The 61,000-nt window shown below is 46.4% G+C and overlaps 1 protein-coding gene across 1 annotated transcript; it reads right to left on the bottom strand.

Annotated features, from left to right (window-relative positions):
• Positions 1 to 1,576: 1,576 nt before the first annotated feature.
• On the bottom strand, positions 1,577 to 38,577 carry LOC130316719 (glycogen [starch] synthase, muscle-like). The gene is made up of 4 exons (XM_056552806.1): positions 38,242 to 38,577; positions 17,239 to 17,420; positions 2,332 to 2,523; positions 1,577 to 1,801 (listed from the first exon to the last, which is right to left on the bottom strand). The coding sequence occupies exons 1-4, from the start codon at positions 38,357 to 38,359 to the stop codon at positions 1,592 to 1,594; spliced, it is 702 nt and encodes a 233-aa protein (XP_056408781.1). The 5' UTR covers positions 38,360 to 38,577; the 3' UTR covers positions 1,577 to 1,591.
• Between the last annotated feature and the right edge of the window lie 22,423 nt (positions 38,578 to 61,000).

Here is a 61,000-nt window from a genome sequence, read left to right as displayed (position 1 = left end):
CTCTCCTAGGACTGTATCCACCTTTTCCAGCCCACGGGAGCACCTGAAAGCTGAACTAATTTATACAGGAAAAGTCATCAACTGCCGAGCCGAGAAGTTCGTGACGAATCGAATTTACTGTAAGTTCGCTCATCTCCAATCCCAACGTAAGGGACAGACTGCCGAAACCAGTCAGCCCTATAATGCAAGTCACTTATCATTCCTCTTATGTCATTACTATGCAACATCGTGCCCGATACTTATAATTTTGCATTAGGAGACAAAGCTTCCTGCGTCATCTTCATACCTGCCGCCTGCACGAGACCCAGTGTAATGTCCATTCAACCGTGCTGGGTCTTACACTGGCTATGGGTCCTATTAAGACGGAGCAGGAATATTCATCTTCTAATGCAAAATTACAACCGACGCTGACTGGTAACAACAGCGCCTCCATTTAAGTATTTTGGCGCTAAATCCAAATTGAAAGTACTTAACAAAAATGACTGTGCTGCACTATAAAACCTTACAAATACACTTTAAAGGGGTACTCCACTGGAAAACTGTAATTCTGCTAGCTCGATGTCCGCAGTGTGGACTAGGCCTAACAATAGAGCCCGTCTCCCGCAATCAGTTGTGAGCCAGGAAAGAGGGGCACATAGCCTGGATCCCTCTCCTGGCTATTTCTATCAATTAGAGAAGGGGGGGGAGGCACTAGTACAGCTTCCACTGCAGCAACCCCAATTGTTATACCCTGTAGGTCAGTGATCTCCAAACTGCGAACCTGCAGCTGTTGCAAAACTACAACTCCCAGCATGCCCGAACAGCCAACGGCTGTGTAGTTTGCAACAGCTGGAGGTACTCAAGTAAAGGGGTACTTCGGTTGGAAAACTTTTTTTTAAATCAATTTGTTTCAATGTTTTAAATCAACTGGTGCCAGAAAGTTAAACAGATTTGTAAATTACTTCTATTAATAATAGTTATTAATCCTTCCAGTACTTATCAGCTGCTGTTATGATCCATAAGAAGTTCTTTTCTTTTTTAATTTTCTTTCTGTCTGATGACAGTGCTCTCTACTGACACTCCTGTCCATTTTAGGAACTGTCCAGAGCAGGAGAGGTTTTCTATGGGGATTTGCTCCTACTCTGGACAGTTCCCATAATGGACAGAGGTGTCGGTAGAGAGCACTGTGGTCAGACAGAAAGGAAATTGAAAAAGAAAAGAGCTTCCTGTGGATCATAACAGCAGCTGATAAGTACTGGAAGGATTAAGATTTTTTAATAGAAGAAATTTACAAATCTGTTTAACTTTCTGGCACCAGTTAATTAAAAAAAAAAAAAAAAAAAAAAAAAAAAAAAAGTGTTTTCCAGTAGAGCACCCCTTAAACTCTATAGAAGTTGTAAAAACAGCTAATAAGGTAGCATGGATATAACATCTAGCTATAATCTTACATTTACCAGGAACCAGCTACAAAACGGACGTTGTTCCAACCTGTCTGCTCCCTCCCCTAGCACAGTTGTCGCTGTCCTGTCTCATGTAAGTGAATAAAATCCTTACCATATCCATGCTGCAAAGTGCCATCCATTTCTTTCTGTATGGGATCATAATATTACATTTATATGGGGAGTGTTCTTACCGTCTGCAGGTTGTTGTAGAAGTCTACGCTTCCGGCACACAGGTAACGCCCCAGGAGGGTAGCATGAGTGGTAAAGATGGTAGCCACTGGAAGTTTACGAACTCGACACAAACATAAACCAACGCCAGCGAGCCACTCATGGAAATGGGCCAGGATAAAGGGCTTCTCATCACCACATTGTGCTGCGAACTGAGTGCATAAGAACAGACAGAGTATTAGTCAGTGTAATGGTCATAAACCTTAAAGGGGTACTCCGCCCCTAGACATCTTATCCCCTATACAAAGGATAGGGGATAAGATGTCAGATCGCCGGGGTCCCGCTGCTGGGGACCCCGGGGATCGCTGCTGCAGCACCCCGCTATCATTACTGCGCAGAGCGAGATCGCTCTGCACGTAATGATGGGCAATACAGGGGCCGGAGCATCGTTACGTCACGGCCCGCCCCCGTCAATACAAGTCTATGGGAAGGGGGCGTGGCGGTGTCATGACGTCACGCTGCTCCGGCCCCTGTATCGCCCGTCATTACGCACAGAGCGAACTCGCTCTGTGCAGTAATGATGGCGGGGTGCCGCAGCGGCGATCCCCGGGGTCCCCAGCAGCGGGACCGCGGCGATCTAACATCTTATCCCCTATCCTTTGGATAGGGGATAAGATGCCAGGGGCGGAGTACCCCTTTAATGTTGTGTATGCATTGGTCAGCTTTCCAGGGTCACACTTACCTCGCCCAGGAACCATGCTGTCAAGAAACCAAACAACACAGCATCGTTGGCTTCTCTATCATACCATGGGATCCCTATGGTGCAGCTATCCCAGAGTTCAGTTTTCCAGTGGTCGAGGTTCCAGGCGGTGGCTGCTATGTCAATAAGGACTACATAGGGACTGCCTTCTATCAGCCAGCGGCCAAAGTAGATCTGCGCAAAACAAGAGGCCACTTATTCCATTAGTACAGTGGGCATCTTCAGTGCTAAAACAAGATATAATAGTATATTCAGGAGGATTTTCCACACTATTGCACCTAATTTATTCCCACCCTGAGCCTCAAAGCCACGGCTATACACATACATATGATCACCAACATACGGAGCCTCAAGTACTTAAAATGGTTGTAAAAAAAAAAAAAATACAATAATTTAGAATTAGCGCTACTCTTTTCTATGGGCGATGTCAGATACTGCACAACTGATCTTTGAGCTGCAATAAAAAATATATAATAATAATAATAATAAAAAAGGCCACAAACAAAGAGTAGCAACATTTTTTGGAAACAATACAGACCCTTTTTCCTAATCTCAAACTCCTTTTAGAGGGGTATTCCAGAAATTATTTTTATGTGACTATGCTACAGGGGCTGAAAAGTTAGTGTAGTTCATAATATAGTGTCTGTACCTGTGTGTGACCATTTTCTCACAATTCTTCTGTGATTTTCACCCCAATATTTATTTTTAACAGCATACAAAATGACTGCTTTCTCAGATTTTTCCCAGGTTGCAATGCGGCCGAGACCTGACATCACTAGTCAGCTGATGACAGGGGGACCGTCTGCTTCAATGGGTGGAGCGATCGCTTGGTGGGAGAGAGATCAATCTGCAACTAATGCAACAGCTGTAGGCACCCTGATTGAAAACCACAGGTCTTTTGAATGGGTTCAGCTCATTTATGTTTCAAAGGGTGGGGTGGCTGATGTGTGGGAGGGAGGAAAATGGAATTATGGGATTTGTAGGCAAAAGAAGAATACTCAAACAGGAAATACCATTTCATTAGAGAGGAGCGAACTTCCAGTAAATTCGATTCGTCACGAACTTCTCGGCTCGGCAGTTGATGACTTTTCCTGCGTAAATTAGTTCAACTTTCAGGTGCTCCGGTGGGCTGGAAAAGGTGGATACATTCCTAGGAAAGAGTCTCCTAGGACTGTATCCACCTTTTCCAGCCCACAGGAGCACCTGAAAGCTGAACTAATTTATGCAGGAAAAGTCATCAACTGCCGAGCCGAGAAGTTCGTGACGAATCGAATTTACTGGAAGTTCGCTCATCTCTACAGTTCACAAAAAGCTAGCCACAGTGTTATGGTAATCTCACAACATAGCCATTTAGCCCCAAGACAAGCGCAGATCCTTCCTAAGCATGTCCATTACTGTCTGCCAGGTATGTACTAAAATCACCTTGTGGTGGATAACCCCTTTTAAGGCAAAACTTTATGGGCACCATTTACCCATGTTTACTATTGGGAAAATGTATAAATGTTTTTGTCATTCATATTAATTTGCTACAAATGAAGCTTTAAAAAAAAAAAAAAAAAAAAAAAAAATCTCAAGAATAAAAAAAAATAAAAAAATCAATATTATCCACTAGGTGGCAGTACAATATACTGTACTAATTGCCAATGGAAGCATACTAGAAAGAAGGTGGCTATATGTATTGTATATATTCTAAGTCAGTGTTTTTCAAACAGTGTGCCTCCAGCTGTTGCAAAACTACAACTCCCAGCATGCCCTGACAGCCGTTGGCTGTCCGGGCATGCTGGGAGTTGTGGTTTTGCAACAGCTGGAGGCAGACTCTTTGGAAAATATTGTTGATGGTGGTTTTGTAGTGTATGAGGTTGTACGACATATGCCCATCTAAGTTCTATAATTCTTGCATATTTCAGCAGGGGGACCCCCACCTCAATCTGAGTCTAGGCAGGCAGCTATAAAAAGTGACAAACCTTGCTAAGAGCTTCACACCCTTCACTTCCCCTAAAAAATAAAAAACATTTGAAAGCAGCATATGAAAGAGTTACTAGGTGGACATTCGGCAGACAGCGGGCATCAAAAGAACATGTCGGTGCTAGGACTGCTCAGAAATGTGCCGTTTATAGATGCCAGTTTATTTTCGAACAGATTCCGCAAAAATAATTTGCATGTCAATTCTTTCTGCGGAGGCCGGAATGCGAATTTCCACAGCAGAGGTTTCCGCAGCAGAAATTCTGCTGTGAGCACAGAGCAGCAGACTCCCATTGTAAAAAATGTGATTCTGTTGCAACGGAATTTTGGTGTGGAATTCTTCCATGTGATCATTCACACTTAAGAAATTCACCAGGGAAAATTCCCTTGCTGAATTCTACTGTGAATCCGCTATTTTCTGCATGGAGCATAAATTATTCAGAATCTGTGCTTCTCCGTCCTGCTGAATCCACTTATAAATCGCATGTAAAATCTGCAAGAAAATGCTGTCTGTGAAACCACCTTAAAGTATTAAAAACAAATTTCAACTTCTTTGCTGTCAGTGAAAGAAACATCTGAAAGACTAATTTAAATTGAAAGATGGGATTTATGCTGCGTTCACACGGCCGTCTGTCCCCGTTTTTGTTTTTAATCTCCGTTTTGTTTGCTTTTTTGCAGGCTGTAAACGGGTTCAAAACGGTTTAAAAAAAAATCCCATTCTTGTCAATGGGATTTTTTTTACAATCCGTTTGCACCTGTCTGCACTATCGTATATACTCAAGTATAAGCCGACCCGAATATAAGCCGAGGCCCCTAATTTCACCCCAAAAACCCAGGAAAAGTTATTGACTCGACTATAAGCCTAGGGTGGGAAATACATCATCCCCCCCCCCCCATGTCATCATCCAGACCCCCGTCATCATCATCCCCCTCCCCTTTCATCATCACTGCCTGTCAATCCCTTCATCAGTGGTCCTCAACCTGCGGACCTCCAGATGTTGAAGTCTATGGAAAACGGATGAGCCTTTAATGTCATCTGTTTTTTCAATCCGTTTTTTGATCAGTTTTTACTTTTGAGCATTTTTTTGGTTTATTAACTTAACAAAAACGGATCCAAACGGATACAAATGGATAACATCCGTTATTGTCCGTTTTCTTTTTAAGTCCGTTTTTAATTTTGACTGGAGAACGGAACGGGTCTAGACAGCTGTGTGAACGCAGCCTTAGGCTGCGTTCACACGGCCGTCTAGACCTGTCCCGTTCTTCTCCCGTCAAAAATAAAAACGGACAATAACGGATGTTATCCTTTTGTATTTGTTTGTATCTGTTATTGTTCAGTTAATAAACCAAAAAAAAATAAAAAATTATTCTCTTTTGTTCTGAGCATGCTCAGAAGTAAAAACAGATCAAAAAACGGATTGAAAAAACAGACAGTAACGGATGCAAACGGATTGTTCAGTGAATTAACGCCCCCAAAAAATGATCAAAAAATTGATTGAAAAAACAGATGCAAACGGATGATATTAAGGGCTCATCCGTTTTCCATAGACTTCAATGTTAAATTTACTGTATCGGTTTTTTTCTTCTTTTTTTGACGGAAGAACAAAATACTGCATGTGCCGTTTTTTCTGCCGTCCCAAAAAAAATATAAAAAATAAAAACGGAAATGAGTGCAGACGGATACAAACGGATGTAGACGGATTGTAAAAAAAAATCCCATTGACATGAATGGGATTTTTTTTTTTTAACAGTTTTTAATCCGTTTACAGCCTTCAAGAATGGAACCGAAATGGGGATAAATAAATAAAAAAAAATATATATATATATATTTTTTTTAAACAGGGACAGACGGCCGTGTGAACGCACCCTTAGCTGCAGATCTGTGGGTAATGCTCAGAAATAAATGTCTTGCAAATGCTGACCTCTAAGAATCCGCAACAAAAGCTGTGAAACCGCAACAAAAAAAGTAACAGGCTGCGGATCTGAAAAGAGGACTGCAGGCCAAATTTTGTCTGAAAAAATTCTGTAGCTTGTGGATGGAATTTATTAAAGTTTCATCCTAAGGTTTCTTGCCTAATACCCCATTTGTTGCACCAATCCCCAGGAAAGAAAAATTTGGAGCCAATAAAGGGCTCATTCACACTACGGAATCTCCGCCTGGATATCAGTCTGGAGTGGGCGCCGGCAAAACAAGTCGGCACTAGGAGCGCTCTTAAATGCACCATCTCTACAGACAACAATGCATTTCGGAGCAGATTCCGCCAAAAGAATGAACAAGTAAGACTACAAACCGTAGCCACTGTAGGGGTGATGTATGACAAGCTGCTCGTTTCCCCTTGAATAACAGTAGTTATGGTAGCTGGGCCCAAAACTATCAGATGATGCATGGGCCAGCTTCAGGGGGTTACCCTTTTAACCCTATGTGTGTGTCAGTTTTAAAGGGGTACTCCGCTGCTCAGCATTTGGAACAAACTGTTCCGAATGCTGGAGCCGGCGCCGGGAGCTCGAGACGTCATAGCCCCGCCCCTCATGATGTCACGCCCCGCCCCTCAATGCAAGTCTATGGGACGGGGCGTGATGGCTGTCACGCCTCCTCCTATAGACTTGCATTGAGGGGGCGGGGCATGACATCATGAGGGGGCGGGCTATGACATCAAAAGCTCCGGCTACAGTGCTCGGAACAGCTTGTTCCTAATGCTGGGCAGCAGTGTACCCCTTTAAAGGAGTCTTAAGTCAGTCCCGGCAGTCTGCAGTCAGTTGTTCCGACCCCCGTAGAAAGCCGCAGCCGACACGCCCCCTCCTTGTATTACTTTCGGATACATGGAGGAGGAGTGTTGGCTACCGCTCCGTGTGGGGGTCGGCACGCCCCCTTCCAGCAAACTGGAGATCGTGGGGGGTCCCAGCGGTTGGACCCCCGCAATCTATATCTTATACCCTAGCCTATGGATAGGGGATAAGTTCTCTTTAACTATAGAACTCCTTTAACTAGATGATTTCTATGAATTACACTCCTGAATAAGTCAGATGGGGATGAGCAGATAGAAGAGTGGAATGAGGGCCAAGAACCTATATAACACAATATTAATGCAGCTCTAGCTCACTTTACAAATACAAGCCATTACGCTTTAGGTCGAATATCTTCGACCTTCTAGTGCAACACAAAAGACGAATTTCACGAGGACTTCCTGACCTCCACGCCGTCACCTTCTCAGTAATATCTCAGCTGTCGGGACATTATGGGTCCTCAACACCAAACTAATTCTGTGATCCTGTCCGGGAACCCGAGGCCTGAACAAGCGCGGCTTACAATTTTTAGAATTGACCTTTTCAATGGGCCGTAACCCAATCCCATAACATCAGGTCACAGCGGAGGAATGCTAAAATTAGTGCTCGGACATGTGATTCTGAACTCATGGATGGAAGGGCAGGGGGAGGATTTTTAGCAATGACACAAAAGGAATGTTTCTTCAACGTGCACGACAAAAATGTAACAATGACGGCAAGTCGCCTGAGAGAACAGAAAGGACACCTGTTGCTTGGTAACAGGGCCTGAGGTGACTTAGGGTCTATTCACATGGCAGAATTTCCACTTGCGGAGTTCCGCCTCAAATTAAAGCCCATCGGGGGAGATTTATCAAAACCTGTCCAGAGGAGAAGTTGCCCAGTTGCCCATAGCAACCAATCAGATTGCTGCTTTCATTTTATACAAGGCCTCTGCAAAGTGAAAGAAGCAATCTAATTGGTTGCTATGGGCAACTGGGCAAGTTTTCTTTTGTACAGGTTTTGATAGATCTTCCCCATGGACTTTTATGGGATCCTGCAATCCCATTCACACTTCTGAATTTCCGCTTGCGGAATTCCGCAAGCGGAAATCAAGAAGTGTGAATGGGAGTGCGGAATTCCATAGAAGTCTATGGGCTTTAATTTGAGGCGGAATTCCGCAAGCGGAAATCAAGAAGTGTGAATGGGAGTGCGGAATTCCATAGAAGTCTATGGGCTTTAATTTGAGGCGGAATTCCGCAAGCGGAAATCAAGAAGTGTGAATGGGAGTGCGGAATTCCATAGAAGTCTATGGGCTTTAATTTGAGGCGGAATTCCGCAAGCGGAAATCAAGAAGTGTGAATGGGAGTGCGGAATTCCATAGAAGTCTATGGGCTTCAATTTGAGGCGGAATTCCGCAAGCGGAAATCAAGAAGTGTGAATGGGAGTGCGGAATTCCATAGAAGTCTATGGGCTTCAATTTGAGGCGTGTGAATAGACCCTTTTTGGTTACTGGCTACCATCTTCTGCTTGGCGGCACTATAGAAGGGGTCCTCACTTAGATCCTTCCTTTTAGCTCTGGAGGGATTTTGAAGCTTTCCTTTTGCAGTCAAAATGCATTAACACTGGTCAGGATGTGTAGAAGCAGAACATATCGTGCACAGCTTCTTTTCTAGTGCACTACCAGTCAGTACAGACAAGTAAATAACAGAATATAGCCAAAATTTCATTAAAGGTATGTTCACCTACAAGATCTTCTGCATATTTTTTGAGGGCTGATTTTGCTACCTATTAACTTTAATCGATAGAAAAATCCGCTGCAGAAAATATGCTGCAGATCCTGTATGTGTGAAAGTTCCCTAAGGGTAGGGCCCCACGTAACTGATCCACAGCGCATTTTACACTGCGGATCCGCCAGTGACCCAACCCATAGTGTGCCTCCAGCTGTTGCCACCCCAGCCCCTCCCCCTGGCCTGCTCACAGCGATAATCTGCTGCTCCAAGCAACCACACATGGGCCTGCGAGCAGCTGTGTGCACTCGCAGTGTACTCAGACATCGCGGAGCAGTCGCTATATCTGAGTACACTGCGCATGGTAACTCGCAGGCCCCTGTGTGGCTGCTCGGAGTGGCAGATTGCCGCTATGAGCAGGCCAGGGGGCGGAGCAGGGGTGGCAACAGCTGGAGGCACACTATCGGTCGCGTCACTTGCGGATCCGCAGCTTAAAATACGCTGTGGATCTGTTACATGTGACCCTCCCCAAAGAGTATATTCACACATACAGTATGATGCGCATATTTAATGCACAGAATTTGAAGCTGCAGATTTTATGATGCAGATTTGAATGTAAAATAAATGACTGAACACAGCTTCAAATCCTGCACATTAAATATGGGCAGGATACTGTACATGTGAATACACCCTATAGACAACATATTTTTATGTCAGTAGCTTTTAAGGAACACTGCAAGTAAAAACAGATACTCTGTGTTATGCCTAGTACTGATCCCGAGGGGGTGGTGCTTGACAGACTTGTTCTCTGCCCCCTCAGTCCCTGCAGTAGATATAGTGGGCATCATTTATACAAATATATACAAGGATGGTGATAAATTTGACCCATTGTATCAGTTTACACTTCTTTTAAGTGAAGTGTACAAGATTCCAGCACTGGGAAGGTTTACTTCAGTGTCTGTTATGCCAGAGCTTCTAAGGCAGTGGTTCTTAACCTGGGTTCGATCGAACCCCAGGGGTTCGGTGAGTCAGTCCCGGGGTTTCGGCGAGGGGAGATCGCAACAGGACAGGCAAACCAAGCAATTGCTTGGGGCCTCGAGCTGGCCCGGTGCCCCGAGCAGAGCCGGTGTTTGCCCGTCCTGTAGTTACAGGGCAATTCCCCCCCATCACTATTCATTCCCTGCGGCCCCGCGTTAAGTTTAAATACCTAGGGCCGCCGGGACATAGTGCACGCCCTGTGCGTGCGCCCATGGAAATGAAGGCGCCAAGGACCGGAGGATAGAGAAGTAGGAAGACTCTCGCTGGCCAGCTTGGTAAGTGACCAGCGGCACGTCATCTTCGGTGCTCTGACCACCAGTCCCGAGACCTCCTGCTATAGCCGGAGCGGTGGTCGGAGCACTGAAGTGGGCAGTACACAGGCATACAGCCTCCAACCGTACACTGTATATGGCTGGAGGCTGTATGTCTGTGGGGAACACTGTCTACATCCGTAGTCTTCAACCTGTGGACCTCTAGATGTTGCAAAACTACACCTCCCAGCATGCCCGGACAGCTGTCCGGGCATGCTGGGAGTTGTAGTTTTGAAACATCTGGAGGTCTGCAGGTTGAAGACCACTGGCCTGCCTCATGTGTGGGGGACCACTGCCTGCGCCTAATGTGTGGGGGACCACTGCCTGCGCCTAATGTGTGGGGGACCACTGCCTGCGCCGTTGGCTGTCCGGGCATGCTGGGAGTTGTAGTTTTGCAACATCTGGAGGTCTGCAGGTTGAAGACCACTGCCTGCGCCTAATGTGTGGGGGACCACTGCCTGCGCCTAATGTGTGGGGGACCACTGCCTGTGCCTAATGTGTGGGGGACCACTGCCTGCGCCGTTGCCTGTCCGGGCATGCTGGGAGTTGTAGTTTTGAAACATCTGGAGGTCTGCAGGTTGAAGACCACTGCCTGCGCCTAATGTGTGGGGGAACACTGCCTGCGCCTAATGTGTGGGGGACCACTGCCTGCGCCTAATGTGTGGGGGACCACTGCCTGCGCCTAATGTGTGGGGGAACACTGCCTGCGCCTAATGTGTGGGGGAACACTGCCTGCGCCTAATGTGTGGGGGAACACTGCCTGCGCCTAATGTGTGGGGGAACACTGCCTGCGCCTAATGTGTGGGGGAACACTGCCTGCGCCTAATGTGTGGGGGAACACTGCCTGCGCCTAATGTGTGGGGGAACACTGCCTGCGCCTAATGTGTGGGGGAACACTGCCTGCGCCTAATGTGTGGGGGAACACTGCCTGCGCCTAATGTGTAGGGGGAACACTGCCTGCGCCTAATGTGTAGGGGGAACACTGCCTGCGCCTAATGTGTAGGGGGAACACTGCCTGCGCCTAATGTGTAGGGGGAACACTGCCTGCGCCTAATGTGTAGGGGGAACACTGCCTGCGCCTAATGTGTGGGGGAACACTGCCTGCGCCTAATGTGTAGGGGGAACACTGCCTGCGCCTAATGTGTAGGGGGAACACTGCCTGCGCCTAATGTGTAGGGGGAACACTGCCTGCGCCTAATGTGTGGGGGAACACTGCCTGCGCCTAATGTGTGGGGGAACACTGCCTGCGCCTAATGTGTGGGGGAACACTGCCTGCGCCTAATGTGTCTTAATGGTTTTGTTCATTTTGTGCACCTATGTATAAATATATACTTAAATATATACCTCCTATATTTTATTTTTCCAATTAAGAGGGGTTCGGTGAATGCGCATATGAAACTGGTGGGGTTCAGTACCTCCGACAAGGTTAGGAACCACTGTTCTAAGGGTATGTTCACACAGCAGAGTTTCTGTGCTTCCATTTAGACTCCTTTCTGCCAAGCTGGCAGCGGATTTTTTGCAGTTTTACGGTTTCCGCGCAGATTGTGCACAGAATTTGTGCTGAAATTATTTGGAATTGCTTGCGCTCAATATATAGATTCCAGATGGAATTCAGAGTCCCATTTCTTTCAATAGGACTATGCTGGGAATTCTGCAAAAAGAATTAACATGTTCATTCTTTTTGCAGCATCCAGAATGCAAAAATTCCGCTGTACGAACGGGACAGCGGAAATTCTATTCACCAAAATTAGAGATGAGCGAACTTACAGTAAATTTGATTCGTCACGAACTTCTCAGCTCGGCGGTTGCTGACTTTTCCTGCATCAATTAGTTCAGCTTCCGGTGCTCCGGTGGGCTGGAAAAGGTTCATACAGTCCTAGGAAAGAGTCTCCTAGGACTGTATCCACCTTTTCCAGCCCACGGGAGCACCGGAAAGCTGAACTAATTTATGCAGGATAAGTAATCAACTGCCGAGCCGAGAAGTTCATGACGAATCGAATTTACTGTAAGTTCGTTCATCTCTAACCACAATGCTAACTTTATGTAGCAGAATTTCCAAGCTGAATTTTTTCTTCAGTTTCTGCGTGGAAACTCTGCCATGTGAACATACCCTAAGAATCTTTAAAGGGGCACAGACACCCTTCTAAAGCTCTCTTCCTCCTGGTAATCAGTGGGGTCCAACCATTACAGCGGCAGAAGATTAGGCAGGTCTAATGTGATGTAGCTGAGTCACGCTGTACAAGTTTTAGAAGAATAGACTGCACCTTGTGTGTACACATTAAGATCACCATATTTAAAGAGGTTATCACAGACGTGCAGAGTCATGTAGTGGACACATGCAGCGGCAGTGCGAAACACCTCGGCAGTCAGGACACACATTGTTCCTTCTAAATGAATTTGCAAAAAATAAAAAAGATGTGATGACATGAGGGGCTACAGACAGTACTAGCTGAACTTTATTCAGCTTTATTGAACTACTTAAAGTAATTGGATTTTTACTTTTACCATATATACCAGTGGTCTTCAACCTGCGGACCTCCAGATGTTGCAAAACTACAACTCCCAGCATGCCCGGACAGCCGTTGGCTGTCCGGGCATGCTGGGAGTTGTAGTTTTGCAACATCTGGAGGTCCGCAGGTTGAAGACCACTGATATATACTGACTAGGGATCGACAGATATCGTTTTTTTAGGGCCGATACCGATAATCGGTGGAGGTTAGGGCCGACAGCCGATAACTTATACCGATATTCCGGTATAAGTTATCGGCTATTTATCTCCCCGCGACACCGCTGCAGATCATTGATTTAAAGCGGGCGCTTTAAATCAATGCACTGCAGTGGCTTTTGCGGTGCCATAGGCCGCCGCCGCCGCCACCACCCGCTTCTCTCCCCCTACCTGTCAGGGTGGTCCGGGCCATCCTTCCTTCCTGTAGTGTCCGGCGGCATTCCGGGTGGAGGGTGAACCGGTCCGGGCTGCCCTTCTTCTCCGGGGGTCATCTTCTCCACTCCAGGCAGGCTCCGGCCTAGTAACGCAGCATAAACGCCGCTGTGCAGTGACGCCCGTGCGCAGCGACGCACCTGACGTCACGGCGTAGCGGCGTCTATGCAGCGTACCAGGCCGGAGCCTGCCCGGAGTGGAGAAGATGACCCCCGGAGAAGAAGAAGGACAGCCCAGACCGGTTCACCCTCCACCCGGAATGCCGCCAGACACTACAGGAAGGATGGATTGCCCGGACCACCCCCATTACGGGTAAGTTAAAAAAATGTTTATTGACTCGGAGGGTGGGGGAGGGGCCCGACCGGTATAGTGGTATGGGCAAAAATCCATACCGGTATACCGCCCAGCACTACGGTGGGGGGTGCGACGCGGTGGGTCGGGGGGGGGGGGGGGGCAGTCGCTGTGCGGTGGGGGCGGTGCGGAGGGCGGGGCATTATCGGCTTATCGGCAAGGTAATTGCCGATACCGATAATGCCTAAAATTGTGATTATCGGCCGATATCATCGGCCATACCGATAATCGGTCAATCCTTAATACTGACCTGGCAGCAATACAGAGTACCAAAAGGTCTTCTGCTATGTAAGATAGTGGTACTATAAATGGAAAGTGCATGGGGGATAATAGCAACTTGCTATGGACTATAGGAATCAAAGCCTATAGACAAGAGGTTAGATAGGAGTCAAGATAATGCAACCCTAAATAATAGGCCCCTGGTCAGGAGGGGACAAACCATATGTACAGTCTGCCCAGTTGTCCAGGGGTCCATTAGTTAATGGTGCCTACCACTATATTAGAAGAAGTTTTGTATTGTCTATTAGATTGTACATAATTGACTGAGCTAATAAATTTCATAGCACACAAATAGGGGTGGATTGTAAGAGTTTAACTTCTTAAGAACGCAGGGTTTTTCTGTTTTTTGCACTTTCGTTTTTTCCTCCTTACCTTTTAAAAATCATAACCCTTTCAATTTTGCACCTAAAATTCTATATGATGGCTAATTTTTTTGCGCCACCAATTCTACTTTGTAAAGACATCAGTCATTTTACCCAAAAATCTACGGTGAAACGGAAAAAAAAAAAATCATTTTCCGACAAAATTGAAGAAAAATGCCATTTTGTAACTTTGGGGGCTTCCGTTTCTACACAGTGCATTTTTCGGTAAAAATGACCCCTTATCTTTATTCTGTAGGTCCATATGATTAAAATAATATTCTACTTATATCGGTTTGATTTTGTCGTACTTCTGGAAAAAATCATAACTACATGCAGGAAAATGTATACGTTTAAAATGGTCATCTTCTGACCCCTATAACTTTTTTTTTTTCCCGCGTACGGGGTGGTATGAGGGCTCATTTTTTGCGCCGTGATCTGAAGTTTTTAGCGGTTCCATTTATGTATTGATCGGATCACTTTTCATTAATTTTTTCATGATATAAAAAGTGACCAAAAATACGCTATTTTGGACTTTGGAATTTTTTTGCGCATACGCCATTGACTGTGCGGTTTAATTAACGATATATTTTTATAATTCGGACATTTCCGCACGTGGCGATACCACATGTTTATTTTTATTTACACTGGTTTTTTTTTTGTTTTTTTTATTGGGAAAAGGGGGGTGATTCAAACTTTTAATAGGGAAGGGGTTAAACTATCTTTATTCACTTTTTTTTCCCCCCACTTTTTTGTTTCCAGTGTTATAGCTCCCATAGGGACCTATAACACTGCACTCACTGATCTTTTACATTGATCAATAGTTTCTCATAGGAAACCATTGATCAATGATTCTGCCGCTTGACTGCTCATGCCTGGATCTCAGACACTGAGCAGTCATTCGGCGATCGGACAGCGAGGAGGCAGGTAGGGACCCTCCTGCTGTCCTGTAAGCTGTTCGGGACGCCGCGATTTCAGTTTACTTTCACTTTAGACGCGGCGTTCAACTTTGAACGCCGCGTCTAAAGGGTTAGACGCGGCGCCCACAGCGCATGCGCCCATCCAGTTGGCTCTAACGTGCGCGCTGCCGCGTCCTGAGTTGACAGAGCGAGCGCTTGCTCGCGACATCTGTGCACATGTGCTGTACTAGAGGCAGACGTTCGTCCGCACACTGCCTCTAGTACAGCACATGCACACTGAGCACACAGACGTCGGGAGCGCGCGCTCGCTCTGTCAACTCGGGACGTAGCGGCGCACGCACATTAGAGCCAATGGGACGGGTGCAAGCTCTGTGGATGCACTGTGTAGTAAGACACAGGAGTCCCAGCGCTGGAAGACAGGATAGGCATGGCGGCGGCGGGGCTTGGCGAACCCCAAGCCACGCCTATCCGACTGTGCCTGACTTTTGGATAAAAGGTTTTTATTAGTAAGAAAAGAAGAACAAACAGCAATAAAGGTATGGCTGCAGTCACCTCATCATCTGGAACACCATTATAGTGGTCTGGGGGGGGGGGGGTCGAAATATGATGACAGTTGAACTTTAAAGAGGATGTTCTACAATGAGCAAGGGGCCCATATACCGATCAATGGGGCCCTCTGCTCTTTTTAACCCTCGATTTTGCATTCAAGCCCAGAATCTTCCATACTTTTCACAAGGCAATCCTGAGAACCAGGCTACAAATGTGGATGTTTTTAGGGCATTCCTTACATGTCTGCATTTGTGAAATGAAAATGTTGGTACATATGGACTTCATGCAATGTCTGTCAAGTAGAAAGGTCCTGGTGTTATGTAAGTGACGGATGTGCAATAAATCTTATGTAAGGGTTTATACACTACATTACTGGAATGCTGCCTTGCACAAGCCACAGACTTTGACTGCAGAGTAAAGGTTCACAAGGAGCTTTTATTTCTTAAATATGTTAAGCACTTAGGCTTTAACAGCTGTTAACACCCATTCACTGTTTTAAACCATTGTTTTCCAAACAGTGTGTCTCCAGCTGTTGCAAAACTACAACTCCCAGCATGCTGAGTCACAGTGTCCAACTTTCAGCATGCTGGGAATTTAAGTTTTGCAACAGCTGGAGACACACTTTTTGGAAAACACTGGTTTAAAATTATCTACGTTTACTGTAATTTGCCAATCACGACTGGTCGTTCACCGCACTGTTCATGCACATTGTGAATTTTCCTAAACTTGTTGTATATGGAGTCACAGATCAGTTTGGTACGTTGATGAGGGGTGTGGGTATAGTTTTATTGCAACTTATTTTTCCATTCACAGAGCCATGGTAGAGCATGTTTTTTGCATGACCAATTCCATTTTGTAATGACAATTATATGCAATCATTTGATTGCATTTCCTGAACAATGCTACGCTATTACATATTTCTCAGATCGGCGATCTTCTAGTAGAGTCTGCTGAGGCAGGTTCTAACAGCAGATCACTATGGGACCTGCATGGGCTACATGAGAAGGACCCCTCTAGGGATTATCTGCTTAGAGCTGTGTGTGACAGGTGTACCTAGTGCCCCCTGCGCCCATGGCAAAGTACTGTATCACCAAACATTCAGAAGCCAAACATTCAGACAAGTCATCGACTGGTCTATTTCATCTTAAAGGGGTACTCCACTGGAAAACATTTTATTTTATTTATTTATTTTTTATTATCAACTGATGCCAGAAAGTTAAAACATATTTGTAAATTACTTCTTTAAAAAAAAAATCTTAATCCTTCCAGTACTTCGCTGTTATATGCTCCACAGGAAGCTCTTTTCTTTTTGAATTTCCTTTCTGTCTGACCACAATGCTCTCTGCTGACACCTCTGTCCATTCTAGAAACTGTCCAGAGCAGGATAGGTTTGCTATGGGGATTTGCTACTACTCAAATCCCCAAAATTGACAGAGGTGTCAGCACAGAGCACTGTGGTAAGACAGAAATTCAAAAGAAAAGAACTTCCTGTGAAGCATATAGCAGCTGATAAGTACTGGAAGGATTAAGATGTTTTAATATAAGTAATTTACAAATAGCTTTAACTTTCTGGCACCAGTTGATTTAAAAATAAATAAATAAATAATTTTCCAGTGGAGTACCCCTTTAAAATCATTAATTGAAAGAAATTACAAATGTTAAGAAACACAATAAAAACAGTCTTTTTCTCACCTTACATCCCTTTGAGTTCATGGAATCCATTGTACGCTTGATGGCAGGATTCGGAGGTTCAATCAACTCAACCTGGGTCCGTACATTGTGCTCGAAGTAGGGTCCGATGAGGAAGTAATTCTCTCCCCATTCATCTGTGGTGATCTTGGCTTTGGTTTGTATAACTGTATAAATTCCACCAACTGGGGGGAAAAGAGGACACCATGAAACAAGTTATATTCACAGATGCACCATCACATGATATCTACATATTTCAAATACAGCCATTCCCCAATATCAAAAATAGGGCACATGCCCTGGCAACAAACAGCATTGTCCTACTGGCATGAAACCAAATAAGTCAGTGTTTATACACTGCTCAAAAAAATAAAGGGAACACTTAAACAACACAATGTAACTCCAAGTCAATGACACTTCTGTGAAATCCCACTGTCCACTCAGGAAGCAACACTGATTGACAATCAATTTCACATGTTGTTGTGCAAAGGGAACAGACAACAGAGGGAAATTATAGGCAAATAGCAAGACACCCCCCAATAAAGGAGTGGTTCTGCAGGTGGTGACCACAGACCACTTCTCAGTTCCTATGCTTCCTGGATGATGTTTTGGTCACTTTTGAATGCTGGCAGTGCTTTCACTCTAGTGGTAGCATGAGACAGAGTCTACAACCCACACAAGTGGCTCAGGTAGTGCAGCTCATCCAGGATGGCACATCAATGCGAGCTGTGGTAAGAAGGTTTGCTGTGTCTGTCAGTGTAGTGTCCAGAGCATGGAGGCGCTACCAGGAGACAGGCCAGTACATCAGGAGACATGGAGGAGGCCGTAGGAGGGCAACAACTCAGCAGCAGGACCGCTACCTCCGCCTTTGTGCAAGGAGGAGCAGGAGGAGCACTGCCAGAGCCCTGAAAATGACCTCCAGCAGGCCACAAATGTGCATGTGTCCACTCAAACAGACTCCATGAGGGTGGTATGAGGACCCGAAGTCCACAGGTGGGGGTTGTGCTTACAGCCCAACACCGGGCAGGACGTTTGGCATTTGCCAGAGAACACCAAGATTGGCAAATTTGCCACTGGCACCCTGTACTTTTCACAGATGAAAGCAGGTTCACACTGAGCACATGTGACAGACTTGACAGTCTGGAGATGCCGTGGAGAACATTCTGCTGCCTGCAACATCCTCTAGCATGACCAGTTTGGCGGTGGGTCAGTAATGGTGTGGGGTGGCATTTCTTTGGGGGGGGGTGGCTGCACAGCTCTCCATGTGCTTGCCAGAGGTAGCCTGACTGCCATTAGGTACCGACATGAGATCCTCAGACCCCTTGTGAGACCATATTCTGGTGCGGTTGGCCCTGGGTTCCTCCTAATGCAAGACAATGCTAGACCTCATGTGGCTGGAGTGTGTCAGTAGTTCCTGCAAGAGGAAGGCATTGATGCTATGGACTGGCCGGCCCGTTCCCAAGACCTGAATCCGATTGAGCACATCTGGGACATCATGTCTCACTCCATCCACCAACACCACGTTGCACCACAGACTGTCCAGGAGTTGGCGGATGCTTTAGTCCAAGTCTGGGAGGACATCCCCCAGGAGCCACCTCATCAGGAGTATGCCCAGGCGTTGTAGGGAGGTCATACGGGCACGTGGAGGCCATACACACTACTGAGCCTCATTGTGACTTGTTTTAAGGACATTACATAAAGTTGGATCAGCCTGTAGTGCGGTTTTCCACTTTGATTTTGAGTGTGACTCCCTACCCAGACCTCCATGGGTTGATAAATTTGATCTCCATTGATCATTTTTGTGTGATTTTGTTGTCAGCACATTCAACTATGTAAAGACGAAAGTATTTCATACGATCAGTTCATTCATTCAGATCTAGGATGTGTTATCTTAGTGTTCCCTTTATTTTTTTGGGCAGTGTACAATAAGTCTTCAACTCTACAATAGCTTTAGGATTATAAAACATTTGAAAGTATGGGACTGACTGCTGAAAATGATTGCACCAGTTGTCTATTAATATAGAAACAACAATATTGACAAAAGGGACCATAGTGCACCACTCATCGATTTGTAAAATTAATAAATGAAGAACATTTTTCTCCAATATATTTCAGCCTGTTTGTAGACATCACAGACCTTTGGGCAAATGATGCGGATGGTGACCAGTACAGAATGTACTACCGTATAGTGAAGGAATGATGCCTGGTAACTCTAAACAGGGGAGGGATCCAAGTCACCCACATATGGCTCAGCAGTTTTGCTAGTCCATGAGGTATGAAAATCCTCAGTCTGCTTTGCCGGTGTCATGTGTTGTACGTGACAGAGCCAAGAACATCTGACAGGATCATGAAGCTCGACACCATCTCTGTCACAGTGGGAGCACCCGTTACGTTACGGATCTTGGTTCTGTAATGCTCAGCCCAGCTTGTCGAATTATTGCTTTACTGTAGAAGCCAATAGATTTGCCAATTTTTGAGGGGGCATATCTTTAGGAAAGCCTTGCTTGGCTATAGGCAGATGTACTTTTACTACTATCATACATTACATTTTGGTAAGTGATAGCACAACCATTACATGTTAACATCACACAGATCATCACAGGAAATTATTCCCATAGACTTTCGTTGAGGGGGTGGGGGTGACATCACAAGGGGGCGGGCATGATGTCACGAGGGGGCGGCCTCGAACACAGAAGCCCACATACAGCGTTCGGAGTAATAAACTTACAGACGCTGCGAGCGGGGCTCCGGAAGGCGGGGCAGCGGAGAACCCCTTTAAAGCACTTCCTCTGTAGGACATACTAGGAAACACATTGTAACTATTAAGCCAGCTCTACATACAAAAGTTTCCTGAACCCACCATTTTCTGTAGTGTTGGCTATGATGACCGTATGTGTATAGCAGCCCCCAGACTCTTCACAGCAGTGTTTCCCAACCAGGGTGCCTCCAGGTGTTGCAAGACTACAACTCCCAACAGTAGTTTTGCATCTGGTTGGGAAACACTGCTCCACAGACTGCAGATGTCAAGGGAAAGAGGATCATACATGTTGGATGGTTTCCCAATGTTTTGTTTCTGGAGGCGACATGCCATTACAAGAGGTGTAGGCATTTGGGTATTCACCTCAGCCAAATGTACATGTTTAGGACAAGGCCAGGAATCAGCTTTATTATCATATAACAAGTGTGCCACATTCTGCCCCAACCTAAAATCTAAAGTGGAACATCAGTTAATGTCCATTGGATGCATAAAGTCCATTCTTTCTCTGTAAGGGCTATTCTCTATATTTCATAAATGTATAGCATACTACAGTGATCCCTCAACTTACAATGGCCTCAACATACAATAGTTTCAACATACAATGGTCTTTTCTGGACCATCGTAAGTTGAAACCAGACTCAACATACAATGTTGCAGACAGTCCAGATCTGTGAAACGTGTCAATGGCCGGTAGAACCGACCAATCAGAATGGGCATTCACTGGTAAAATCCCTGTATTACTGAAGTGCATGCACTGACTGATGTCTGGTAGCGCCCCCTACAGTACAGGGAGGTATTACATGTTCTGTACACTTTACCTGTACCAGGGTTACCTGCTCCTTTGGACACCAGGTGAGGGTGACTCCATGTTACTTTTTTAGGACATTGTGTGTTCTGTACAGGACCCTGAAGAAGCTCCTGTCCTCTACATAGACCAGTGTTTCCCAAGCAGGGTGCCCCCAGCTGTTGCAAAACTACGACTCCCAGTATGCCCGGACAGCCAAAGGCTGTCCGGGCATGCTGGGAGTTGTAGTTTTGCAACAGCTGGAGGCTCCCTGCTTTGGAAACACTGACATAGACAGTGATTACAGCTAACAGCAGATATTTCTTACTTTTATATGTAAGGATTTGCTTTATCTATATTACTTATCTACTTATGTTTAATCATCACTTTTTCCTATTTTTGGATGACATTTTGGTGGCTTCAGAACCAATTACCAGGTTTCCATAGAGTTCTGGTCTCAACATACAATATTAATTGGTTCTGGGACGACTATTGTAACTTGAGGGACCACTGTACTAGGATGTGCCATCACTTAATGACCACAACCTCAGGGACCTGCACCTGTCCTTAGAACAAAGGGTTACAGGACAGATTTAGCTCTAGACATCAAGGAGTGGGAAACTGGAAGCTGGATGTCGCGCTGCTGTGTAATGGATATGGACGACTCTCCGGTAAGTTTAAACATTTATTTAGCATACACGCAACGCGTTTCAGGGAATTAATGTCCCTTTCATCAGGCGAGATTTAGCTCTAGGCCTCCTTGACTTTCCCTGCACAAATGCACTTGTTCCGACTACAGTTCCCCCCACAGCCAAATGACCAGGGGCCCCACTGTACTGGAAAATATAGCTATATGCAAGGGTCTCCTAGGTCAGCCCCCCCACTTATCCCACAGTGATGGCATATCATCATGATACATCTACACTTCATGAGCTGGGAAGACGAACACTGGAAACTTCAGAAGAAGCCAACTGGAATTTCTTAATAGTCTTGAATTTATTCCTTATCTAAGACAACACTATAAAGCAGACGTGCAGGCTCCTGCTTCCTCCCGTGGCAATTTGAAGCATTCATAAAGTATGTAACATGACCTATAAGACGCCGGAAATATGCAGCCTTGAACAAGGTCCCCTGTTCAGCTATATCGGTGTGAACAGCTCCGGCCACATATAGTCACAGAGACACACACTCCAGCAACTGATGAAACTCCCTAGAATTAAAGGGGTATTCCAGGAAAACACTTTTTTTTTTTTTTATATATCAACTGGCTCCAAAAAGTTAAACAGATTTGTAAATTACGTCTATTAAAAAATCTTAACTTCAGAAGCTCATAAGTACTGAAAGGATTAAGGTTGTTCTTTTCTGTCTAAGTAATCTCTGATGACACGTGTCTCGGGAACCGCCCAGTTTAGAAGCAAATCCCCATAGTAAACCTCTTCTAAACTGGGCGTTTCCCGAGACAGGTGTCCTCAGAGAGCACTTAGACAGAAAAGAACAACCTTAACTTCAGAAGCTCATAAGTACTCAGGATTAAGATATTTTAATAGAAGTAATTTACAAATCTGTTTAACTTTCTGGAGCCAGTTGATATATATATAAAAAAGTTTTTTCTTGGAATACCCCTTTAAAGAGGTTATCCAGGAATATACAGTGGTCCCTCAAGTTACAATATTAATTGGTTCCAGGACGACCATTGTATGTTGAGACCATTGTATGTTGAGACCAGAACTCTATGGAAACCTGGTAATTGGTTCTGAAGCCCCCAAAATGTCATCCAAAAATAGGAAAAAGTGAAGATTAAAGACAAATAAGTAGATAACTAATATAGATAAAAACAAGTCCTTACAGCACAGGAGAATTAGAGCAGCACGTCCCACAATGATGTGATAGCGGTGCAAGCAGCGATTGGAGCCCCGGTCAAGGCAATTCAGACATCTAGGAAGGATGCCGCAGCACACGGAGAGTTCAAAAGTGTAAACAGTGGTTTATTCCATGATAATACAAGTTAGCAGCTTGTATTATCTTGTATTATCATGGAATAAACCACTAAAACAAGTCCTTAGATATAAAAGTAAGAAAGATCAGCTGGGAGCTGTAAATCACTGTCTATGTCAGTGTTTCCCAACCAGTGTGCCTCCAGCTGTTGCAAAACTACAACTCCTAGCATGCCCGGACAGCCGTTGGCTGTCCGGGCATGCTGGGAGTTGTAGCTTTGCAACAGCTGGAGGCACACTGGTTGGGAAACAATGGTTTATGTAGAGGACAGGATCTTCTTCAGGGTCCTATACAGTACATACAGTGTCCCAAATGGAGCCGCCCTTACTTGGTGTCCAAAGGAGCAGCTAACCCTTGCTCAGGTAAGGAGTAGTACAGAACTTGTAGTTCCTCCCTGTACTGTAGGAGGCGCTACCAGACACCAGTCAAGTGCATGCACTTCAGTAATACAGTGGTTTTACCAGTAAAATGCCCATACTGATTGGTCAGTTTCTCCAGTTGTGACACGTTTCACAGATCTGGACTGTCCGTAGCATTGTATGTTGAGTCTGGTTTCAAGTTACAATGGTCCAGAAAAAAAAAAAACATTGTATGTTGAGGACATTGTAAGTTGAGGGATCACTGTATAATAAAAATAAAAAAATAAAAAAGCTAATTTCTGTCAAAAAAAAAGCTCCCCATCTGTCTCCAGGCTGGGTGTGGTTCAGCAGCTCAGTTCCACTGAAGTGAATGGAGCAAAGTTGTAATACCACACCCAACCTGGAGACAGGGAGCTGTTTTTGAAAGAAATTAGCTCTGTTTTTCTATTCCTGGATAACCCCTTTAAAGGGCTTCCACACCTTAGTAGAATAGGGCTCACATCACAGAACACAAGAATCCTACCGCCAATATAAAAGCTGCTAAAATTGATTCAGTCAGAAGAAAGACTTTGAACTGAGGTAAAAGACAGCCATTTTTCTATTTATATGACACTTGTCCTCACAGACGGCTTCGTACACTTCTCTATGGACATATCCCATCTATAATGATAGCCTACAACAGCTTAAGGCATCAACTCAGGATGATCAGTGGGGGTCTTACCTATGGGACCCCTGCTTATCATAAAAAGGAGGCGCCACAGTGCAGATTTCCAGTACAGTGATGCCCCTGTCCACTTGGCTGTGGGGGGAAGTAGAAGTATTCCAAAACTAAAGCATTGCCTAAAAATTATATAGTTTTCCTAACCTCATAAGGCAATGGAAAACTGAGGCTGGTCATACACTTTAGATGTTGGTCTTCCAATTCCTACAGGCGTTGGTAATAGGGAGTGTGTGTGCACTACTACAACTCACTCCCATTCACTTAAATGAAGCCGAGCTGCAATATCAAACATAACCAGTGGACAGGGTTGGTGCTGTTTTGGCAATAAGGAAGCAGAATTAGTCAAAACTAGGGATCAATCGATATCGGTTTTTTTAGGGCCGATACCGATAATCTGTGGAGGTTAGGGCCGATAGCCGATAACTTATGCCGATATTCCGGTATAAGTTATCGGCTATTTATCCCCCCCCACTACACCGCTGCAGATCATTGATTTAAAGCAGGCGCTTTAAATCAATGAACTGCAGCGGCCTTTGCGGTGCCATAGACCAGTGCCGCCACCCGCTTCTCCCCCCTGCCTGTCCGGGGGTCCTCCTGAGTCCTATCACCTCCACCGCCCCCATCCCCCCCCCCCCCTCCCTTACTGCGGCACTGCTCCGCGCCCCCCACCGCCGCACCGGCCCCATTGCCTCCCCCATCCCCGGTTTTATAATTACCTGTTCCCGGGGTCCACTCTACATCTGGCTCCGGTGGCGTCCTCCTGAGCTGTCACTGTGCGCACTGACGGTGATGTTGCGTCACGTCACTCGTCATTGCGCACAGTGTAACGCAGGACGCAGCAGGAGCCCGGAGTAGCGTGGACCCCGGCCCCCGGGAACAGGTAATTATAAAACCAGGGATGGGGGAGGCAATGGGGCCGGGGCGGTGTGGTGGGGGTGCGACGTGGGGCGGTGCGGCGCGGTATGGTGGGGGCGGTGTGGGGCATTATCGGATTATCGGCAAGGTAATTGCCGATAACGCCCAAAATCTTGAATATCGTCCGATAATATCGGGCAAACCGATTATCAGTCGATCCCTAGTCAAAACCCTATAAAGGGGTACTGCAGGAAGAAACTTTTTTTCATACATCAACTGGCTCCAGAAAGTAAAACAGATATGTAAATTACTGCTATTAAAAAATCTTAATCCTTTCAGTACTTTTGAGCTGCTGAAGTTGAGTTGTTCTTTTCTGTCTAAGTCCTTTCTGATGACACCTGTCTCGGGAACTGTCCAGAGTAGAAGCAAATCCCCATAGCAAACCTCTTCTACTCTGTGCAGTTCCCGAGACAAGCAGAGATGTCAGCAGAGAGCACTGTTGCCAGACAGAAAAGAACAACTCAACTTTCTCAGCTGATAATTATTGGAAGGATTGCAAGTTAGAAGTAACTTACAAATCTGTTTAACTTTCTGGAGCCAGTTGATATAAAAAAAATTTAAAAAAAACAAGTTTTTTCCTGGAATACCCCTATAAATCAATATTCCCATCCTGTAGAAGTCTGCCTCTGATTTTTGTATCCTATTTCCATGCAATATAGCAGAAAAAAAAAAAAATAAAACACTTTTACAAGGCGTCCTCTTTTTACAATAGTTTTCTGTGTCATACGGTAGGATACTTGTCACTTTTACACGGCAGCTGCCGGCTGCCTGGATCACTTCCCTTGAAAGAAACATAGTACAGTATACATTTTATTGTATTGTCCTGTATATACAACCCTGCACGGCTCATTGACGCTCAGTTAAACAAAGTGCAGGGTGAGAAAGTCTAAGCAAATAGAAGTGTGACCAGTTCACTGTGTACATATACATTTCCATACCCGAACCAATAAAATAATTCTATAATCTCCTTTACTGTCCAATATAAAGGAGTCTCCGTTCTTTTAGCAAAATTCAGTTATTGCCATTGAATCCTCTTGTATAGAGAGTGATTGTTACATAGCAGACAACACTACAGGATGCCATATTAAAGGGGTACTCCGGTGAAAAACATTTTCAATGAATTAGTGCCAGAAAGTTAAATAGATTGGTAAATTACTTCTTTTTAAAAATTTTAATCCTTTCAGCACTTATTAGCAGCTGTATGTTGCAGAGGAATTTCTTTTCTTTTTGAATTTCTTTTTTTTCTTGTCCACAGTGCTCTCTGCTGTCAAGAGAAGCATAGGTTTGCTATGGGGATTTCCCCTGCTCTGGACAGTTCCTGATACGGGTATCAGGTGTCAGCAGAGAGCACTGTGGACAAGACAAAAAAGAAATTCCCAAAGAAAATAATTTTCTCTGTAGTATATGGCAGCTAATAAGTACTGGAAGGGTAAAGATTTTTTAATAGAAGTAATTTACAAAAAAAGTTTTACACCGGAGTACCCCTTTAAGCTAGTTCATCTTCAGCAGTGGACGTACTTTACACAGGCGGAATTCTGCTGCGGACATTCCGCAGTCTGCAAACAATGGGACGCTGCTGCAAGCGGAAATTTGCAGCAAAATTTTGCTGATAAAATGTTCGCCGTGTGGACGAGGCCTAACGGAGGTCTATGGAACCCATCTCCTGCAGTCAGTCGGATCGAGCAGTCTGTCGCACACTTTTCCTGGTTATAGCTAACAACAGGACAGGGTCTCAGCAATGAGACCCCCACTGGTCAAAACTTTCGACAAAAAGTCAAAAGTTTTTTTTTTTTTTTTTATTACAGTAATGCTTTAAATGGGCACTTGTCCCTTTAAAAAAAGATAATTTTGAAATGTTGTAGAGACAGTTTTGATCAATCGGGGTCTGGGTGTTCAAACCGAAACCGATAGCTAGAACTAGCTGGGACATACAGTGTAAGTCTATGGGATTGCCTCAGTCAGTCACGCTATTCTCTTCGCTTATTTTAACAATTGGTCGGGGTCTGAACATTTAGACCCCGACCTACCAATAAAAGTTAGCTTTTTTTTTTTAAGTGACAGGTATACTTTAAAGGTTATGTCCATCTTTGCACACACTTTTTATTTTTTTTATTTCTCTCACCGCATATGCAATGAAAAGTGAAACAACTTTGCAATAGGTCTTCATTAAAACTAGGGATCGACCGATATCGGGTTTTTTTAGGGCCGATACCGATAATCTGTGGAGGTTAGGGCCGATAGCCGATAACTTATACCGATATTCCGGTATAAGTTATCGGCTATTTATCCCCCCGCGACACCGCTGCAGATCATTGATTTAAAGCGAGCGCTTTAAATCAATGAACTGCAGCGGCTTTTGCGGTGCCATAGACCGCCGCCGCCACCCGCTTCTCTCCCCCTGCCTGTCCGGGGGTCCTCCTGAGCCCTATTACCGCCACTGCGACCCCCCCACCGCCCCGCGCACCCTACTGCCCCACACCCCCCACCGCACGGCCCCGGCCCCATTGCCTTACCCATCCCCAGTTTTGTAATTACCTGTTCCTGGGGCCCGGGGTCCACTCTACATCTGGCTCCGGTGGCGTCCTCCTGAGCTGTCACAGTGCGCACCGACGGTGACGTTGCATCACGTCACTCGTCATTGCACACAGCGTAACATGCAGGACGCAGCAGGAGCCAGAAGTAGCGTGGACCCCGGGCCCCGGGAACAGGTAATTATAAAAGCGGGGATGGGTAAGGCAATGGGGCCGGGGCGGTGCTGTGGGGGGTGCGATGCGGTGCGGTGTTGTGGTGGGTCGGTGGTCGCGGTGCATTATCGGATTATCGGCAAGGTAATTGCCGATACCGATAATGCCCAAAATCGTGATTATCGGCCAAACCGATAATCGGTCGATCCCCAATTAAAACGTTTCCAGTCTCCTATGCAGACTAGGCCTCTCTGGGGTAACAGACAACAAACTCTGTAGTATAGTCCTGCAGTCACATTACCTTCTATATATGCTCTACTTACAGCTAAATTACCACATAATAAATGTATGTAAAGACAAGGCAGATGAGCGAGACGGCAGGATAACGCTACACAACATTTGTTTGAGGTCTGTTACCATGGAAACAGTGTCTGTATAGGAGGCTGTAGAAACTAAAAGACAGAGCTGTATTTTACATTTTCCTACACAGTAAAGTTGCTTCAGTTTGCATTTTAAATTTATTGGGGGAGATTTATCAAAACCTGTGTAGAGGAAAGGTTGACCAGTTGCCCATAGCAACCACTCAGATCGTTTCTTTCATTTTCCATAGACCTTTTAAAAAAAATAAAAAAAAATAAAAATTAAAAGAAAGAAGCAATCTGAAGGGTTGCTATGGGCAACTGGTCATCTTTTCCGGTCATATTTTCTTCACAGGTTTTAAAAAATCTCAGTCAATGTGTCTAAAAAAAAAAAAAATGGGCTGTTTGGCCAAGGATTTATTTTTTTACTAGCCGAGTACCCGGCGTTGCCCGGTTTTTCCTTCCTAATCCTTGTTGGGAAGGAAAATATACAAAGGAGGAAGCTTTTGACTTCATATTCCGTCCTCATATATTGTTGTCATATCCCGACCTCCCATCCCGTCCTCATATCCCGACCCATAATATGTGTACCAGGTATTGAAATATCTCCAGCCGTACGGAAGTTATGTTGGAACATACATTTCCCATTGATTCGCATGGGACTTTAAACAAAAACCCCAACCCTCACAAATGGGGGTAGTTAAGGGTTAAATCACCTATCCTATGTTTTAAGTGGACATATAAGTAACATGTGACCAAGTAATATCTAAATATCTCCAGCCTTTTGGAATTTATGCTGTAACATATATTTCCCATTGACTTGTATGGGGCATGAAACATAAACCCCGCCCCTGGCAAATGGGGGTAAGTAAGGGTTAAATCACCTATCCTATGTCTGTTGTTGACATATAAGTAACATGTGTGCCAAGTTTAATTTTAATATCTTTAGCCGTTTGGACGTGATGCTGGAACATACACACACACACATTGAGTTTTATATATTTAGATTTTTTTTAAATAGCGTCTTACTGCCCCCCCTCCCCATGGAAGGCATCATACCAGGCATGGATGATAAAAAGGTTAATATGATTTTTTACTTTTACCATTGTGAGATTTTTTTTTTATTTTACATGAAAGTACCTGTATGACCCCCCCCCCCCCCCCCTTGAGGGTATGTTCACACGGCAGAAATTCCACCGTAATTTACTGTCTACTAACTTAAATAGGTTCCGCAGTCCCATTCAGACAGAAGAATTTCTGCAGCTGGCATTCCGCCACGAAAATTCTGCTTTCCGTATTCTTCGGCAGAACTCCTTTGAAATCAATGGGGCTTGACTTTTTGGCAGTATTCTGTGTTCTGAGAACACAGAATTAATGGCGGAATTCCGTAAGCTTTGCTGAACTAAATTTCTGCGGCATTGTGGAAATTCCGCCATGTGAACAGACCCTTACTGTGCAATAAATTGCAGATGGTTACAGGGTACCCGATTAAAATATTTGCATTTGTGTCCAGGAACGACAAGTTAAGCCTTCATGGAGTAGTGTCCAGCCTAGGACATCCCATAATATAATACCACTGGAATATGGCCTAGTGATCCCACCATGGATAATGCAGACAGCAAAGGGTAGAGACTATAGAGTCTATAGAATATAGAGACAGTACAGCTATCTTGGGAGTGTTCGTATCACCATTAGGATTAAAAAGGTGAGGCCTAAGGTCAGGACACAATCTGGATCACAAGCATTTTATTTACAGAGTATGTAGGGATTTTCAGGAGACACTGGCCTATTATACACGTGGGACTAAGTATATGGGGCAAACCTAGATTACAGATATTATTCACCCACTCGACTGCAGTTGGAAACATTAGATAGATGTACTATTACACAAATAGCCTGAGGGTGAATAGCGATGCTACGTGAGCTACGTGACGGAGACATAAGTGAACACCAGCATGGCTAGTTGGCACACTGACACATCAGATAGGTTAGGTCTACTTTTAGGTATCTTTTCCTGCCCTGCCTTATGACCTCAATTGTCCTAAACATTCTGTATTATATCTGGTGGATCTGTACCAATCTCAATATATGTGGCCCAGTAAGATTTTTGAAGATTAATGGTCTATTCACACGTACAGCATTCTGCGCAGATTTGAGGCGCAGGATTTTCTGCTGCAAATTTCAACGTAAACTGAATGACTGAACACGGCTTGAAATCCTGCGCATCAAATCTGCGCAGAATACTGTACGTGTGAATAGACCCAAAATAAAAAATAAATCCTCAGGGTCAGAGCACAACAGCAGTGTGAATATAGCCCAATTTACACTGTCAGTTCAAAACAGATCCCATTACTTGAAGGGGCAGTCAGGTGTCCAGTATTTTTCAGGAGTTGAGCAGACAGACTGACCGATGGAGCTCCCTTTATCATAATACGCCAGCAGTGTGAATATACCCCAATGGAGCTCCCTTTATCATAATACGCCAGCAGTGTGAACGGGCCCTAACCCCAAAATATTTTAAACAATTTTTCTGTGATGTGGGACTTAACCCATAGAACTGTTTATTTCAGATGGGAATCTGATATTTATGACCACCTAATATATTTAGCATATTACCATTTCTTTTTTTCAGTGGATCTTCTCCTGTTTCTGGCCATGAAACCTCTGGATCAATCACAAGTGAACTTTCCTTAGTGAACAGCATTTTCCATCTTCAGCTTGGCAAACAATGGAAGTATAGCCGAGACCTTGTGAGTGATGTGTATTAGAGACTGTTCTGGAATGTCTCAGGATCGATAACCGCTATTGTGGGGAAGTCACTGCTCGTAATACATTAAACATTTGGCTCATTATATTGGTTATGTTAAAAAGTAACCTGACAGCGGGTTCACCCACACTAAACCCAATGAACAGGAGTTGCAGTGCAGGGAAACCGGATTAAAATCCTGTATTACTCACCTGGACCGGTGCCATGAGAGATATACAATTATTAGCTGGCATATCCAGCATCCCTGCCTCCATGCCCTCTGCTCAGATATGCCCCTCCACTTCATAAATATTATCGAGACTCCCATTCGCCCATGTGAGCACAATGTGGGCGGGCATATTGGAGGCAGGGATACTGCGTATGCTAGGTCCCACCTCCATTGCGCAAAGAAAGTGATTAAAGGGGTACTGGTTTTGAAAAACATATTCCATATCCACTGGTGTGTCTGATAGCAAGGGTTTGACCTCTGTGACCTTCCGCAATCTCTTGCATTGTACCCCCATCTCTACTTGTGCACTGAGAGGGGGTGAAAACATCCCCTCCATGCATCTCTATGGGAGAGCTGGAGATACACGAGTACAGCCCTTATGTGTCTCTGGTTCTCCGATAGAGATGCATAGAGTGAGCATGTTGACCCCCTCTCGGTGAACGAGGAGAGCCGGGACGCCATGCAGGAGATGGCAGGGGGTCACAGAGGGGATATGTTTCAAATAGAGATGAGCGAACTTACAGTAAATTCGATTCGCCACGAACTTCTCGGCTCGGCATTTGATGACTTATCCTGCGTAAATTAGTTCAGCCGTCAGGTGCTCCGGTGGGCTGGAAAAGGTGGATACAGTCCTAGGAAAGAGTCTCTTAGGACTGTATCCACCTTTTTCAGCCCACAGGAGCAACTGAAAGCTGAACTAATTTATGCAGGAAAAGTCAACTGCTGAGCCGAGAAGTTTGTGATGAATCAAATTTACTGTAAGTTCGCTCATCTCTAGTTTCAAACCTTGAACACAGGCACCAATTCAGGTGAACGATACATGTTTTTATGCAGTTCACCTGCACTTTAACCCTTTGTATTGGGTTTATTGTCGCTGAACCAGCTGTCAGTTTGTAGGAGGGAAATCTATGCCGTGTATCTCCTCCTCCACATCACCCTGTTCACCCCGAATGAATTCACATGCAGATCATTTGTGGCAGAAATAATCTGAATGTTGTTCCAAAAATATCCACTCCTGTTTGGTGTCAGTGGGGGCAGAGGATATCTGGAGGCACAAAGATATCTTGGCAAAACTATAGCAACCGACAGAAATAATCTACGGGATTGATGTTTCCATCGAGTTCAGAAGATGGAAATGTCAAGTCTCAAGGAGAAAACAGACATTTGTCTCCAGATCAATTAGACCGGATAATGTTCCATATAGTTTAGCTTCAAAGACGATTATTTCTTATTATTAGTCACTAGAGAAACCAAAAAATTAAAATTATTCCAACATGAAAAAAAGCTCATTAAAGGGATATTCCCAACATCAAAGGTTACCCCTATACACAGGATAGCGAACTAATCATTGGGGGTCAGCCTGCTGGGAGAACAATTGTCCCTGAATGACTGGAGGGCAGCGTCTGTGTGCAGTCAGCGTTCCATTCATTCTCTATGAGGCTTTCTAACATTGCCGAGCTCCGTTCTGAACCAGTACTGTAGCCCCTTCTTACTATAGATTGATGGTGATCTGACCTCTGGGATCCAAACTAGTCAAAAAGTGATCCTTGCCATCTACCCTTCCTTTATGAAATAGGAACATCCCTTCAAAGTGACATATTAGATATGGGGCTGTCCTGTGTCTACTGGCACTAGGAAAGAGAAGGATTGGGCATGCTGGATGATGTGTTCCCTTAAGACAGTGGTCTCCAAACTATGGACCTCCAGATGTTGCAAACTCTCAGCATGCCAATGGCTGTCGGGACATGCTGGGAGTTGCACTTTTGCAACCTCTTGAGGCACACAGTTTAGAGACCTAGACGATAAGAGAAGCCTAAAATCATAGACAGAGTTCGGGAGCTATGTGAATTAGAGCCCTAGGACTGTTTTCTTAGTCCTGTTCCCGCTGGATTTCTGACCATTACTGCCTGCTCCCGCATGGTGCGTGTTTCACTTCCCCAACATGTGTGTCCAATCCTGCCCATTCCTGCAAACATTTTGTCACAGCTTTTAGAGATATTACCCCCCCCTTCCCCAGACCCCCTTGCAACCCTTCACCAGATGCCCTTGCGCCCCTTCACCAGAACCCCCTTGCGCCCCTTCACCAGAACCCCCTTGCGCCCCTTCACCAGAACCCCCTTGCGCCACTTCACCAGAACCCCCTTGCGCCACTTCACCAGAACCCCCTTGCGCCACTTCACCAGAACCCCCTTGCGCCACTTCACCAGAACCCCCTTGCGCCACTTCACCAGAACCCCCTTGCGCCACTTCACCAGAACCCCCTTGCGCCACTTCACCAGAACCCCCTTGCGCCACTTCACCAGAACCCCCTTGCGCCACTTCAGAAGTTTCCAGGACTGGCCAGGATTTTGTGGGACCCGCTGTATGTTCTGTGACCGCCCGCTTCCACAAGTTTTACATCCAGTCCTGTGGGATCCCAGTTCTCTAATGTAAAGTGCTCGGGGGGTCATTTTAAGAGGCTTTTTCATTCTAATAGTTTTCAACATGTTGATGGGAAACTTTTTGAAGGTCACGTGACTTCCTAAATCCCTATCCTTGTCCTAAGTTAAAGGGTCTCATTCCACAGCTGTGACCTTCCAACACAGTGTTTCCCAACCAGGGTGCCTCCACCTGTTGCAAAACTACAATTCCCAGCATTCCCGGACAGCTGGAGGCACACTGGTTTGGAAACACTGTTCTAACAATAACAGCTAAAAACCTTTGCAGCTTCAACTCAAAAAGGGACATCCTGAAAAAAAAAAAAAAAAAAAAACTTGCGTCATGATTTCCCAATAAATCAAAGTAATTATGTCAGTATATCCAGGGGGTGAGGGGACATCCTGACATTACCAATGAGGGTTATGCATGCTCAGGACATGTACCTACCTGGGGCTTAGCACACCTACCGATTTATTACAGAACATGCTACAACCAAGTCCTGCTCTGCAAACAATATTACTTCCCTGCCAGGATACCGTACAATGGCATGTGTCAGGCCTAGACGTCGTGCTCTGTGAGCTCATGGAGCTGGCACTGCATCAAGAAACACACATTCTCATGTGAATGACATTGCTATACCCACTGTGGACACAGCCTCAAGTCTGATCACCACAGAGAAGTGTTTCGCAACCAGGGTGCCTCCAACTGTTGCAACACTACAACTCCCAGCATGCCTGGACAGCCAAAGGCTGTCCAGGCATGCTGGGAGTTGTAGTGCTGCAACAGTTGGTGGCACCCTGGTTGGGAAACACTGCTCCAGAGGAACATGACTGGGCTGCCTGAGCCCACATCTCCTCTGTGACATATCTGTATGCAAAATATTTATCAAAAGTTTTACGCAAATGTTTATTACATTGTGTTCAAACACTAGTTAGTCTGCGTTCACACTAGGGCTGCACGATATGGGGGAAAATGTGCGATTGCGATTTTGGGCCTAAATATTGTGATTGCGATATGATATAATAAAAATGGTGAAATCCCCCCATTTCATGTCCAATCGCCTCCATTTCACATCTATCCACCCATTTTATGCCCACCGCCTATTTCACATCTCCCCCTTGTCAAATCTTCCCCCCCATTCTTGTACTGCAGCACTACACTGGGTTTCCCGGGCGGATTTCAAATCCTCTGCGGGACCCGGGAAATCTAGTGTATTGCTGCAGTACAAGACCTTTCCCCATCAGCCAATCATTGGCTTGACACGTGACACCACTGCGGCCAGTGATTGGCTGAAAAGGGAAAGGTCCTACTGTACTAAGAAGAGAGAAACTCCGGAGCGCACGGAGACGAAACTGCAGGGACCGGCACTAGGTGAGCAGAAGTTTTTTTTTTTTTTTTTTTCACCCTGCGCCCTAGCTAGCAGGGTGCCTCCAGCTGTTGTGAAACTACTACTCCCAGCATGCCCGGAGAGCCTTTGCCGGTCCGGGCATGCTAAGAGTTGTAGTTTTGCAACAACTGGAGGCACCCTGGTTGGGAAACATTGACTTTTAGTATTTAAATTAGTTTTTACCTGCTCTGGCCGGCCCCCACCACGGGAGCCAGCCTGAGCAGATAATCGCATGTTTTCCCGGGGGGCCGTATTGCCATATCGGAAAAAGTACAAATCGCGATTCAATTGCTTTTGCAATATATCGTGCAGCCCTAGTTCACACGGCCGTCTAAAACCGTCCCGTTTTTCTCCGGTCAAAAAACAAACTTTAAAAAAAAAAACGGACAATAACGGATACAAACGGATGTTATCCATTTGTATCAGTTATTGTTCAGTTAATAAACCAAAAACATTTTTTGTTCTGAGCATGCTCAGAAGTAAAAACGGATCAAAAAACGGATTGAAAAAACTGATGCAAAGGGATGCCATTAAAGGCTCATCCATTTTCCATAGTTTTCCGGGTTTTTTTGACGGAAGAAAAACGGAAATGAGTGCAGACGGGTACAAACGGATGTAAACGGACTGTAAAAAAATCCCATTGACATGAATGGGATTTTTTTTAAACAGTTTTTCATCCGTTTACAGCCTGCAAGAACGGAACCGAAACTGTAAGATCATCCTACTATACAGTACAGCTGCGGGATCATCCTACTATACAGTACAGCTGCGGGATCATGCTTCTATACAGTACAGCTGCGGGATCATCCTACTATACAGTACAGCTGCGGGATCATCCTTCTATACAGTACAGCTGCGGGATCATGCTTCTATACAGTACAGCTGCGGGATCATGCTTCTATACAGTACAGCTGCGGGATCATCCTTCTATACAGTACAGCTGCGGGATCATCCAACTATACAGTACAGCTGCGGGATCATCCTTCTATACAGTACAGCTGCGGGATCATGCTTCTATACAGTACAGCTGCGGGATCATCCAACTATACAGTACAGCTGCGGGATCATCCTTCTATACAGTACAGCTGCGGGATCATCCAACTATACAGTACAGCTGCGGGATCATCCAACTATACAGTACAGCTGCGGGATCATGCTTCTATACAGTACAGCTGCGGGATCATCCTTCTATACAGTACAGCTGCTGCTGGATCATCCTTCTATACAGTACAGCTGCTGCTGGATCATCCTTCTATACAGTACAGCTGCTGCTGGATCATCCTTCTATACAGTACAGCTGCTGCTGGATCATCCTTCTATACAGTACAGCTGCTGCTGGATCATCCTTCTATACAGTACAGCTGCTGCTGGATCATCCTTCTATACAGTACAGCTGCTGCTGGATCATCCTTCTATACAGTACAGCTGCTGCTGGATCATCCTTCTATACAGTACAGCTGCTGCTGGATCATCCTTCTATACAGTACAGCTGTGGGATCATCCTACTATACAGTACAGCTGTGGGATCATCCTACTATACAGTACAGCTGTAGGACCATTCTACTATACAGTACAGCTGTGGGGTCATCCTACTATACAGTACAGCTGTAAGATCATCCTTCTATACAGTACAGCTGTGGGATCATCCTACTATACAGTACAGCTGTGGGATCATCCTACTATACAGTACAGCTGTAGGACCATTCTACTATACAGTACAGCTGTGGGGTCATCCTACTATACAGTACAGCTGTAAGATCATCCTACTATACAGTACAGCTGTGGGATCATCCTACTATACAGTACAGCTGTAAGATCATTCTACTATACAGCACAGCTGTGGGATCATCCTACTATACAGTACAGCTGTGGGATCATCCTACTATACAGTACAGCTGTAAGATCATTCTACTATACAGCACAGCTGTGGGATCATCCTACTATACAGTACAGCTGTAGGACCATTCTACTATACAGTACAGCTGTGGGGTCATCCTACTATACAGTACAGCTGTGGGGTCATCCTACTATACAGTACAGCTGTGGGATCATCCTACTATACAGTACAGCTGTGGGGTCATCCTACTATACAGTACAGCTGTGGGATCATTCTACTATCAGCTGTAGGACCATTCTACTATACAGGATAGCTCTGGGATCATTCTAGTATACAGTACAGCTGTAAGATCATCCTACTATACAGTACAGCTGTGGGATCATTCCCCTATACAGTACAGCTGTGGGATCATTCTACTATCAGCTGTAGGACCATTCTACTATACAGGATAGCTCTGGGATCATTCTAGTATACAGTACAGCTGTAGGATCATTCCCCTATACAGCACAGCTGTTTGCTTTGCCTATTCCCCACTGTCTCCCTTAATTTATATGCGATACGGCTGCAAAACCCCAAGCCTGTGTGTTTCTACTTGACAGGATCTATAACATCATGAAATGTGGTTCAATAGAACTGTAGGGGATGCCGGTGATAGGTCTGCAGGTCTGTGGAGCCCTACACGATAACCTACAACGTGCTGCCAACCACCTATAGATCCCATCAGATCCCCATGACCTACAACGTGCTGCCAACCACCTATAGATCCCATCAGATCCTGATGACCTACAACGTGCTGCCAACCACCTATAGATCTCATCAGATCACCATGACCTACAATATGCTGCCAACCACCTATAGATCCCATCAGATCACCATGACCTACAACATTCTGCCAACCACCTATAGATCCCATCAGATCCCCATGACCTACAACGTGCTGCCAACCACCTATAGATCCCATCACCTACAACGTGCTGTCAACCACCTATAGATCCCATCAGATCCCGATGACCTAAAACGTGCTGCCAACCACCTATAGATCCCATCAGATCCCCATGACCTACAACGTGCTGCCAACCACCTATAGATCCCATCAGATAACCATCAACTCTCCATATTTCTATTTCCACTGAGCAGGATGGAGGCGGTATACATCTATACGTAATTGTATATATAGGTGCCCTCTCCTGCACCTGCCTGCAGCTCTTGTCTGTGTGACATCATGAAGGAGGGCAGGATGAGGATGATGATGATGCCAGGCCATTTTTTTTTCCCCATCGCTCTCACCAATGGTGCAGCATCGTCTGCTATTGACCCTTAGGCAAATCAATAACCTCTGCCCTCCAGGGTCATCCAGACCCTAAGAATGGCGCGCACAGACCCTAAGGCTCCATAATGTGACTGTCCAACCCATAGGGACCATTGGACCAAGGACAGGGTTGCAGATTGGAGAGATGGCAAAGGCTATTTGCCCTTTATCACCAATGGATGAGATCCCAAGGTCATCAAACATCTGCTGAAGATCTGACCAGATAAGACATAAGCCCTATGTGGTCTTCAAAGTGCCGCTCTCCAGATGTTGCAAAACTACAACTCCCAGCATGCCCGGACAGCCAACGGCTGTCCGGGCATGCTGGGAGTTGTAGTTTGGCAACATCTGGAGGGCTGCAGTTTGGAGACCACTGTCCTAGGTGATGGGTCAGCAGGTCAGTACTATGATCCTATTCTATTTACACAATAAAAGCTATTTTATGCCAAAGAGAAGCCCAGAACTGCAGGCAGGGGCACATGTCAGCTGATAGGTGTCCACTCACCTTTATTAGCCACTTCCCATGCCACCTCGAACAGCACAGAGTTGTCCAGGTCCAGGTCATCGTCCCAATCATCCAGCCCGTTCAGGGAGGTGACTGATAAGCTGCGTGCCAGGGGCATCCTGCCGAGATAGAGGAGCGTACAGCGGGTAGAGTTGCCCCCAGCAGGATGGCGAGTCTATGAAGCGGCAACTCTCCTGCACCCAGCAATGACAAGCAGCACTCCAGCAATGACAGGCAGCACTCCAGCTGACTGCTGCCCCTGACAGCAGGGACGCTGCTACAATGTAACGCCGCGGAGGGGCGGGGCCACCGCGTCCCCGTACTCTGTATAACGTTATTCTGGCCTATGAGTGACGAGCCTCAGGGCGGCCTCTGATTGGTGGAGAGGGGCTGCGCTCTAGAAGTGTCGTCTGGCAAGTTCGGGCCAGCGGTGGAGAGCGGGGATTGGCTGATTTACCTGTCACTCACGGCTAGTGACGTATGTTGAGCGTGGTGTACGTGCTAACGGGGGAAATTGAGCAATTTCTGAAGAACAGGGGGTAGTAATGGTTTATGGCTGGGTTCACATAGTGCGGTATGACCAGTTATTCCTGTGATTGTTCTGGAAAGAAAAACGCCATATATTGTAGTGAGACCATTGTATATGGGCCATTCATGCTTCAGTGGGAACTGTGAGGAAACGAGATATGCAAAGTAGCTCTCTCCTAGAAGTAAAAGCTCTCTGGTGCCACCTATTGGGGAGTGTGTGTATGTATATGTATATATATATATATATATATATATATATATATATACAGTGGTCCCTCAACATACGATGGTAATCCGTTCCAAATGGACCATCGTTTGTTGAAACCATTGCATGTTGAGGGATCCGTGCAATATAAAGTATAGGACAATGGTCTACAACCTGTAGACCTCCAGATGTTGCAAAACTACAACACCCAGCATGCCCGGACAGCCGTTGGCTGTCCGGGCATGCTGGGAGTTGTAGTTTTGCAACATCTGGAGGTCCGCAAGTTGTAGACCACTGTTAGAGGAAGTTGTACTCACCTGTCCCCGCCGCTCCGGACCGTCATGGCTCGTCACCGCTGCCCAGGATGTCGCCTTCCATCGCTGTCGCCGCGTCCCCGGGGTGTCCCCGACGATCCGGCAAGGCCTCTGCTTCCCCGGCATCCGCGCTCTCTGTCGCCGCCATCACGTCGCTACTCACGCCGCTCCTATTGGATGACGGGACGGCGTGCGCAGCGACGTGATGACGACGATGGAGAGCGCCGACGATGCAGGGGATCCCGAAGAGGACGCTCCGGAGCCCCGAGGACAGGTAAGTGATCGTCACCGGACCACATGGGGCACCGTAAACGGCTATCCGGTGGCAGCTGAAGCAGTCAGCGCTGCCGGATAGCCGTTTATGCGATGGCCCCGACATACAAAAGCATCGTATGTTGATGCTGCCTCTGAGAGGCCATCGCATGTTGAAATTATCGTATGTCGGGGCCATCGTAGGTCGGGGGGGGGGGTCACTGTATATATATATATATATATATATATATATGCAAATCAGAAAATGTTGCAGTATCTTGTAATACCTTTTTCATTGGACTAACACAATTTTGTAGAGACAAGCTTTCGGGATTCCCGAAAGCTTGTCTATACAAAATTCTGTTAGTCCAATAAAAAAAGCTATTACAAGATACTGCAACATTTTCTGATTTGCATCTGCATCACTGGACTAATACGGCTACTCAAATTTACTATATATATATATATACAGTATATATATATATATATATATATATATATATAAACAGTGATCCCTCAACATACGATGGTACTTTGTTCCAAATGAACCATCGTTACTTGAATCCATCGTATGTTGAAGGATCCGTGCAATAATAATATCAGGGGTGTGGAAATAAAAAAATTTAAAAAACTACTTGTCCAAGGGACTAAAGCGGAACACAGTCTACTTGTCCCTCAAGAAAATCCACTTGTCCTGATAGATAAAATAATTTCAACCAAAATAATACGAAATAAGGTCTTTGGTTTTTTCCTCCTCGTCCTATAACAGCCATAACTCTTATTTTTCCATCTACAGACCCGTATGAGGCTTGTTTTTTGCGGGGCGGTGTATACTTTGTTATGACACCTTTTGTTTTTCCATAACGTATGCTCTGAAAGAAAAAAAATATTTTTTTGTGTGGTGAAATAGAAAAAAAATGCTAATTTTGAGGTTTTCTTTTTTTTCGCCAATCACCTTGTGGTCAAACTTACATATTATTTTGATACCTTACGTCGGCCTGATTACACCAATACCAAATTTTTGTTTCCTTCACGTTTAAAAAAAAAAAAAATTTAATTTAAAAAAGAAAATCCCTGACCCATATAATATTTTTATTTTTCTGTAAACTAGTCTGTATGAGGGCTCATTTTTTGGGTCGTAATAAGCTGTTTGTATCGGTACCATTTTGGCAATGATCAGACTTTTTGAACACTTTTTTACTACGCCATTTACCATACAGGATATAAAATTTTATTTTTTAATAGTTCAGTCAATTATGCTTGCGCCAATACCAAATATGTTTATTTTTATTATGTTTACATATTTTTATATGGAAAAGGGGGGTGATATGAACTTTTAGGGTACGTTCACATGGGCGGATTTATTTGAAGGTTTCCCGCTGCGTATTTGAAAGGGGGTGGGCTCTTCTCAGCTGTCCGCAGCAGATTTTCCGAGGCGGAATTTACACTGTGGAAAATCCGCCGCAAGCCCCATTAATGTCAGAAGGGTCTGCTGCGGATTTTCCGCAGCGGAAATTCCGCCGCGGAAAATCTGCTGTGGACAGCAGAGAAGAGACCGCCCCCTTTCAAATACGCAGCGGGAAACCTGCAAATAAATCCGCCCGTGTGAACGTACCTCTAATATGGAAGGGGTTAATGGGTGTTTTTCAACTTTTATTTTAGTTTTTCAACTTGGCGGATTTACCTGTCACTCACGGCTAGTGACGTATGTTGAGCGTGGTGTACGTGCTAACGGGGGAAATTGAGCAATTTCTGAAGAACAGGGGGTAGTAATGGTTTATGGCTGGGTTCACATAGTGCGGTATGACCAGTTATTGCTGTGATTGTTCTGGAAAGAAAAACGCCATATATTGTAGTGAGACTATTGTATATAGGCCATTCATGCTTCAGTGGGAACTGTGAGAAAACGAGATATGCAAAGTAGCTCTCTCCTAGAAGTAAAAGCTCTCTGGTGCCACCTATTGGGGAGTGTGTGTGTGTGTATATATATATATATATATTTATATGTGTGTGTGTATATATATATATATATATATATACACACACACAGTGGCCTCAATATACGATGGTAATCCATTCCAAATGGACCATCGTTTGTTGAAACCATCGTATGTTGAGGGATCCGTGCAATATAAAGTATAGGACAGTGGTCTACAACTTTGACAGCAGTGATCTAAAGGGTTGACAGCCAGCTGCGGCGATCGCTGCATGCTGGGCTATTAGCGGCGGCCCCCGGCTACTGAAATCAGCTGGTGGCCGCCGAGTATGGAGCGGGCTTGAGTCAGGAGCCCGCTCTGTACACTCCGAGTGCCGGTGTGAGGTGCAGACTTGCGTCCCATGCAAGTCTGCATCCGCTCCCGTCCCTCACACCGGCATTATGAAAAAAATAAAAATAAAGGGGAAGTTGCTCAGGCTCTGCTCTCCCGATACAGGGCTAAATCTATGAAAAATTCACCTGCCCGGTGCCTGGAACTACATGTCCCGGGCGTCGGGCGATAGGATTTCCACATCCCTGAATATAGAAAGTTATACCCCACCACTCCGGACCGTCACCACTGCCCTGGATCGTCGTGCTCCATCGCCGTCATCACGTCCCCGGGGTGCCCCTGCCGCTCCGGACCGTCACCGCTGCCCTGGATTGTCGCGCTCCCTCGCTGTCATCACGTCCCCGGGGTGTCTCTGCCGCTCCGAACCGTCACCGCTGCCCTGGATCATCGCTCTCCATCGCCGTCATCATGTCCCGGGGGTGTCCCTGCCGCTCCGGACCATCACCGCTGCCCTGGATCATCGCTCTCCATCGCCGTCATCACGTCCCCGGGGTGTCCCTGCCGCTCCGGACCGTCACCGCTGCCCTGGATCGTCGCTCCATCGCCGTCATCACGTCGCTCTACACGCTGCTCCTGTTGGATGACGGGACGGCGTGCGCGGCGACGTGATGACGACGAAGGAGAGCGACGGCTATGCAGCGGAGCATGAAGAGGACATTTCGGAATGTCGTGGACAGGTGAGAGACACTCCCTGGACCATACAGGGGACATTAAACGGCTATCCAGCAACAGCTGAAGCAGTCTGCTTCCGGATAGCCGTTTATGCGATGGCACCGACATATAAAAGCATCGTATGTTGATGCTCCATAATTAAAACCAGTTTTGACCAAATGCTTAAATATGTTACTCACTAGGAAGGAGATTTATCAAGCTCAGTAGTAGATTTTTTTTGCGTAAAAAAAAGTCGCACATACTTGCGCACGTGCGACTTTTCTATACATGCTGCGACTTTCAGATTTTTGCTTATTCCAAAGCACATTATTTTAAATCTGCTCACGTAGTAATTTTTTTTTAATTTTTACTTTGCAGCGGTCATGTATTTATCAAATGTGATAGTCGCTATTTATGAAGAAAAAAAGTTGCATCTCCATTTAAAAGTCGCAGATGTATTCCAGGTCCAACCTGGCTTACAGAAAGTGCATACGTCTGCAGAAAAGGACATTAACACCCACTTTAACAACTGTTCTTGTTTGCATCATTAAACAAAGCTAGTACGTTAATGTTAATTATAGAAAAAATTAATTATATAACTAATAACTCTATTAATTTTAAAGGAGATATCCAGTGGTGAAAAATGAATCCCCTATCCTAAAGATAGGGGATAAGTTTCAGATCGCGGGGGGTCTGAACACTGGGGCCCCCGCAATCTTCTGTACGGGGCCCCAACAGCCCACGGGAAGGGGGCGTGTTGACCACTGCATGAAGCGGCAGCTGACACGCCCCCTCAATACAACTCTATGGCAGAGCCAGAGCGCTACCTTCGGCAAAAAGAGTTGTATTGAGGGGGAGTGTCAGACGCTTCTTCCTGCGGTGGTCAACATGCGCTATCTGGCCAGTGAGTCGGGGCCCCGTACAGAAATATCACAGGGGGGCCCAGCGGTTGGACCCCCCGCGATCTTAAACTTATCCCCTGGACTACCCCTTTAAGGATGAAAATACACACTGCACACCTTGTAAATTTTAGGACACGTACATGCTGGCGTACACACTAAATTTTTTAAATTAATGTTGTGTTAAAATAGAATAAGGCACAAAATGATTGTGTAAGAATTTTTACAGACTACGTAAATAACCCATATGTGGCACTAAAATTTTTCCTTAAAAAAAAGAAACATCCATAGTAATACAGCTACATGCACATTTTGGGGTGGGTATCTTACCAAGCCGTTTTTTTTTTGTTTTTTTGTGGCTTCACTATTGTTTATGTGCCTGCTGGTGCTGCGCTGTCTTCCTTCCTGATGTAAACTCCGGCCTAAGCGCAGCGACGCAAGACTCCGCCCACCAACATCACAAAATGCGGGCTCAAAATTAAACAAAAAAGACTCCAGAGTACGGATATTCATGGTGCGGCATAGTATGTTTTAAATATTTTTTAAATTCTCAGGAGGGTGGATGGGTTGTTAGGGGATAGTTGGAGTACAGCTATTTAGTGCCAGGCAGGCCAATCAGGGTGTCACCCGATGCAGTACGCCCTCCTCCACGACACTCTCTAGCAACGCTACTGGTAATAAAGGGTAGATAAAGAACTTCGGCTATTAACATAAGGGAAAACTTTTCTGGCTTAAAAAATGCTTGTGTAAGCGGGTTTCCCAGGTTTTGCATCCGGGTGATTTATTTATCAAGGTCGTGCGACTATTTGATAAATAGGTCGTACGTAAGCAAAAGTAAGTTAAAAAAAATTGTCATATAAAAGCCATACGTTTGAAAAGAATGATAAATCTCCTTCATTGTTTTTTCCTACTAAATATGCTTAAATATTTCCTCTTCTGACCCCTATAACCAAATGACTTTTGAAAACAAAAAATTCTGGAATATGAAGTGACCAAAAATCTGCAATTCTGAACTTGTTTTTTTCACATTCACGCCATTGACCATGCATTTTCTTTAACGTGATATTTTAATAGCTCAGACATTTTTTGTTTTTTTTTGTTTTTTTTTGCATTATTTTATTCATAAAATAGGAAAAGTGGGTGATTCAAACTTTTATTAGGAATGGGGCTTATTCACATTTATAAAAAAAAAATTGGAAATTTTAGTCACAATTTTTTTTGTCCTCAAAGGGGACTATTACGTGTAATATTTCGGTTGCATACACTAAACAATGCTGCTCCATAGGACAGCATTGATCAGTGTTATTGGTGCTCCATAACTAAAGACTTCTGAGGCTTCCCACAGTAGAGGAGCGCTGATCGGATGGGACAGAGGCAGGTAGGGACCCTCCGCCACGTCCTCTCAGCTGATCGGTGCTATCTGGCATAAGCAATGGCTGATACCCAGTTAGACCTAGCTGATAGCAGCCGGGTCCAACAGGGTATGAAGCCCGCTTCATAGATCAGGAGCGGGCGCAGGGTGTACATTTATTATTTATTAATAAAATATGTTGAGAAATATTTATGAGGTGGAACTAAAAAATAAAACAAAATTGTAACTTTTATAGGGTTTCCTTTTCATACACATCAAGTGTCAATGATTTGTAAGCTTTATTCTGCAGATAATGGAGGGACATTTATCATTATTGCTTTGGTAAGCGAGTTCTGTAGTCATTTTTATTTATTTTTTTCCAGACGTTACTATGGTGGGCAAGTACCATTGTTACTGACCCTCCCCAGCTTAAACAATGCCAGCATGTTACTGCCTAGGCCCAGAAGCGCCATATTTGGCGCTCCGGGCCTGTTTGTCCCGGTTCTTCCCGACACCCCTGTGGTGGTGGGTATCGGGTAATAATCAGGTGTTAACGCTAGCTATGTTTGTGGCTAACGCTAAGCCCCGGCTTAGTAATGGACTTCGTCTATTAGACGGCTTCCACTACTAAGCCTGGAAAGTAAATGAAAAAAAGAACACAACACGTTTAAAAAACTTTTATTCCCGAAAACACTCCTCCACAAGCCCTCGTTAACCATTTTATTAATATTAAACATAAAAAAACGCTGGTCATCGAAGTAGTCCTCCGAATCTGAAGTAGTCCACAGGATACACGGATCTGAAATGAGGAAAAAAAAAAAAAACACAGAAAATAGGTTAGTACATTTATTGTCACCCATCCGCACATCTTCACCCAAGCCGCATGACTACAACTCCCAGCATGTTATCACTGTAAGGGCATGCTGGGAGTTGTAGTGTTGCAACGGCGTTGCAAAGCCAGGGAAGTTTGCCACCCGATAGCATATCTCCCACCGCTCGTGCAGCACTACTACAACTCCCAGCATGCCCTTACAGCATGTACAGTAAGAACATGCTGAGAGTTGTAGTCATGCGGCGTGGGTGGGTGACAAGCTTGTCACCTTCCCCTACCGCACAACTACAACTCCCAGCATGCCCTTATAGTGAGGACATGCTGGGAGTTGTAGTTGTGCGACGTGGGCGGGGGATGTGCTTGTCACCTGCCCTCGCTGCACGACTACAACTTCCAGCATGTCCTTACTATAAGGTGTTGGAACTATAACATTCAGCATGTTCTCACTGTAAGGGCATGCTGGGAGTTGTAGTCCTGCAATAGCTAGCAGGCAGGTGGTAGATGCGGGCGGGTGGCCGGGGAGTGGAGCTGTGCAAAAAGTCACAACTTTTTGTGCGGCTTTTTTTTTAAAAGCTTTCAAAGGCAAGTTTGTAAGCCAGGTCTGACCTAGCGACTTATTAAAGGGGTTTGTGACTTTCGCACTTGATAAATTCCCGACCACTGCAAAGTAAAAACTGGAAATTGCTTAGGTAGGGCTGATTGGTACTTTATGCTTACTCACAAAAGTCACACAAAAAATAGCTTAGGCGCACGTGGGACTTTTGTAAGAAAAAAAAACCCTCTTAGGCTACGTTTCTACTTGGTTTTTTTTCTGGCAGCTTTTGCAAAACTGCCACTGCAGCTTTTGAGCCAAAGTCAGAAGTGGATCCATAAGGGAGGAGAAGTGTAAGTCCTTCCTTTATATGTTCTATTCCTTTGACTCAAAAACTGCAGTGGCAGTATTCCAAAAACTGCCAGAAAAAAAACCAAGTGGAAACTTAGCCTAAATCCCTTGATAAATCTCCCTCATTATGATTATACCGATAAACAATTTATACAGGGGGAGATTTATCAAAACCTGTGTAAAGGAAGAGTGGTGGAGTTGTCCTTAGCAACCAATCAGCTCGCTTCTTTCATTTTTAAAGAGGCCTGTGAAAAATGAAAGAAGCGATCTGATTGGTTGCTATGGGCAACTGCACCACTCTTCCTATACACAGGTTTTGATAAATCTCCCCCTACAGTGTTTGTGTTATGTTTTATGGATCGTCTTCGAGCATATTGCCAGCTGCAGAGATGTCCCGCCTCGGCCGGTGATAGGCTGAGTGCAGTAAGGAGCATGGGTTCCGTCTTTTCCCTGCTGCCCGGGCTCCTTACATGACACTGCGTTCAGCCTATCACCAGCCGAGGTGGGACATCGCTGCGACTGGCGATACACTAACAGCAGTTTGACGATCCGTGCACATGGAAGAAGACCGGACCGGAGGACCGAATAGCTATAATGGTGCAATGGAGGAAGGTGAGTTAATGTTTTTTTTTTTTTGCAGCCTGGGCGCAATAGGATAAAGACAATTTTCACAATACTACTCCTTAAGTGCTGTCCCATTGACTGCAGTGCAGTTCCAGGAGAGGTTCTGCTGGGAAAAATTGCTGTTTTTTTAATGTTTTTTTTTGTAGCCAGAAAGGACTAATATGCAAAAATTACATTTATGTGAAAGTGGCTTTAGGGTATGTTTGCACAGGCAAAGGATTTTTTTACCCTACGTATTCAAAGGTTTATCTCCACTTTCTGGTGCACAAAAATGTTGTAGTTAATACCACTGGTGTTAACTGTGCTTACCTATTAGTGCTTTGCTATTAGTAACAAAATAGTTTTTGGTTTCTTTTAATTGTTTTAATTTTTTTATCCCCAACAAAATGTACAATCTTTATTTTCTCTATCGGCTCCATTGGGGGACACAGACCTTGGGTATATGCTGTTGTTGCTAGGAGACTTGACACTAAGGAAATCAAAAAAGTCGGCTCCTCCCAGCAGGATATACCCGCCTACAGAGCCTGAGGTAATCAGTTTTAGCTTAGTGTCGCAGGAGATGGACACTAGTCTGGGGTTCTCCCCAGACTTGGTCTAAAAAAAAATATTTTTCCAGAATAGCGATGTTTAGTTTTTCTTATTCCCTTTTATTTTCCTTTTTTCCCCACTTTTCCCTGCTCGTCTCGCTTTTCAAGCCCGGCATGATGCAGGTGACAAAAAGCTGGCTGAAGACTTCATGACTGAAGACTTCATTAGGTGAGTTCTTCAGATTGAGGTGAGTATCCCCCCTTCCCCCTTTTTTTCTTTCAAGTGTCGTGGGCTTGCAACCTCTGGAGACCCCCTGTTTTGGTCCCACTCCTTTTTTATTATTTCTAGTTGGGGTCCCTATTAGGCAAGGGCTCCCTAACGTTATTGCGGGAACTCAGGGGGCTGGAGTCAGTGGTGTAGGACTGTTCTTTTATTCACTTGGTCAGTTCTCTCTTTATTCAGCAGCCACGGCTGCCTTCTCTCTGTTTTTTTTTCTTCTGTGCTCCGGCTGCGTCATGAGCCGACGCGGCCAGGGCGCAGTTTACTTCCGTTTTCCCAGCGGCTCGTTGCGCCGGCACTTCGCCCGTTCCCCTGTATTCACATATGCTTTGGGGACTGGAGCGGGCGCTATTATTAGCTGGCGTCTTCCTTCCCGGGGGAGCGCGAATCTCATCAGCCAATGGGGGCTGTGCAGGGGACTATGAGCCAATCAGAGGCACCCCAGTCTAATCCGGCCCCTCTCTTCTGATTGGTCCGGTTGCCCCTGCCTTTCTCGCTCTCTTTTTCTCGTTCCTCTCCTCACAGCAGCTGCCTGGTGGGGGACACGGACGCTGGTGAGATTACCTTATTTTTTCCATGTCTGAGACCAGAACTGTTCCTCCCTCTAAGCAGGTACCTGGGACCCTGGTCACCTACTATTCTTGTAAGGGCTGCAACGCCAAAATGCCTGGGTCTGCTGAACCCACTTGTTCTGCCGGCACCACTGCACCTCCTGACCCCCCCTGGTATTCCTATTCAGGATGCTCCCCCAGACCCAGTGGGCTCTGCTGCCCCTCCAATATGGGTGTCTTCCCTCTCTCAGTCTATTTCTGACTTGGCGCAGGTCTCCCGTTCCGTGGTGACTGCCTTGGAGAGGTCCTCCTTACACCGTTCCTCAAGAGAGCCTTGCTCTCCCGCACCCTATTTTAAACGCTCTCACAAGCGTAATAGGGGTCATTCCTCTGACTCCTCCCCGGAGTCTTTGTACAGATGTAGGCGCTCCTCTCATGGGCATCGTCCCTCTACTACGTCTTTCAGCAAGCGTCTCTCTTCTAGAAGACGCTCCCCAAGTCGCTGTTCTGAGTCCCCAGAACGGCGCACCAGGTCAGTGTCTCCCTCTTCTAATGCTGCCTCCACCTGTTCCCACTCCCCTGGAGAACTAGTTGATGAGGCTGCTTCTGTCTCTGACTCAGAAGACCACGCAGACATGACCGATACGGTGGACTCATTGGTTTCGGCCATAAGAGACACCTTTCACCTAGAGGACCCAGGAACTTCGGACACTGTCCCAGAAGTTTCCTTTCATCGTGCCCATCCGGCACCCAAGATGTTCAGCTCCCATGCTGAATTTGAAGCTTTGCTGGAGTCTGCCTGGAGGCACCCTGACAAGAGGTTTCAAGAAACAAAGAAGGTTCAAGCACGTTATCCCTTTGCTATGGACCTCATTGCCCGGTGGACTTTACCTCTGACGGTGGACCCACCAGTCTCCCGTCTATCTAAGACTACTACCCTACCTTTGCCCGATGCTGCATCTTTTAAGGATCCAGCGGACAAAAGGGTGGAGACCTTGGCTAAATTTCCCTTTGAGGCTGCGGGTTCATCTCTTCTCCCTGCCTTTGCCTCTGCCTGGGATTCCAAGGCTCTTACGATCTGGGTTACCCAACTCCGTCAGGGCATTTCTTCTGGGGCTTCCTCGGAAGAACTGGCCGACTTAATTCTCCTGCTTTCTAAAGCGGGAGATTTTCTATGTTCTGCTTCCATGCAGTCGGCCCGCTGTGCTGCTTTTGCCACTGGTAACCTTGTGGCTCTCCATAGATCCGCGTGGCTCAAAGCCTGGGATGCAGATGCAGCCTCTAAGAAGTCTCTCACTGAGCTTCCTTTTACTGGCTCTCGGCTTTTTGGTAGGCGCCTAGATGAGATCATCTTGGAAGCCACGAGAGGGAAGAGTTCCTTATCACCGGTCCTTGCACCGGTGATCGGTCTGCTACGGACAAGGGGGGTCTCAGTGATTCCTTACTTGGACGATCTTCTGATCAAGGCTCCGTAGTACTACCTCCCACCATAAATCTACCTCCTTTCGGTCCTTTTGGACCTTTGGGGTCACGAAGGGGACCAGGCAAGCGCCTTCTTGGGACAAAAAGGCTCCCTACTTCCAGACTCGCCCATCCTGGAAATTGGATAACCGTTCGGGTCGCCTTGCGGCCAAGGCGGGTACCCGCAAAGCCCACCTCTGCCTGAAGGGACGCCCCCACCCGCAGATTTTTCTCGGGTCGGAGGTCGTCTGTTACTCTTCCGGGATGTCTGGACCACACATGTGCAGGACTCCTGGGTCAGAGATGTGGTATTCAACGGTTACCGGATCGAGTTTGCCTCTCTTCCAAAGGATCGCTTTTTCCTTTCCCGAGCTCCGTGATCTCCCTCTCTGGCAAAGGCCTTTCGGGGTGCGCTTCAGTCCCTCCTCATTCAGGGGGTCATTGTTCCGGTTCCTCCCAGGGAACGCTTTCGAGGTTTTTATTCCAACCTCTTTGTAGTTCCCAAGAAAGGGGGCTCAGTACGCCCCATCTTAGATCTAAAGCTCCTCAACCGGCATCTCCTCCTGCGCCACTTCCACATGGAGTCTCCGTTCGGTCGTGGCAACCATGAATCAGGGGGAGTTTCTTTCCTCAGTGGACATCAGGGACAACTACCTTCATGTTCAGATTTTTCCGGGACACCAGCGGTTCCTCCGCTTTGCTGTCCCGGAGGGACATTTCCAGTTTGTGGCTCTCCCCTTCGGCCTGGCCACAGCTCCGAGGGTATTCACCAAGGTCCTTGCACCGGTGATCGGTCTGCTACGGACAAGGGGGGTCTCAGTGATTCCTTACTTGGACGATCTTCTGATCAAGGCTCCGTCCAGGGACCAGAATCTAGAGAGTCTCACCCTCACTCTTTGGGCCCTGTCTCGCTTCGGTTGGATGGTCAATCGGGACAAGTCCAACCTATCCCCCACTCAGTCCCTGGTTTTTCTAGGACTTCAGTTGGACACCTGGTCCGCCCGAGTTCACCTCCCGCCAGACAAGCGGTTGACCCTTCTGTCGGGGGTTTGTATACTCAGGAACCCCTCCCCAGTGTCCATTCGGTTTTGCATGGAACTCCTGGGTCGGATGGTGGCGGCCATGGAGGCCGTTCCCTTTGCTCAGTTTCATTTTCGACCCCTTCAACTCGCGATCCTATCTCGGTGGGACAGGTCTCCATTGTCCCTCGATCGCAAGATTGTACTTCCTCGGACATCTCGCAGCTCCCTTCTGTGGTGGCTCCGCTCCCCCCTAATTCTTCAGGGGCGCTCCTTCCTGCCCCTCCATTGGCTGGTTGTCATGACGGATGCCAGCCTTTCGGGTTGGGGGGGTGTCTTCCGGGTTGGGGGGGTGTCTCCACTGCGGTGGCATATATCAATCGCCAGGGCGGCACCCGCAGTTTGGCGGCGATGGCCGACGTTTCCAAGATCCTTCTCTGGGCGGAGCATCTCGGCAATTCACATCCCAGGCGTAAACAATTGGGAAGCAGACTTCCTAAGCCGGTCCCCTCCCGACCCCGGCGAGTGGTCCCTTCATCCGGAGGTATTTGCAGAGATCTGCGGCCTCTGGGGAACTCCAGATGTGGACCTCTTTGCATCCCACCACAACCAGAAGGTTCCCCTCTTTGTGTCGAAGTCGCGGGACCCCCGTGCTCTGGCAGCGGATGCACTGGTGATTCCTTGGTCGGGGTTCGCCCTACCTTATCTGTTCCCTCCTCTTCCTCTCCTTCCCAGGGTCCTGAGGAAGCTCAAAGCGGAGGGCATTCCAGCCATTCTCGTGGCTCCAGATTGGCCTCGGAGGGCGTGGTACGCCGACATCGTTCGGCTCCTGGATGACGTTCCGTTGCGCCTTCCACTTCGTCCAGACCTTCTCTCTCAGGGTCCCCTGTGCCACCCCAATTTACCGTCGCTGCATTTCACGGCGTGGCGGTTGAGACCGCGATACTAAGGGCCTGTGGCTTCTCAACACAGGTGATTCGCACCATGCTCAAGGCACGCAAGCCCTCTTCCGCGAGGATTTACCATCGTACCTGGCGGTCTAATTTTCGTTGGTGTGAATCTCAATCTCTTTCTCCAGTGGTGTTCTCCCTTCCTCAACTCCTTTCTTTTTTGACTCCTTTCTTTTTTGCAGTCAGGGCTGGAACGGCAATTAGCTCTCAGCTCTTTAAAGGGCCAGGTTTCGGCCCTTTCCATTCTTTTCCATTGCCCTCTGGCATCTGATTTTTATGTTTGGACCTTCCTTCAAGGAGTGTCCCACGCGGCTCCCCCTTACAGGTCTCCTACACCTCCTTGGGATCTTGGGCGCGCCTTTGAACCCCTCAGGGAGGTTTCCCTACGTCTCCTTTCCTGGAAGGTGGCGTTCCTTATGGCAATTACCTCCATCAGACGAGTTTCGGAGTTGGCGGCTCTTTCTTGCCGCTCTCCCTATTTAATTGTCCATCAGGACAAAGTTGTTTTTCGTCCAGTTCCTTCTTTTTTTCCTAAGGTGGTTTCTGCCTTCCACCTTAATGAGGATATCGTCCTCCCGTCCTTTTGTCCCGCTCCGTCTCATCCCGGGGATCATTTGCTTCATAAACTTGATGTGGTACCTACCTCTCTGTTACGTCTCCTTTTCATCAATGTGATTTCTTTTTTGTTCTTACGGACGGCCACCGTAAGGGTCTACCTGCTTCCAAGGCAACCATTTCGCGGTGGATCAAGTCTGCCATTTCAGAGGCTTACCGTTGCAGGGGGAAGACCCCTCCTTTCAGGGTTTCAGCTCACTCCATGCGTTCCATGTCGGAGCTTCCTGGGCTCTCCATAACAGAGCTTCAGCCTCTCAAGTCTGTAAGGCGGCTACCTGGTCGTACCAAACCATCTCAAACAGATACACAAACTCAAGAAATTACCTTTCTGTTACAATTGATTTCTCAAAATCAGTATTTTTTTCTCTCCAAATCTCTTGGGTACCTCTTTACCTTCTGCACAGTTGCCAGACAAATCAACTTCTAAGGAATCTAAACATGGCTTTCTTGATCCAATTTGAGTCTGGTACCATGCTCAGCATTAACTGAAGATTCTGCTGTACTACGCACACGGTGGAATTTCCGTGTCATATGTTTCTGTTGTGGAAATCTCGATTCCAGCATCAGCAGAAGGAATACGCGTCTATTCTTTCTGCAGATTCGGCTCTGAAATGCATTGCCGTCTTTGAGACAACGCATTTCTAAGCCGTTCTAGCGCCATCCGGATTGTTCAAATGTGCGGAATGTCTGTCCATGTTTTCCGGGTGGATATTCCTAAAATTTTTAACCATGTGAACATGGCCTTAAAGTGTACCTGTCAGATCCCACAAAAAAAATTATATATATATATATATATATATATATATATATATATATATATATATGTTACTCAGTAGCTAATCCTGATCATGTACATCTCATTTTTATGCCTCTATTTTCCCTCTTTTCATTAGCTTACAGTGTTAGAAATCCTCTCAGGGGAAGGGGGGCGTGTCCTTCCCTTGTGGTGGTGGGAGGTGATTGGTGCGTGTCACGTTCTGCGCTCCGGACAGACACACTGGCCGTGAGCGCTCTCCTTCTTACTCCTCTGCTGGCGGGGCTGGGATTCGCATTGCGGAATGCGCCCACATGCGAACCCCAGCCCGTCACTTACCTCCGCTCTCCACTGTACCTTCTGTTCTCTCCCAGTGACGGCAAGAGTGACCCCGCCTACGCCAGTACGCCCTTATTGTTTCCACCTGCACCTCACTAATAAGTTTCTGCACCTCCCTTCACTCCCTGGCAGATCTTTGTTGCCTCGTGCCTTAGTGAAAGTATATTCTGTTTTGCTCTGCCGTGTCCTGACCCTCTGCTACGTTCCTGACCTCGCTCCACTGTCGCCGGTCCTGACCCCCTTCCATCCAGACCACGTCTTGCCTATCCCTCTTATGCCTCGCATCACCTCAGGCACCTGTGTGGTCGAGTCGTGCCAGGGGTAGTGTACCTGGGTGCTGCCTGCCGCAGCAAGACCATCCCACTTTGCATCACTTTAGACTCCGCTCCCTGGCACAGCCCTCATCATCTGCCACACAGGTCCAGCGGATCCACTACCTTTGTGAGTGTCCTGCCAACTGCTGAGAGTCTTTACAGTAAGATCCGGCCATGGATCCCGCTGAGGTACCACTGCCTGAAGTTTCGGATCTTCCCTCCATTGTGGTTCTACAGTCGCAGCAGTTAGCCCATCAGGCACAACAACTGAGTCAATTGTCAGCCATGATGCAACAGCTTCTAGCCATGCAGAAACAACTGCAGCAGCAGCCGCAACCTGTCGTGTCTCTCCACCTGTTCCTGCAGCTCCTTCCGGATCCAATCTTCGTTTACCCTTACCCACGAAGTATGATGGTGATCCAAAGTTGTGTAGAGGCTTCGTAACTCAGAGCTCATGGCGAATCAGTTCCCGCTGGAATGAGCTAAAGTGGCGTTCGTGGTCAGTCTTTTGTCCGGAAAAGCCCTGGCCTGGGCTACTCCTCTCTGGTATCATAATGATCCGGTTACTTCTAACCTGCCTGCTTCGTATGGAAAGAGAACCTGCCTGAACACAGCGATTTCCTCACTTGTCACCTGTGTTCCCACGTCCACCTCTACAGTCTTCTTTGCCTCTTGCCGAAGAGGCTATGCAAGTGGACAGGAAAGATCCAACGCAGCTGGAAAGATCCCAATGATGCAATGAAAATTTGTGCCTATATTGTGCCAGTCCGGAGCACTTTCTCAAAGACTGTTCTATACGTCCACAGCATCTGGGAGATCACTCCCTGCTGGGACACATGGGAAAGGCGTCCCTAGGTGTGAATACTACCTCTCCTCAATTGACCATTCCTGTTTAAGTCTATACTTCTGCCAAGTCTTCATTCTTCGCTTCTGCATGACTCTGGTTCTGCTGGCAACTTCACTGATGCTTCCTTGGTCCATAAACATCATCTTCCTGTGACTCGGCTTGCTAAGCCCTTGTATATATCTTCTGTTAATGGACAAAATCTGGACTGTAAGGTGCTATTCTACACAGAGCCTCTCGTCATGCAAGTAGGAGACTTGCACAAGGAAAAAATTGAGTTCTATGTGCTTCCACATTGTATCTCGGAGCTTCTTCCCGGTCTTCCATGACTTCAACATCATTCTCCACAACTTGACTGGACTGGACGCTGGGGACTGTTTTGCCAAAATCACTGTCTTGTGTCAGTCCAGTCTAAAGCTGTCTCTTCTCTTCCTCCTATACCTGGTCTGCCTCTCCAATATCAAGATTATTCAGGTGTATTCTGCGAAAAGCAGGCCGAGACCCTTGTATCACATCGTCCTTACCATTGCCCCATTGATTTACAGCCTGGAACTATACCTCCACGAGGAAGAATCTATCCATTATCTGTTCCTGAGAAACAAGCCATGGCAAAATATATCCAAGAGAACCTCCAAAAGGGATTTATCCGTAAATCCTCCTCTCCTGCCGGAGCAGGTTTCTTCTTTGTGGGGAAGAAGGGTGGTTCTCTCCATCCATGTATTGACTACAGGGGTCTTAACAAGATCACGATCAAAAATTGTTATCCACTTCCTCTGATCTCAGAATTTTTTGATCTTCTACGGGGTGCCAAGGTCTTCTCTAAGTTGGATATGTTTTGAGCATATAATCTTATTCGTATCCGTGAGGGAGACGAATGGAAAAACAGCCTTTAATACCCGTGATGGACATTTTGAGTATCTTGTGATGCCTTTCGGCCTCTGTAATGCTCAAGCCGTCTTTCAAGAATTTGTCAATTATATCTTCTGAGGTCTTCTCTGTGTTGTCGTATATCTTGATGACATCTTGATCTTCTCATCCAACATAGAGGAGCATCGTTCACATGTTCATCTGGTTCTTCAGCGCCTCCGGAAGAATCATCTTTACGCCAAACTGGAGAAATGCCTATTCGAGAGGTCTAGTCTACCATTTCTCGGTTACATTGGGTGATATTTATCAAAGCTGTCCCACATCAATATAGACCAAACTACAGAGTGTTTGGCTGGTCTATTGTGCGCCTAATTTATCAAAAGGCGCACAGCTCTTGATAAATTCTGTGCACAGACTTCGGGATCTATGCTTTAGACTGTATTTAAACCTGCTCCAGCATGAAAAGTCGCTTTTGATAAATTCAGCACAAATGCATTTTTCTGTCTAAAATAGATTAGAATGCACTAAAATAGACTAGAATGCATCATGTTCTAAAAAGTCGCACATATTTAGACTGCGACTTTCTGTGCGACAAATTTAGACAGGAAAAAACTGTCTAAATCCTTTGATATATATCCACCATTGTTTCTCATCAAGGCGTTCAGATGGATCCTGATAAACCAACTGCAGTATTGGATTGGCCTCACCCTTCCGGCCTACGGGCAATTTAACGCTTTTTGTGATTTGCCAATTATTATCGTCAGTTCATCCCACATTTCTCTTCCTTGGTTGCTCACTAAGAAGGACTCTAACCTCACGACTTGGCCTTCGTGGGCCTTCACTCGCTTAAAAACAGCTTTTGCCTCTACTCCTGTGCTTACAAGACCTGATCCAGAAAGACCCTTTGCCTTGGAGGTAGATGCTTTTTCCTTAGGAGCCAGTGCCGTGCTAACTCAGAAAGACTCAGAGGGCAAGGTTGTAACCTGTGGATTCTTTTCCAAGACTTTCTCGCCTGCAGAGAGGAACTACTCTATTGGAGATCCTTGCAATTAAGCTTGCCTTGGAAGAGTGGCGACATTTGTTAGAAGGTTCTTCTCAACTGGTCAGCATCTATTCTGACCATAAGAATCTCCTATATCTCCAGTCTGCTCGTTAAATATCCTATGTCTCCAGTCTGCTCGCTAGATGGTCTCTTTTCTTTTTCAGAATTAAGTTCTTCATTCATTGCCGCCCCGCTAACAAGAATGTCAGAGCCAATGCTCTTTCCATGTCCTCCGATGTCGTAGGATTGGACTCCACGCCAAGGCATATTATTCCTCCGGAGCAATTGATTTCTGCAGCTCCTGCCGATATTCAGCAAATTCTCCCTGGGAAATCTTTTGTGCCTGAGACGTAAAGTCTTGAATTGGGGACATTCTTCTTTGCTGTCTGGTCACCCTGGAGTACGGAAGACTACTCAACTTATCTCCCGGCATTACTGGTGGCCACACCTTGAACGCGATGTCACCGATTTTGTCTGGTCCTGTGTAACCTGTGCCCGTGAAAAGACTCCTGTCACGATGCCGGCTGGCAGGTAGTGGACCCTCTGTGCCAGAGAGGGATTGGCGTGGACCGTGCTAGTGGACCGGTTCTAAGCCACTACTGGTTTTCACCAGAGCCCGCCGCAAAGCGGGATGGTCTTGCTGCGGCGGTAGTGACCAGGTCGTATCCACTAGCAACGGCTCACCTCTCTGGCTGCTGAAGATAGGCGCGGTACAAGGGAGTAGGCAGAAGCAAGGTCGGACGTAGCAGAAGGTCGGGGCAGGCAGCAAGGATCGTAGTCAGGGGCAACGGCAGAAGGTCTGGAAACACAGGCAAGGAACACACAAGGAACGCTTTCACTGGCACTAAGGCAACAAGATCCGGCAAGGGAGTGCAAGGGAAGTGAGGTAATATAGGGAAGTGCACAGGTGAAAACCCTAATTGGAACCACTGCGCCAATCAGCGGCGCAGTGGCCCTTTAAATCGCAGAGACCCGGCGCGCGCGCGCCCTAGGGAGCGGGGCCGCGCGCGCCGGGACAGAACAGACGGGGAGCGAGTCAGGTAGGGGAGCCGGGGTGCGCATCGCGAGCGGGCGCTACCCGCATCGCGAATCGCATCCCGGCTGGCAGCAGGATCGCAGCGCCCCGGGTCAGAGGACGTGACCGGAGCGCTGCAGCGGAGGGAGTGAAGCGAGCGCTCCGGGGAGGAGCGGGGACCCGGAGCGCTCGGCGTAACAGTACCCCCCCCCTTGGGTCTCCCCCTCTTCTTGGAGCCTGAGAACCTGAGGAGCAGACTTTTGTCAAGGATGTTGTCCTCAGGTTCCCAGGATCTCTCTTCAGGACCACAACCCTCCCAGTCTACTAAAAAAAAATTTTTCCCTCTGACCTTTTTGGCAGCCAAAATTTCCTTGACCGAGAAGACGTCCGAGGAGCCGGAAACAGGAGTGGGAGGAACAGATTTGGGAGAAAAACGGTTGAGGATGAGTGGTTTGAGAAGAGAGACGTGAAAGGCATTAGGGATACGAAGAGAAGGAGGAAGAAGAAGTTTATAAGAGACAGGATTAATTCGACACAAAATTTTGAAAGGACCAAGATAGCGTGGTCCCAACTTGTAGCTAGGGACACGGAAGCGGACATATTTAGCGGAGAGCCATACCTTGTCTCCAGGGGAAAAAACGGGGGGAGCTCTTCTTTTCTTATCCGCGAACCTCTTCATGCGTGAAGAAGCCTGTAAGAGAGAATTTTGGGTCTCTCTCCATATAATGGAAAGGTCACGAGAAATTTCATCCACAGCGGGCAGACCAGAGGGCAAGGGGGTAGGGAGGGGGGGAAGAGGGTGACGGCCGTACACCACGAAAAATGGGGATTTGGAGGAAGATTCAGAGACCCTGAAGTTATACGAGAATTCGGCCCATGGAAGGAGATCTGCCCAGTCATCCTGGCGGGAGGAAACAAAATGTCGCAAATAATCACCCAGGATCTGGTTAATTCTTTCTACTTGTCCATTGGACTGGGGATGATATGCAGAGGAAAAATTTAATTTAATCTTGAGTTGTTTACAGAGAGCTCTCCAGAATTTAGACACGAATTGGACCCCTCTATCCGAGACAATCTGCGTAGGCAACCCGTGAAGACGAAAAATGTGTACAAAAAATTGTTTAGCCAACTGAGGCGCAGAAGGAAGACCAGGAAGAGGGATGAAATGTGCCATTTTGGAGAATCGATCAACGACCACCCAAATAACGGTGTTGCCACGGGAAGGGGGTAAATCAGTAATAAAATCCATACCAATCAGAGACCAAGGCTGTTCGGGGACAGGCAGAGGATGAAGAAAACCAGCGGGCTTCTGGCGAGGAGTCTTATCCCGGGCACAGATAGTGCAGGCTCGCACAAAGTCCCCAACATCCGTCTCCAGAGTCGGCCACCAATAGAAGCGGGAGATGAGTTGCACAGATTTCTTGATGCCCGCATGACCTGCGAGATGGGAGGAGTGACCCCATTTGAGGATTCCGAGGCGTTGGCGTGGAGAAACAAAGGTCTTTCCTGGAGGAGTCTGCCTGATGGAGGCAGGAGAAGTGGAGATCAGGCAGTCAGGTGGAATGATGTGTTGCGGAGGGAGATCAACTTCTGAGGCATCCGAGGAACGAGAGAGAGCATCGGCCCTAATGTTCTTATCGGCAGGACGAAAGTGAATCTCAAAATTAAATCGGGCAAAGAACAGAGACCAGCGGGCCTGGCGAGGATTCAACCGTTGGGCCGACTGGAGGTAGGAGAGGTTCTTGTGGTCGGTGTAGATAATAACAGGAAATCTTGATCCCTCCAGCAGATGCCTCCATTCCTCAAGTGCTAATTTAATGGCTAGAAGCTCTCGATCCCCGATGGAGTAGTTCCTCTCCGCCGGAGAGAAGGTCCTAGAGAAAAAACCACAAGTGACAGCATGCCCGGAAGAATTTTTTTGTAGAAGAACAGCTCCAGCTCCTACTGAGGAGGCATCAACCTCCAATAGGAAGGGTTTGGAAGGGTCAGGTCTGGAGAGCACGGGAGCCGAAGAAAAGGCAGACTTGAGTCGTTTAAAGGAGTCTTCTGCTTGAGGAGGCCAGGACTTGGGATCAGCATTTTTTTTGGTTAAAGCCACGATAGGAGCCACAATGGTAGAAAAATGTGGAATAAATTGCCTGTAATAATTGGCGAACCCCAAAAAGCGTTGGATAGCACGGAGTCCGGAGGGGCGTGGCCAATTTAAGACGGCAGAGAGTTTGTCTGGATCCATCTGTAGTCCCTGGCCAGAGACCAAATATCCTAGAAAAGGAAGAGATTGGCATTCAAACAGACATTTCTCAATTTTGGCATAGAGTTGGTTGTCACGAAGTCTCTGAAGAACCATACGGACATGCTGGCGGTGTTCTTCTAGATTGGCAGAAAAAATTAGGATATCGTCCAGATATACCACAACACAGGAGTATAACAGATCACGAAAAATTTCATTGACAAAGTCTTGGAAGACGGCAGGGGCATTGCACAGTCCAAAGGGCATGACCAGATACTCAAAGTGTCCATCTCTGGTGTTAAATGCCGTTTTCCACTCGTCCCCCTCTCTGATGCGGATGAGGTTATAGGCGCCTCTTAAGTCCAATTTAGTGAAGATGTGGGCACCTTGGAGGCGATCAAAGAGTTCAGAGATGAGGGGTAAGGGGTAGCGGTTCTTAACCGTGATTTTATTAAGACCGCGGTAGTCAATGCAAGGACGTAGGGAGCCATCTTTTTTGGACACAAAGAAAAATCCGGCTCCGGCAGGAGAGGAGGATTTACGGATAAAGCCCTTTTTTAGATTCTCCTGGACGTATTCGGACATGGCAAGAGTCTCTGGGGCAGAGAGAGGATAAATTCTGCCCCGGGGTGGAGTAGTACCCGGGAGGAGGTCGATAGGGCAATCATAAGGCCTGTGAGGAGGTAGAGTCTCAGCTTGTTTTTTGCAGAAAACATCCGCGAAGTCCATATAGGCCTTAGGGAGACCGGTTACTGGAGGAACCACAGAGTTACGGCAAGGGTTACTGGGAACCGGTTTTAGACAGTTCTTGGAACAAGAGGACCCCCAACTCTTGATCTCCCCAGTGGACCAATCCAGGGTTGGGGAATGAAGTTGAAGCCAGGGAAGTCCAAGGAGAATCTCCGAGGTGCAATTGGGGAGGACCAAAAGTTCAATCCTCTCATGATGAGATCCGATGCTCATAAGAAGGGGCTCCGTGCGGAAACGTATGGTACAGTCCAATCTTTCATTATTTACACAATTGATGTAGAGGGGTCTGGCGAGACTGGTCACTGGGATGTTGAACCTCTTGACGAGAGAGGCCA

The sequence above is a fragment of the Hyla sarda genome, unplaced genomic scaffold (assembly GCF_029499605.1).
Source record: "Hyla sarda isolate aHylSar1 unplaced genomic scaffold, aHylSar1.hap1 scaffold_1948, whole genome shotgun sequence".
NCBI lineage: Eukaryota > Metazoa > Chordata > Amphibia > Anura > Hylidae > Hyla > Hyla sarda.
The sequence above is the reverse complement of the archived record's forward strand: the minus strand, read 5'-3'. Positions and strand labels throughout refer to the sequence as shown.

Coding starts and splice junctions, on each gene's coding strand:
- LOC130316719 (XM_056552806.1), bottom strand. CDS start 38,359: ATGCCCCTGGCACGCAGCTTATCAGTCACCTCCCTGAACGGGCTGGAT. Junction 17,421..38,241: donor ATGGGAAGTGGCTAATAAAG/GTGAGTGGACAC, acceptor TTTTCCCCCCAG/TTGGTGGAATTTATACAGTT. Junction 1,802..2,331: donor CAGCATGGTTCCTGGGCGAG/GTAAGTGTGACC, acceptor TTATGCACTCAG/TTCGCAGCACAATGTGGTGA.